Here is a 60,948-nt window from a genome sequence, read left to right as displayed (position 1 = left end):
TCCATACTTGTATTAAATAAAGAATACTTACAAAGAAAGAGAAGAAAAACAGCAGACAAAAAAAGTCAGAAAAAGAAAATCAAAACAAAATAAATGAATAAAAGTTGTAGCTCAGAGCCATTGGTGTTATTGAGAAAACTTAAAAACGTATTATGGTTTTCTGCAGTCTCTCTTCTCCTGGCCAGGTGTCTTGAAGCTGGAGCTGGCAGTTCCTGATCAATGCTTCACAGCTCAACTAGTCTGGGACACTCGGATGGTCTATCTCTCTATCCTGTTCTGTTCTTCTTCCTGTCCACTAATCCCAACCAGTTGAGGTAGATGGCTGTCACCTCTGAAACTGGTTCTGCTGGAGATTTCTTCCTGTTAAAAGTAAAACTGTGAGGATTTTTTTCTTTCCACTGTCGCTTATGCTTGTTAATGTGGATTTGTTGGGTTTTTTCCTTTTTATTACGAATTTTATATTTTGAAAGCGCTTTGAGATGACTTTTGTTGTAATTGGCGCTATTTAAATAAAGTTGAATTGAATTGAATTTTGACCCCATCAAATAAGGCTATCTTGGTTGTTTGTTTTTCTCTGTCCTGTTTTTCTGACCTTTTAACCAACCTATAACCCTATAGGTCAAAAGAAGTTACCCTCTGCTAAAAAAAAGAATCTAGTGGCACTTTTACTGGGTTAAGAATATATTTTTCTCTCCATGTTTTGCCAAAGCTAAGGAATGACACAAAAAACAAACATTTTGAAACTTCTTTGACATGTCTTTGGCAAGGCATTAGAACAGTACATTTCTTTTATTTACCTCTTACATTTAGGAAATTAACGTTGTTTGTTTTCGCTCTAAGTCCTTAAATGAAATTTTTCCACCGTTGAACCCTTACTCAAGTGGTTTAATTTGGCAGAGCAGGAGATGGGCCTGACAGACATGACTTCATGTACCCAAGCCTCCTTAGTTAAAAGCAAGTGACACAGTGAGCTGCACTGACATCACACCAGGTCTGCAAATTATGAATGAAAAGCTCAGCAGGAACCCTGGGGTCGGTGGAAGAGGAGGAAATATTGTACTAATGCAGTAGGTGAGACTTTTCCTGTTGGTTAATAAACCTCATAAGGGTGGAACACAAGCTTAATCATCCGACTGTGTGTAATTCCTCATTCCATCATAAATCACCACCGTTAATGCACTTGTGCTCCTCCAAATTATAACACTTCTGCTTGGAATATTCTGTCAGCTAATGAACAAAGTTGATGTATTTGCACACTTCATTCCTACCATGTTTTCTTGTGTTTCTATTCCAGAAGAGGAGAATAAGGATTTGGTTTGATTAAATTTTTGTTCTAGTCTGTTCCTGGTATCCCTTGTGATTGTACTTTACTCTTCAAGACATTCAAACTCAACCAGATTCAGATCTGCTATAGTTTAACAACAACTTCCTGTGATATCTGGCCTGCTTAGGGCAGTCTGACCAGATCTGACCAGGAGATGGTTCTGTAATCACATATCAGTGAGTTTTAAGGATTTCTTTTTAAAACAGCTCACTTAGATTTCACCTATAAGGAAAAGTATGTCCCTTTGGCTGAAATAGTTGTGGGTCAACAGTTATACATGAACCAAAATCAATAGCTTTAGGTTATATCTTCTTTTTTAGGAACAAACTCTCCACTTTCTGAGTCAGCCAATAATAGGAGAGAAGATAAGACCTTATCAGTGACATCAGAGTGTTTACACTAAAAGTCACTGTTTTGAGTGTCACTAGGTTCATGCAACGGACATCCAAGGTTCATTTTTAACCTCAGTACTCAGTTGAATTCCTATCAGATGTGAAAATGGTCACATTTCTTACCTACAGCTTACTACTTGGATATCTCCTTCTACCTGGATTAGTATTTGGAGACTTGGCTTTCAGATGCCCAAGTTGTACAGCGGAGCAAATGGTTGCGTGTCCCAAAGTAGACGCCATGTGTTCAGAGTTAGTGCGAGAGCCGGGCTGTGGCTGTTGTCCGCTGTGTGCCAGGATGGAAGGAGAACTCTGCGGTGTCTACACCCCGAGGTGCTCCACTGGCCTGAGGTGCTACCCAACGATAGATGCTGATTTTCCTTTGCAGCAGCTCATCCAGGGCTTTGGGAGATGTGGACATAGAGATGACCCTGAGATCACAGAGAGTGTGGTTAACGAACCCACAAATGGTATTGTTTTTTGTTTTTGTTTTTTAACTATCATAAAATCATTTGGGAGCTTTAATAATTGGTTATAGTATGTAAAAGAAAACTACTTAAATATAAGGAGAGATAATACCTTCCATTCAATTGATGTGTTGCAAATTGCATCATAAACTTGTAGTCAGAAGTCAGAAAGAGCACAATGAACTGCTTGAATCTTATATACTGTATATATATATATATATATATATATATATATATATATATATATATATATATATATATATATATATAGTCACACTATATATATATAAGTGTGACAATATCTTGATACGCCAATATATCACGGCATGTTTATTTCTTTTTTTTTCTTTTGCATGATCAATTATCGATATGCTTGCACTAAGTATCGCTTTTTTATTTAATTTTTTTTAAATTTTTTTTAAAGTTTTTTTTTTTAATTTGATTTAAACCCCCTTCTGCTTTTTAACTAAAATGTGCAGGTAGGTCTTCACATACATATTGTCATTGTTTGTTGCAGGAACCATATATTGTTTACTGGAGTATTGCACTGTAATGGTGTCACTGGTCAGAAATACCCAATTTTTGGGGCTTTCTGTATGCGGGAGCAAATCCATAATCAATCGTGCGGAAAAATATTGCGATATATTGCTGTATCGAGATATTGTCACACTCGTAATATACACTGTATATTACGAATATATATATATATATATTTTTTTTTTTTTTTTGAGGGCATAGGTGCTCAGACCAGAAAAAAGGGCACCCATCACAAGGATAATTGTATTTATATAATGTATTATCTGATTATGTCTGTTGTGTTTGTATTTTTCACAACACTGTCACTGTGTATTGTAATATATTGTTGTGAAGTTGTGTATGTTTAGCCTTTTATATTATATGTCTGCTTCTACCCCCTGCACAATGGGACTACGGATGGAAATTAGCATTTAGCTAAATCCAGTGTATTTACAACTTTGGCTGTACAATAATACACACTGTCCCACTCAAACAAACAAATATAATAATATTTTTTAAATCATACAATTATCAATATTATTATTGTAAAAACATCACAGCTGGATATGTTCAACTTATATACAGTTGTTTTAGTTAACACTGTTATATACAGTTATTTTAGGTAACTCAACGTTAAGTAACAAATTCAAAAAATCAAATTGGATAAATAAATGAATACAGGCAAAAACAGACAAAACAAAGCCATAATGTGTTTTAATATCCAAATAATGTATTAAACAATCAAAGCATATCCTAACTTAAAACTTATCAAAACTCTGAAATAAAAATGAAGCATTCATTATACTGTATGAAATACAACTATTTACAAAGGAAGCCAGGCTCTTTACTGACATGAAGGGACAGGATTGTCAGTTTGGCTACTCCAGGAGCATCCTCCTCAGTGGAAGTATTAGCAGCATCACACTAATATTATACCAAATTAAGACCTAGCTTTCATCCAAAAAAAATTTCCATTTAATTTAAACAGAACTAGTTAACTTGTCTAATTTGCAAAACTGTAAAACTGTCTTTAAATGATCTGCCAGCCTCTCTCCCTTCATTAAATATGACAAAGGTCAGTAAACAGTCAAATAAGGCTTTGAGTTGGGTTTGGGTTTGGTTTTTTACTGTGTTTGTGTGTTTTTTAGGAGACTTTAGACCAGTAACAATGTAATGTTTTTAGCGGTGCTAGTTGTGGTTATTTGCTGATGTTGCGGAAGAATTCTCACAAGAACTCAAATCAATGCCCTGTCAGATATCAAAAACACATTTGGGGAAAATTGATGACTGAGAGGACTGGCGCCATGTCCAGAGTGTACCCCCGCCTAACGCCCAGTGAGAGCTGTAGATAAGTACCAGCAGAACACTGCGACCCTGAAAAAAAGAACAAGAAGGTCAGAAAATGAATGGATGGATGATGACTGAGAGAGTAATTTCTATTTTTAAATGATTGACCTAAAAAAATGGGCTCCAGCAGAAAGGGTACTTTTCTCATGCAGGGCAAAAGGGGAGGAGCTTAAGCACTACTAGGGGTCGATCTGTGCACGTGCCTGTCAGGGGCTACATCCTTTTAGCAAGTTAGAAAAAGAGTACATTCTGTACACATTGGATTAAACCGAGCATCAACATATGTGGTCTTTTTTAACTTGGTATTCCTAGTGGAACTACTTGCTGCACATCCAGTCAAGACATTTATCTTAGACACCAAGATGCACTTGCCCTGTCAACAATAAAATATCCCAAATACTGCAAGGAAAGCAAAATCTTAGGTTTATCCTCCATTACACTTATTAGAGAGCAAAGGGTCATGAGTATTGATTCCTGAAAATTAATGTTGACTTATGCAATGCATTCGGCAGGCCAGGGCAGGCCAGTTTCAGTGTGAACAAACAAGCAGTATCCCTGCAATGAACCCGTAACACGGCTGTAACCCAGTTATATAACCTTAGAGCACTCGTGAAGGAAAGTTCTTGTTTTGATCTACTGTCAGAAATACTGAAGGAAAGATATCCAATACTGATTGAACCAAGTGGAGCTTGTAAGGACATTCAATGTTTGGAACATACCAATGCAGGTTCATGGGGGCGCATTCTACAAACATTAGGTTTGTTGTTGGAAACTGGAAATGAAATCATCAGCAACAAAATGACCTAAAGAGCCCCTTTAGTACTACCAGTATTCAAACCAAATGTATTCACTGCCAGCCCAAAGTTATTATTTAATTTATTGGAAAGATGTGTACAAACTGTTTTTGTTATTCTGGGTAAAATGGTCCTCTTTTCTTGAGGGTAGTACATCATTCATTCAGAAAAAGGAACGAAAATAATCAAACCTGTATAGCAGCTCGAAGCCAGTAAAAACTGTGGATGGCATTGATTGGTCATTGATTCTGCAGTAGGAAAGACTTATCAGATGCCTTTATGTTTTGTTTTGCCCATGCCCCCTCTGTCCCTCCCTTTTCCTGCGTAAATACTTGCCACGAAGAAGTTGCCAAGAAGTTGCTTCTTTATGTTGGACAGCTCGGTATTAGGGGCCAGGAAACGAATTGTTATCCTGCGTGTTTTCTTTCATAACATTTGTTTTGATGTCTATTATAGGTAGAAGGGGCGTAGAATACCACGCCATTTAAAACCTCTTCTCACTCTGAGCTATCTTGTGTCTTCAGAAGCTTAACCGTCCACAGGTGGACCCTTTTTTGGATTCCGTCGCTGGACGCTGCTGCTGGATGCTTTTACTCTTGACCACACCAGGTCAACCAGTGCTTCCTTGCTCTCCACACTTGGTACAGAACTGCCTCGATGCCTTACCACGGTCGTCAGGCACCGACCGCTAACACACCTGTTTTCGGTTTGGCTCACCACTTCACTCGATGCCACACCACGGCTGTCGAGCCCGGGACTCAACAGACCAGTTGATGACTTTGTACACTCACAGGCCTTGGGAGAATCAGCCCGTGTTTTACAGGAGGGCATCCTCTCATTGTTAAACAAAGGGGAAATCTCTTTCATATCGCCCGCACTGTGTCAGAGCGTTTGTTCTGGTCCCCAAATGGGGGGCGAGGGGGGATCCTGGATTCACCCAATCTTGGATTTACGTGCTCTGAATACATAGCTCAGGAAATACAGGTTCAGGATGCTCATGCATGCCTCCCTTCGGCGCATGGTACGTCAGAAAGATTGGTTCGCGTCTGTCGACCTGAAAGCTGTATATTTGCATACTCCGATATATCCTCCCCACAGAAAGTACCTATGGTTTGCCTTCCGGGGGATATGTTACGAGTACTGCCTTCGGCCTCTCACTGAGGCCTAGGGTGTTTGTACAGTGCACGGAAGCGGCGGTAGCCTCGCTGAGACAGCAGGGCATATCTGGACGACTGGTTGCTTTTGGCACAGTCGGAGATGGAGGCCAGAGCGCGCACACGTATCCTATTGCGTCACATAGGCAATCTCGGTTTCATGATAAACGTGAAAAAGAGCATGTTGGAACTGCTGCAGGAAATATTCTTTTGGGGTCCATCCCTGCATTCGGTGCCTTTCGACTACATGAGTGAAAACATTTGAGATGTGTTTCGTGCTTTTCCAACCGAGAAAATCTGTCCAATTCAGATAGTGTTGACCGCCTTGGTCACCTCCACATGCAGAAAATCCAGCTGTGGGTGGCCGCATGTGGGCTGGACTCGCCCTGCTTTTCCTGACGCGAGGGGTACCTATGAGCACCGTTGCGTCCAGGAAGGTGGTCATCATGGACGTCAGCCTGACGGGCTAGGGCACGGTGTAAGGGGTCACTGGGATGTGAGCCTCCAGTACTCTCAAATCAATTATTTGGAGCATTCAGCTGTGTTTCTCTCGCTGCGACATTTCCTTCCATTCCTCATGGGCAACCATGTCCTGGTGAGGATGGACAATATGACCACGGTAGCATACATCAACCGCCAAAGCGGATTGCGCTCCCGTCGGTTGCACCTGCTGGCGTGCAGATTGATCCTGTGGAGCTGTGGTCGCCTCCTCTCGCTGGGGGCAAAGCACATCCTGGGAACCCTGAACGCAGGCGCAGACCTGCTATCCAAGGGGGCGCCAATTTACAGAGAGTGGATGCTGCACCCGGAGGTGGTGGAACAGTTGTGGGCCTGTTTCGCACGGGCCAAGGTGAATCTGTTCACCGCAGAAGAAAACACGCTGTGCACCCTGTTTTATTCCCTTCACAACACGGGTGCTACCCTTGAGTTAGATGCACTAGCGCACGATTGGTCACACATACTGCTCTATGCCTTCTCCCCCTTGGCCTTGCTGCCCCCCACCCTCTCCAGGATGAGGGAGCATGGCCACACTCTGATCATGGTGGCTCCGCATTGGCCTGCCTTGCACTGGCTAGTGGAGATTTACCGGCTTTCTGTTCGCCTGCCCCAGGCAACTCTCATTGCGCAGAGACCTGCTGTCACAGGCGGAAGACTAGGTCTTTCACCCTCACCCAGAGCACTTGGCGCTATTGGCTTGGCCCCTGAGTGGTGCAATCTGTCAGCCATGGGACTCTCACAGAGTACACGTGATTGTCTGCAATACGGAGCTACCATATCCCATAGTGAGACATCAAAATGAATGTTATGACAGAGAACTATAGTTTATTTACATAACCCGGTTCTCTGAGTATTATGAGTGAGATGTCTGACCAGAAGGAACTTTTGTACTTTTAAGCCTATTGCAGTTATAAAGTCTGTCACTGTTTTTTATCAAAAACTGTAAAAACGTGTTACACCTATCTCATCTTGCAATTGTTGCTTAATTGACACCAAACTTGAAACAGCTAATCTCCAGACTTTACTCTCCCACACAGATTTTTGATTTAACAAAAATGTAAACTACAGTGCCTAAAAATGTTTGACTGTAAATGGTGAATGAAAATTCTTGCTATATTAATTTTCAACATTCATCAAAATGTTTTGCATCATCATTGTTGATGATTTTTAATTTTGCTTTCATGCTAACAATTAGAGTTGATGCAAAAAGTTCAGTTTTTCCACTTATAGAGCTAATAAGTCATTGCTAAAAATAAATGATCAACATTTCCATGCTGTCTCAATGTTATTTGTGAGGTAGACATGCTAATACTGTTGATTTATTGATATTTTAATAAACTTTTAACCAGTAACGTGCAGTCAGGGTAGGCAAGGTAGGCGGTGCCTACCCAAGGGTGAATTTATATTTTGATTATTTGTTTTAATTATAATATAATTATAAATGATTTATTTTTCAATTTCCAATAGCCTACAATATCTATAAGTTTGAAAGTGTCAGCATTTTGTGCTTTTCATAGCCCAAATTGGTAAACATCGCTATTTCCTAACCGCTGTAAGGAAGGAGGAGGCCACACCCCTTCTCAAATGCTGCTCTGCCTCTCTTCCCATAGCGTGCTTTTTTGCATTTGCGCATGTGCAGTCAGTTCCCCAAGATGACAACCATTTACGTCCAAAGAATGCTCTCTGCGCTGCCTTTGGATGTAACCGTGCTATGCTACATGCTATACGTAAGTTCACAGTGCATTAGTGAATTGATATCAAGTGACCGCTGCTGCTACGTTCTCTAGCGAGTGGGTGGGATAACACTACAGTCAGGATGACAGCGCTAGAGACGATAAAGAAACTTTTTTTTTAGGGAAAATGACAGCTTTTAAAAGATGGGAGACCAACACCTGAGTTACCAGAGCTTCAGCAAAGATAAGGTCAGAAAATCGTTCATATTTTCTACAGTGAAAGGAAGGATTGAATTTGTGGATGCGCCTCACTGAAGCTGTTCCGAGTTGTTGTTGTTTTCATTTTCTCCGTGATTCTGTGTTTCAAACACAAACATATCTTGTTGAGAGAGTATGGAGGCAATATTAAATAATTGTTTATCTTTCTTTAATGGTGTTTTACAATGTTGATTTTGTTAGATGACTAAATGCTTGTTCATGTTGATCTTGTTGTGTTTTTTCTTTCTTATTATGAATTTCACTTTTTTTGATAAGAGCATTGATATGACTTTGTTGTAAAATTATGCTATACAAATAAAGTTGAATTGAATTAACACTTGCCAGCAGAAACATATGAAATTGTCATTGGTGTTGACATTAGTGGTCTCGATTTGGAACGCCCTGCCTACCCAACCCTCGAGCTCATGGCACGTCACTGCTTGTAACAGAAGTAGGAATTTTTTTTTGAAGAATGTCATGATGACATTATTTGATTTTAATTTTAGACTAATATGAACTCTCAGACTTGAGTTCTATTTGCAGTAGTGACAGTTTTTGCACTTTAAATAGGAAAATTGGTCTTATTTATGTTTTTGTTTATTTTAAATTCACTTGAGTTGAAAATTATTATTTTTTAAAATGCAGTATAATTAGTCTTTTTTCCTTTTAAAAAAATATGATCTTGTATTGCTATCGTCTTGTCTCGTGAATTTGTATATTGCACCACCTGTATTAATTACCTTCCAACCACGACTGACTAGTTGGGTAATGTTCAAAGACGTCTACTGCAATTTGAACCTTTTGCATATTTTTGTATAGCAACGAGAAATGTAAGACTGTGGTTGTGAAGGAACTGTGTAAGTGTAATTTGGATAAGTTTATGCACAATCCTATGCCTTTCATTTATTCTTATTCATTGCAGTAACAATTATTTCCTGACATATAAAGTTGCTTCAATGTCCATGCTTGATATCCACAAAGGTCAGAAGTCCACCACCATAAACTTTATTATCAGTGAACAAATTGCTACCTTGCATTTTGATATTTTTAATTGCCTTCTTTTTTCTCAAGCTGTCAATAGTCTGAGTTGACTCAGCTGCCCTTGAGGCAACCCTCTGCTCAGGTTTACGCCTTCACCTCCACTCACACACTCAGGTCTATAATTATTAGATGTAGATCGACTCTGCACTCAGTTTGTGTGACAAGATAAAGCTATAGGGAATTACTCTGGTGGGAGCTGCATGCCCAAACCTGCTGTTCTGAGAAAACGCCCCGATGTGTAACAGCCCTACTTAATTCTCCGAATTTGATATTAAGATTAAGCAAATGATAAACATTGGCCCACAGGTTTTATTTATATACAGGTGGATATGTGTCTACACGTTTTATGATGACAATGTATCCTATTTCTTTTATATTTACCACAAATTGCTGGCAAATGGCAGACCAGGGACCACATTAAGACCTCAGTCTAATTTTTTGCGGTCACCAAAGTAAATGCGCAAAATATATCCAAAAAATCCTAAGATGATAGAAAAATACATAGAATGACAGAAAAATCCACAAAATGACTTCAAAAACACATAAAATGACTACAAAAAAAACACAAAAAAACTATAAGGGCTCTCTTCTCCCATGAGTGTAAGTCCAAAAAGCAGCGCAGCGGCGCTGTTTTTGGCTGCGCGCTATTCTCCCCCTGCACTTAAGTCAGTCGCTGCGCACCTTCAATCCCAGTTACGCACTGTGGGTGGAGCAGCCCTGAAATGTGGGTGTTACCATTCAAATCTGTCCTTTTCCTCTTGCGCACTTCTAACCCTGACATCACCGCCTCCTTTCCTTCAGCCCGCCTTCATTCACACTTACGCGCATTTTGGCTCCTTACGCGCGGTGGGCGAGTCAGCAGCCTGGACCAGAGAATACGAGCAGGAGAGAAGTGCGTAATTGCAGGCGCGCAAAAAAGCGCTTAAGTCCAGATGGGAGAATAGACCCCTAAAGAAAGGAAAGGAAATACAAAACAACACTAAAACTCAAACCATACACATGAGCCAAACTTTTTTCCAATCGGGCAAATATTGGCGGAAATATGGAACTTTAAATTGTGCTTGTGACATGCTGAGTGCAAAAACACTAATGTAAAGTTTAAAAAATAATGGCATTAACCTAGCATTAGTATCAACCTAATCAATAGCATTAACATAGCATTAGCTAAGCATTAACCTAGCAATAGCTGAACATTAGCAAAAAGGTCAAAATGGGTTGAATAGGTTGAAATAAGTTAAAAAAAAAAAAAAAAGTTGAAATGGGTTGAAGGTAGTAGCTGAACATTTTAAAGGTTGAATGGTCAAAATCAGTTGAAGAAAGGCTGGGAATGAAGGGCTTGAAGGTTTAAAAAGCTGAAAGGTCTAAAATGACCTTTCCCTAATGGGAAAGAAAAAATGTAGTAAGTCAAAAAGTTGAAAAGTTACAAATTATAAAAGCAATAGCATAAATCTCGGGAACCTTCTGATTTTTTTTATAGTTTATTTGTCAAAATCGGACAAACGGTGTAGGCGTTAACGCAGACGGAAGAAAAAATGGATAACAATAGTGAGGATACCTCCTACATCTTCACTAATAAAGGATTAAGTGTGTACTATTGTATATCAGTTCAATATTGTACAGGTAGTTTATCTTTCAAATATAGTATAATACTGTATTTTATGGTACAGTTGGTAACCTTACATGTTACTGTGTTTGTCTATGAAGGTTAGTTTGTGCAGTGCACAATCTTGATAAGCACGAGATCAAATTAATAGGACACATTTTAGAAAACTTTATCACTCTAACTTCTCTGCCTTTTAAGCCTGACACATGCAGTGGAAGTGCCAAAGTTTTTCAAGTAACAACTATAAAGGCAGCTTCTTTGGCTAAGAGAACACACACAGCTGCAGAGCAGCATCACAAGCTTGAGAGGAACTCCAACTGTAAATGGTTTAAAAGGGGATCGTCATCATCATTCTGTTGCTGCCTGTGCATTTGCCAGCCATTTGATGTGGTTTAGCCTCAAGAGAAACCATTAACACAGACAATAGTTTCAAGTACTGAAAGGTCACTTTCTTGGCCATCAAAGAACCAATTCTTAAGACGGAGTGTATGACACACGACTCTAGTGTATAGGGTAACAAATACAAGGCAGATGTATCAATGCTGAGCAACTCTGCAGAGACATTATTTGGTGTGCGATGAGAGAACTGTGAAAGCAATGCTTAAAAGTAACACCCCAAGCCCAAGCTTCCAACTGCTAAAAACCAGTAGTTTCTATGGCAGTGCGACAGAATCAACAACCAGCTTTTAACCAAAGACCTGCTTTTAATCCCTCTTTTGCTCTTTGGAAAATGTTGTCATGACTTCCTATAAGCAACTATCGAAAACAAGCACTTAAACAGAGCAACACAAAACCTTTATAACAAATCCATTCAAAATCTTGCATTTACTAAAGTACTAATGCAGTTTTCTAGCATGAAGTGTTACAGCCATGCTTTTCCCCCACCTGTGTCAAGAAACTGAAATTAATTGTTTATAAGGTTACAATGTTTTGCATTCAACTGAGAGAAACACGAAAAAAAATCTTTGTAGAATAATAAATGCACTTGGTAAAAGCTTCCAATATGAGAGATTTTTCCACTCATTTTGAGTATCTTAATATTTCTATATTTCCATGCTTGTGTTTGCAGCTGAAGGTTGGAATTCATAACTAATCATCTTCACCCACACACCGCCTCTAATGTATCTAAACTCATGAAACTTTGTGTCCAATTTGTGGTCATGCTGCCCAAGTGTAGTATGTTTCCAATCTGATAAGTACCCCTTTACTTTATCAGATTGGAAGACTTTAACGGCAGGCTACTGTTATGTAATCAAAATATTATAAATATTAGATTAAGCTTTCACTTTGGGCTTGACAGATACCCAAAGTAGCCGACATGTCTATCAAACTTTCATTAAAGTCTCATAAAATTTGGGTGCATTACTAGAAAATTATCACATGCACTTCATTCGTTAGTATGACTTATCAGTTGTATTTTTGGTGCTCATTTTTATTTATTTTTTTAATCTACAGTTAAACACTATGAAATGTTTTGATAGAAAAGCTTTCTTGATTTTCAATACTCACTTCACAAAGTAGTGTTGTGGTTGGGAATGGGTATTTTTCACATTTGAACTGATACGGTATGGATTAGAGATGGCAGGAAACCACTTTTTTGTTTCCGATACTGAGGAAACGACTTTGGAGTATTTGCCAATGCATATACCAAAGCCGATACACGTTTTACTCTTAAAAAAAACAGACTTGTTGAAAAGATAGTGTCCACCCAGGGCCTTCTTGCTGTGTGACGGACGTGCTAACCTCTATGCCAACGTGCGCCTTCTATTGGTTTCAATTCACCTTTAAATGATGGTATATTATTCAAAAAAAATGAATTAATACAAACTAATAATGTACTACGTTAACTGTTTGTCTTCATTCCTTGTGCAGTTATTTATTCAATAACTTTCTTGGGGAAGAGCTGAGCCCATTCCACATCCACACTGACTGTATCCCTCGCTCTGAAGGAGTGGAAGAGTTTTGAAGGGCTTCAGCCTTGTGCCTAACCCGGTGCTTCCTCACATTAGAAGGATTCTCACAGCTGGTGTTACATTTCATGTCACAAGTATTGCAGGGGGCATAATCTACAACACATTTTGAAAAGCACTTTTCAACTCCTTCATTGTCCCAAGGATGGATAGTAGTGTTTGATTTATCCACACCAACACTTATCTGCTATTTTTCAACTTCATTAATGTGCTAATAAGGAGAACAACTTGGAACTGTTACTAATTAAGTAGTATGTAGTATGACTTCAAGCTATTAGCATTATTAATTTACTGATTCTGCCTCTTTAGAATCATTTTTTAATGGGCCTTATGTGTCAGACACCTGCAAAAACTCAGACATCAGTCCAGCTTATTTCTAATCAGAAATCCCTCTGAACTCTTTCAAGTACTTTCACTTGACAAATAAACGTCTTATTTTCAGATATTTATGATAATTCTGGACTAATCAGTGGCTTTTAAAAACATACAAGGATCATATTTGGCAGGAATTTAGTTGAACAAATTTATCAAGATTTGAGAGTTTTGCATGTTGTGCTTTGAAAGAGTTGCAGAGTCCTTATTGTTCTTTGTCAAATAAAATACAACTCAATTAATTGATTTGGTCACGGTTTTTCAAATTGATTGTTTTGATTTTGGTCTTGACTCTGTCTTGACTTCCGAAAGTCTTGGTCTCAGTGCATTCTGGACTTGGGCAAGTCCTGCTCTCAGATAGTGTGGACTTGAGTGCGACACAATCACAAAATGTCATTTTTGTCTGAATTTCTCATCAAGAGCAAAGCTTTACCTGATGCCTACTATGCTGACTGAGCTAACAACAGCTCCAGCTCCTGCGGCAGCTGAAGGAGTTCAGTCTGCCGACAAAGATGATGGTGAACTTCTACAGCTCCATCTTCCAGTCCATCCTCTGCTCCTCCATCACCATCTGGTACGCTGCAGCTACGGCCAAGGACAAGGCCAGACTGCAGCGTATCATCCACTCTGCAGAGAAGGTCATCGGCTGCAATCTGCCCTCCCTCCAGGACCTGTACGCCTCCAGGATTTTGAGGCGTGCAGGAAAGATTGTGGCCGACCCCTCCCACCCCGGTCATAAACTGTTTCAATCTCTCCCTTCTGGAAGGAGGTTTCGGTCCATCAGGACCAGAACCTCCAGACACAAAAACAGCTTCTTTCCCTCTGCCACCATCCACATGAACACACCCCAAGTCACCCACTGAACCCCCCCCACCCGATCACCACCTCCATGATGACATTATCTGCTGCACTATATATATATATATATATATATATATATATATATATATATATATATATATATATTTATATTTATCCTTTTTATCCTTTATTCTCTATCTATCCTTTATTTATCCCTCATCCTTTATCTTTATCATTATTATTATTATTGTTGCTGGGTTGTTCTTTGTTTTTTTTTGTTTTTTTTTTTGTTTAGTGCACCAACTACCAAGACAAATTCCTTGTACTGTCCTTAAAACTGTACATGGCCATTAAAACATTTCTGATTCTGATTCTGAACAATATGGGCTTGAAATTGGAGGATTGCCAGTTCGAAACTCACCCGGACCATCACTGTGGGATGTTGAGCAAGTCCCTTAATCCTTAACTGCTCCCTAGGCGCCTCAAAAATGGCTGCCCACTGGTCCTCAGGGATGGGTTAAATGCAGAGGACAAATTTCATATCTGTAATGAAATACAAAACAAGACCAATAAGGGTGAAAGCCCCGATTTAATCTTAATACTCTAGGACTTTAGGTGACTTGGCTTTGTGCAGGAATTAAAACCTTGGTTATCTTGCTGTCAGGCAGAGATTCCTAAACTGGAGTGGTGTGACAGGAGGTCACCTCTCTCACCTTTCAAATATTTTGCTTTAGCACAAAGTAGAAAATTAATCCTGTGGCTGGTACAATGAAACAAAATGCAATTCATGTTGTACACCTTGTAAGAGAATAGGAGGAAAGAATTCCGGAAGTAGGTGTTGACAATCATCCATCCATCCATCTTCAAACCCGCTAATTCCCGTTTATCAGGGTCGCAGGGGTGTTGACAATCATATATATTGTAATTAAAAACTTTTTGTTCGGAATAAAATAGAATAGACAACATGCAGATGGTAAGGAATCACAGTGGTCTTACAGTGTGATGTTTATAGGTAGTATTTACAGTTGTTTTGACTTATTTGGCCTTAAATTGAGAAGATTCTATTCCAGATGTTAATCAGGGACCTTTTTTTTCTGGATTTTGCATGTTCTCCCTGAGCATGGCAATGTTTCCTACATGTTCTCCAGTGTTCTCACACCATTCAGAAGCACATATGTCGGGGTCTTTAGAGTTTTAAGAGTGGCCATATGAGTGCGAGTGTGTGTGCGTGCGTGCGTGTGTATGGGGGGTGGATCGCTTCTAAATTCATGTGCACCAGTCCAACTAAACCGTAAAGGAATGCGTAAACACGTAAACTACTTCGTAGTGTAGCGCACCTGCTCTACATTTTCCATATTAGAATGGGTACACGGGCACAATGCACAAGTCATGCGCGCATGTGTGCTTGCAGATGTGTTAACGCGTTAACACGTTTTGTATGCACACCTATGCCACACCTGGATGTGCACCTAACAAACATAAATATATCAGTCACATGTAGACGCAGGTGCGGTGTGAGTGAAGCTCCAGCGATCAGGTGACCTTCACTATCGATCACCGTCTACATGACAAATAAACACTTAGAAAAAAATATTTGGTGCTTACGCGTCTAGGCGTATACATGCGTACAGATATCTAAGTGTGTGTGTGAGTGTATAACAGACCACCATTTAGTCCGGTTACAGTCTGTATCACGACACCCGTCTATAAAGTGGTAGTGACTGTAGTGTTACGCTCTGAGTCAGATCGTTGCTGTGATTGGACAGGATACGACACTCAACACACACACACTTACTGACATGCACATATACATGCCTGCATGGCTAACAAGTTTTTCTAAGTGTTTCCATGTCACACAGACGGTGCTTCATAGTGTAGCGCACCTGATCGCTATAGCTTCACTCACGCCACAACTGCCACTACACCTAACTACGTAAATTAGGTAAGTTTAGTGAAAGTTAGGCATGCAGGTACTCATACGTTAGACTGGTGCGCATGAATTTAGAAGCGATCCACCCCCATAGTGTGTGTGTGTGTGTGTGTGTGTGTGTGTGTGTGTGTGTGTGTGTGTGTGTGTGTGTGTGTGTGTGTGTGTGTGTGTGTGTACTTATTTGTCGATAGCGTTTATGCAGGAAAACCTTTCCCTTGGTGTTTTCTGCTATTGGCATGAATAGGCGACCCATGACTTTGAGTGGGTTAAGCTTGTGTAGAAAATTACTACTTATGGTAATTGTCAAACTTCATCGTAACACACTAACTGATGCAATTGTCTCAATGCAAGTAGTTTCTTGTCTACTGTCCAGTGGTAGGTCGTCAGGGCCTCAAGGCATTCTCTGTTGGCCTAAACATCATCAGAATATAAATGTGATGTTGATATATTTTTCCACAAAAATGTATTCAATCATTCCTCATAGTTATATTCTTTGTTCTATAGCTTTGCTCTTGGTTGCTCTGCTTTAAAGGGATTTATGAGCTTTTATCCAATCATATCAGCCATCATGTGTTGCCAGGTTCAAATATCTGACCTCAGGCCTTCAGAATCATCAGTGCAGGCACCTGTAGCTTAAATGAATGGAAATTCAACTTTAGCATTAACCAATGAGCTTTCGAGACAGTTAAATGATGCAAACGCATGATGTTAAAGATAAAAAACCTTTATTTTGTCAATACAACTATCTGGAAAATCTATTTGCCTGTTTGGTACAACCGGATTTCTCTAATTTGCTGTCCTGTCCTTGACACGTCTTTTTACTGTGTTTCTGGTTCATGTGCGTATAGGATCCAGTAATATTTGAGCACCTGTTCCTCATTCAGTGCCACTCGTTTGTTCAAGGGCACTCTGTACTTACAGAGATTTTTTTTTTTTAACCGTTTAATATTTAATATACTTTATAAAAAGTATTTGTCATCAAACTATGACAATACATGACAAATTAGACTAGTATCAAAAATATATACCCAATAAAAAGTACGTTATTTTGACGACCAGTACTTTTTATTGCATATATTATATTGGGTCCAAGGTGAAAATATATTTTGGATCACTATATTGTATGAACAATATAATTAGATTGTACAAACATGAAATTACATTGTACAAACAATATACTTATATTGTACAAACATGACATAATAATGTACAGATGATGGAGGGAGTGGATTTAAGCCAGGAGTAAAAGGAGTAAGTAGGTGACGTACACATGCACATGCAGTGATAGATGAGTGTCAAAACATGGTTTTTCCACTATTACGGTTTCTGTGTAATCTTTGTGTGTCTGAAGAGTTCCTTTCCCACATGGAAGATGAACGTCATCTTTTTCTAGGGGCCAGGGTAGGACGTGTCCTAAGGCAGCGAGGGAAGGGGTGGGTGTGCATACATTCGGACCTCGTAAAGTGCGAGTGTGCGCTGTATTCTACTCATATATGGGTTGCGGGGGTCTGCTGGTGACTATCTCCTGCTGTCATCAGGTTCCAGGCTGGGCGGGGGTACACCCTAGATAGTCCCATACTTTTAAGCTTTCTCCTCAATGTGTTCATAGTATTAATATCATCCACTGAAATAAGAATCATGATGATTTTTCCATGCCTCAGCCCAAGCATGAAGTAGAATTTGATCAAATCCTGCAGCCATCAAAATCCGTAAGGTTAGATCATGAGACTTTCCAACAATGTAATTATATTGTTTGTACAATATAGTTATGTTGTTCGTAAAATATAATATATTGTTTGCACAATATACTACATTGTTTGTACAATATTCAATATTGTTTGTACAATATAATTATATTGTTCGACGTACAATATAATGTTTGTGCAATATAATTTTATTGTAACATACAACATAGTGATCCAAAATATATTTTCACCTGTGGCAGCTCTACGCTACTGTGCAATTGCCCTTAATTACTATTGAGGTTACTTTTTGGTTTTTACCTTCCAAGGTTACCACAGCACATTTTGGCATAATTAGTTTGCCCGAGGCTCACCTGAAAATCACTTCAACACTATTGCTGCAGGAAAAATCAGGATTTGGAGTAATCACTAATCACCTGGCAATCAGTGATGTGCAGTCAGGGTAGGCAAGGTTGGCAGTGCCTAGGATGAATTGATATTTTGATTATTTGTTTTAATTATAATATAATTATAAATGATTTATTTTTCCATTTCCGATAGCCTACAGTACCTATAAGTTTGAAAGTATCAGCATTTTGTGCTGACACTTTCGCCATTTCCTGGTACGTCAGAGATGCTGCACAGTCTCACTCAGCTGTAAGGCAGGAGGAGGACACACCCCCTCCCAAAAGCACATTGTTGCTCTGCTTCTGTTTCCATAACGTGTTTTTATGTGTTTGCGCATGCGGTCAGTTCCCCAAGATGAAAAGCATTTAAGTAAAAAGGCAGCTCCAAAGCTCTCAAATCTCACGCATTGGGCTTGAGACACATGCATTTTAACCTGTTCACACGCCACACCGTGTATATCTCACGCAGAGAAACGGCTCTTTTTGACGCTCCTGATTGGGAGCCGCTTTTTCTCTTCATGCCGCATTTGATTGGTCAATGCGTGTGTGACGTCTCTGTCTGCGCTGATCAAAGATGAACAGGAGGGAGGGAGAATCACTTCATTTGATTTGATTTGTGAATGTTAGGGAATATTGTGTCCAGTGAGCTGGTAATTAATGATATTTGCTAACGGTTTGACCGGAGTGTGTTAATTAGCCAGTCAGTTGAATCCTTGCTAAATTCAACAGGTATTCTTACTCCTGTTTTTTAGCCCTAGATTAGGACCTGTATTCACAAAAGTTTTTTTTTCTTAACTGTAAGAGAACTTCTAAACTACGCAAACATTTTTAGCTATCCACAGTCACCTATAGATAGAAGTAGTGTTGTGATAGTCGAGACCGGTCTTGGTCTCGAGACCAAATTTTAAAGGTCTCAGTCTCGTCTGGGACTCTGAAACATTTTGACTTGGTCTTGTCTCGGACTCGGGATTTTCTCTCAAGACCGTTCGAGACCAGCACTAATTCCTGCTATTTTTAAACTTTTTTATAATGTGATAATAACACGGAGAAGAACGGGATAAAACAATCTTTTATTCATTCTTTAGTCCACCCCCGATAATGACCGCAACCTTCCTTAATGTGACTGAGTGACGTGTGTGTGTGTGTGTGTGTGTGTGTGTGTGTGTGTGTGTGTGTGTGTGTGTGTGTGTGCGTCTGGCTACGGTGTCAGTTTGGACCGTGGAGCGCAAGGGAGATGTGAACTAATCACCGGTAAAAATCCCAGTAAAACTCCAGAAAACAATCACCAGTAATAAATATTATCTCCCTGGTAAAGACAGTAGCTCTAATAACTGGTAAAATGATAAACTGATGATATTACAGCCTGTGAATGCAGTATGAAGACGCATTTACTCCGCCTCTGGGTCCTAGTGCCTGCTGGCCAGTGAAGCCTGTTCCATTTACCGTGGTCCGTGTGTGTTTAATAGGTCTGTGTGTGTCCGTGTGAAAGTCTGCATGTTTATGCCTCTGTCCATCCACTCTTTTCATTATATCCATGTCTTTGAAGGCTTTTATGACATAGTGTCAGCTGTAAGTAAGTAGTAAGTATTTATTTATAAAGCGCTTTTCGCAGATAAAATCACAAAGTGTTGTACACAGAAACAATAAACATACATTTACATCACATGTGTAGTCTGGGCCGCCGCCATCTTGGTTTATGTCGTCACCAGCGCGTCATCACCACATGTTGCACATGCGCAGAATGACTCAAATAAAGGTAAAGGTCTTATATTAGTCTATTTTCTTTTTAAAGTGGTGTTTTTTTGTGGCTATAGACTCCAATTACATTTATGTATGTAATATGTTCCACACAATATAAACAGGTTCACAATATAATTTTTTTTTTATAGTTTCTGTTTCCACTGTATCCAGAATAATAATAATAATTCTCAACAATAACTATTGATTGATCTGTCACATGACTGTTCCAGGGTTTGAGTTTGTTTTATTTAGTTTCACATCTACCTGTAGCTCTATGTTTTTTAGACTTTTATTTCAGAAAGTTTCACTTTTACAATTACAGCTGGAAACCTTTGTTAATTGAATATCCTAGTTACATTACAGCAACCAAATTAAACTATATCAACTAAGTGAATTAATAAAAATAACCTGTGTAAAGGCTTTTTCAAACTAAAAAAATATCTTGTGAACTCTGTGACCTGTTAAACCTGAACAACTCAAAGAATCAGAATCAAGAATCATTATTTCTTGGCAGAAATGCTTTTAAACACTTGCTGTACATTCAGCTGACATAAAAATCTTGTTTTCAAATATGTAGAATAATTGTGAATTTATCAGTAGTAGTTTTAATATTTTAGTTAATTTTTTGCAGGCACCTTTTTTGTCCGTCAAATGCATTTAAAATAAACTAAAATTAAACAGAGAATGTTATTTAACTGTCGAACCTTGTCATAATTTTATTTATTTATATATTTTTTTAAATTGAAAAAAAAAAAAGTTTATGGTCTTGGTCTCGGCTTGTCTCGGTCTTGGTCTTGACTCGGTCTCGGCTCCCGAAAGTCTTGGTCTTATCTTGGTCTCGGTGCATTCTGGTCTCGGGCAAGTCTTGGTCTCGGATAGTGTGGTCTTGAACACAACACTAGATAGAAGTGCTGGAGTGGAAAATTTTATCAGAGAGCTTATATCAGTGATTTTAGATGCAGTCCGTTAAAATCTGATATTCGTTTTCTGGCTGATATCGGGCCGATATCCGATATCAATATTGGATCGGGACACCTCTATGAAATATATGTTTTTTGGAGTCATATTGCGTATTTGTGCTACCATTTTGGGTTTTATGGAGCAGTTTTTGTGTATTTCGGTTGTCGTTTTGCTTGTTTGTTAGTACTGTGGGTTTGCTGAGTCATTTTTGTGTTTATATTGTCTTTTTGTGTACTTTTGTTGTAATTTTCTGTAATTTTGAATATTTTTCTGATTAATTTTGTGTATTACTGATGTGTTTTTGGGGGGGAGGGGAGTGTGTACTAATATTTGTGTGTTTTTGGAGTATTTTCTGCGTTTCTCTTGTCTTTTACTGGATTTACCTGCAGTGTTGTAATAGGGCTGAGCGATATGGGAAAAATATCATATCACGATTTTTCTATGTAAAATTAGACTATTTTAAAGTTATTTACCAATAAAACAAACCAAATCACCTTCTTAAAATCATTGCCCTAAATGGAAAAAAGGAATAAAAGATAATTTTGGACAAGGTAATTATCTTTTTTTTATTGTATGTAAACTGGTTCCTTGTACAGTTAACATCAAACAAAAAGGCTGACAAGTTATTTTAGTCACAAACAGTCTTTTTACTTTGTTTAACCAAAGTGGTGTAGCATTAGCATTAGCAACACTTGCTACATAACAAGGCATCATATCAGTCTAGTAATTTATATTTGTTATTGAGGTAACACACATATTAATAAAATCCTATTTGTACGCCTCATTTCACACAGTTTAGACAATCATATCCTTTACAAGAAAAAACGTTACTGCTTTGGTTACATTATGCCTGGGTGATATGGACCAATATTTATATCTCTATATTTTTCCTCAAAATAGCAATAGGTGATATAAAGTCCATTTTTTATTATTTGGCTTTATACTTTTTCCTACATTAAGGCTGAAATGTGATTAAATTATGTAGTGTTGCTTTTTTTCAGGGCAGCTCTGAGTTGTTGAAAGTGGTTTTTAAAGTAAATCACATTCAGGACACTGTCTCTTTAAGAATATGGAAACAGCTCCGTGAGCTACAGCGCAGCGACAGAGTTAGATATAGAAGAGAAACACATGCAGTGTTTTCTCAAGCATATTTCAGTGCTTCAACACGCAGAACTGATGCAGTTTAACAGACAGACAGACATCTGCACTGAACCTCTGACAGACAGCCGCTAACACGGAGGAAGCAGCACAGCTAACTCTGTGTTCGTGCACTGGGGGGAGAGGGAGCGTAGCGTACTTTTGCCCCGTTTAATCGCTTAATTAATCTTAATTAACGTCTGTTATGCTGACATGCTGACTAGCAAATGGTGTGATTTGGCAGAGAAAAAACCATTGGATGTTCTGTGTATGGACCACAGCAGTGACGTGCCATGACCACTAGGGTTGGGTAGGCACGTTGCAAATCGAGACCACCAATGACAATTTCATATGATTCTGCTGGCAAGTGTTAATTCAATTCAAATCAATTTTGTTTGTCTAAAGCAATTCCCAACATCTCAATGTGCTTATCAAAATATAAAAGTCATAATAAGAAAGTTAAAAACCAACAAGATCCACATGAACAAGCATTTAGCCATCTAACAAAATCAACATCATAAACACCATTAAAGAAACATAAATAATTATTTTATATAGCTTCCATACTCTCCCAACAAGATATATCTCATGACACGGCAGCACATCCATTGTTTGTGGTGGAAAGACAGAGAAAATGACAAAAACAACTCAGAACAGTCTCAGTGAGGAGCATCCACAAAGCCAATCCTTCCTTTTGTACTATTCACTGTAGAAAGTACCAACAATGTTCTGACCTTACCTTTGCTGAAGCTCTGGTAACTCAGGTGTTGGTCTCCCATCTTTTAAAACCTGTCGTTTTTCCTCAAAAAAAAGTTTCTCTATCATCTCTAACGCTGTCATCATGACTGCAGTGTTATCCCGCCCACTAGCTAGAGAACGTAGCAGCAGCGGTCACGCATTTAGCATAGCGCGGTTACGTCCAAAGGCAGCGTAGAGAGCTGCCTTTGCATGTATGGTTGTCATCTTGGGGACCTGACTGCGCATGCGCAAACACGTAAAAACAGGCAATGGGAATGGAGGCAGAAGAGCAACGTGCCTTTGGGAGGGGGCGTGGCCTCCCTCTGCCTTACAGCGGAGTGAAAAAAAAAAAAAAAAGACTGTGCAGCTGTTCCAGGAAATAGCGCTGTTTAGTAATTTGGGCTATGAAACACACAAAATGCGGACACTTTCAAACTTATAGGTACTGTAGGATATTGGAAATGGAAAAATAAATAATTTATGAGTATATTATAATAATAAAAAAATAATCATAATATCAATTCACTCTTGGGTAGGCACTGCCTACCTTGCCTACCCTGACGGCACGTCACTGGACCACAGCTGTATGATGCAGACACGGCCCCGCAAGGGTTAAAATGTGAACTACAAACGGTTCTACGATCTCCTGTGATTTGTTGAAATCTAATATCGTCATATCGCACACCCTTATGTTGTAATTATTTTTATTTTTTCTGATGTATTCTTGCTCTTGTTTTGTATATTTTTGTGTATTACTGTGTTTTTTTTTTTTTCATTTTTGGAATAGTTTTATGTGTTTTTGGAGAATTTTCTGATGGTAAATAAATAGTTTAATTTGTACCAATTTATGTGTCTTTTATCGGATTTTATCCAAACTGCCGCTGCAGTCAAAGTCTCACTCTGCAGCTCTCTACGCTGCCTTTGGGCGTAGCCATGCTATGCTGAATGCTATACGTAAGTTGACAGTGCATTAGTGAATTGGTACAGCGCTGCCGCTGCTGCGTTCTCTAGCTAGTGGGCGGGATAACACTACAGGTAGGATGACAGCGCTAGAGACGATAACAAAACTTTATTTTGAGGGAAAACAACAGCTTTTAAAAGATGGGAGACCAACACTTGAGCTACTAGACCTTCAGCAAAGGTAAGGTCAGAACATGTTTCGTACTTTCCACAGTGAATGGAAGGATTGGCTTTATGGATGAGCCTCACTGAGGCTGTTCCGAGTTGTTATTGTTTTCATTTTCTCCGTGTTTCTGTGTTTCCAGCACAAACAGCGGATGCATTGCTGTGCCATGAGATATATCTTGTTGGGAGAGTATGGAGGCTATATAAATAATTGTTTATGTTTCTTTAATGGTGTTTTGCGTTGTTGATTTTGTTTGATTGATTTGCCATTGTCATGTGTCATTGATGGATAGACTGGAGGGTTGGTTTGGTTCTCCTCTAAGACAAAGCGTTTTGGTTCTGTAAATTGCTCAGTTGTTTCACTGGCAGCTGTAGTGCACTGGTACACACGTAGACAAAGTCACAAATGCTCACAGAAACGCTCACACATCCATTGCTTGTGTGAACGTGGAGGAATGGGGGGTGGAGGGTGGGCAGGGGCTTTCCCTCTTAGGTGTGATTTACAACGTCTGAGGTCAGGACTAATTACAGACACACACTGTTTCACACACACACTCACATAAAACCACATAGCCTCTGGCACGTCAGCTGCCTGCCTGAAATACTCTTGAGTCAGCGTTAAAATCACCATCGGCTGTGTATCATCTTCAGTCTGGACTTACTTACTATAAATCACTGGTGTTGTTTATTTGTGCTTACTGACGGTTATTGGTCTGATTATTATCAATGATCTCCATGTGCTTGTACTTTATCTAAAAGTTGGTGACTCAGTGTGGATTTGAAACAAAATAAGCATCATTCTTTGCATCTGTTGTGAGGTATTTTATTCAATTGATGTTTCGATGATGGCGCAACAGAAATCCGGAATTATTCTCACAAGCTGGGTTTCCATTACCCATGGAAATGCACAAAATCTATATAGCGCAATAAAAACTGGTAATGGAAACACCTGAATTTTGGAAAAAAACACACAAACATAGCTAAAACATTTTTACTCTTTCATGAGGAGGTATTTCAGACTATTCGATATTGAAATGTGTCGCAAAAGTGCTATGGAAACACTTTTTCTGCAAATGCACGTCACTGAATGTGAGGTACCAGCAACACGTTCCTACCCTCACCTATGGTCATGAGATTTGGGTAATGACCGAGAAGACAACATCGCGGATACAGGCGGCCGAAATGAGTTTCCTTCGCAGGGTGGCTGGGCGCACCCTTCCAGATAGGGTGAGAAGCTCAGTCACCCAGGAGGAGCTCGGAGTAGAGTCGCTGCTCCTTCACGTCGAAAGGAGCCAGCTGAGGTGGCTCGAGCATCTGTTTCGGATGTCTCCTGGTCGCCTCCCTCGGGAGGTGTTTCAGACATGTCTTATTGGGAAGAGGCCTCGTGGAAGGCCCAGGACATGCTGGAGGGACTATGTCTCTGAGATGGCCTGGTGTCGCCTCGGGGTCCCCCCAGAATGGCTGGAGGAGGTGTGCGTGGATTGGGAGGTCTGGGCATCTCTGCTGAGACTGCTGCCTCCGCGACCCTGTCCCGGATAAAGCGGAACAAAATGGATGTCTGAATGTGAGGTAGGTACCTGGTCACATGACCACTTATCTCTGAGAAAACATGTAAACAGATGAGGAGACCGAGACATTTCTTAGCATTATACTTTGAAATTATTACTGCCACATTAGATGTGAAACAGCAACGAAGAGTTTTAAGGAGGTTTGGAGCATCCATCTTTCTGCAGCAAAGTATCGCGGGATTAGATTTCACGGGAGTTACGACTCGGCTCCTGCTCAAAGTAACATTCAATGGAAACACGTTCAAAGTACAATTACACTTTGTAGACATGAGAAATATTTATTTTATTTTGCAAAGTTTTGTAATGGAAACCCATCTATAGTGATTCAGCTCAACTCGGCCAGGCTGTCGCCATGGTAATTAGTGCCTTTGCAATGCCTAAGTGTCCAACACATTAGCTCTATCAGGTATGAAGGAGATGGTACGCCTGTGGGTCTCAGAGGAACTTTAGGCTTAGGATTCCTGTTGAAGGGACTGTTATTAGAAAAACGTTTGCTGTCTGCTGTGGTCTGCACAGAATGGCAGCTTGTGATTAACTGGAGATGAATGTGAATTTGAGTAATTTAGAGATCAGAAACTCTCTGTGGCAGTTTCAAGTGTGTATGTACAACATCTGTCCATTAGCAACTTACCTAAATATGTGCAAATAGTGCTTTCATCAAACAACTCTCTTAATAGAACAATTTCTCCCAACCCATGGAATGTTCTAGTCAAAATTAAAACCAGAGGTGTTGAAAGAACTGTGGAAGATTTTTTGGAAATGAACATAGAGGAACAGTTTTACTTCCATACTGCGGTTCAAAGCTTTTGCCTACATGAGTTTAAAATATTTTCTGTAGTATTGTTTACTGAGTCTTCTCTCTCTCTGACAGCGTCTCCTCTATCTGCGTGCTCTGACATGTGTGTGAGTGAATAATTACCATACTTTGTTGAGTTTCTGCCAAGTTTCAATTGTGCTTGGAGTTAAGAGTGTTTAGTCTTTTTTTCTCAGAAACAAATTTTGTTAACATGCTGCTTGTGTAGAGTTATTTATGATGACATGATTTGTGGCTCATATCTAATTATCTCTGATCCAAATAGGTGGCAAAGAAAATGATCTATTATATATTCAGGCTGGTTTGCACACATAAATCTATTTAAAGCTTTAACCTGAAATAAAAAATAAATAAACAAGAAAAAAAAAGCATCCGTTTGGTGGAACTCATAATGAGGGCAGATACTTTATTGAATGTTCTCATATTTTGTAAGAATATTCCCATTCATAGTGCACATTGGAGTAGGATGGAGCAGCTCGCTGTCCTTCGGGCTGTGCTGGCGTCGGGGGTGTCCCGTGTCGGCACATGGGTGATTGGGGGTGGCCTCCGTGGGAGGGGGGGGGCCCTGCTGGCGGAATTGGTGTGGGGTTGCAGTGCCTGGCTGTGGGGGCTTGGGTTTGCCTGCCTATCGGTCCGTGGCTGGCGGGGTGGCCCTGCTTGGGCGGTTGGTGGCGTCCTCTCTCGTCGGGGGGGCCGGGGCCGCCCCCCTGTGGAGGGTGCTATGTTGTGGTGTCGTGCGGGCCTGTGCTGGCCCTGGTGTATGCCCTGGCCTCTCTCCTGCTCGGCTGCCGCCTGCTTTGGCGGGGCGGGCGGCAGGGGTCGACTCCTGGACTGCTGGGGGATGTGGCTTGTGCCTGGCTTCGCCTGGGGGGGGGGGGGGCACGGGGGGTCTCCAGTTGTGCTGCTCGGTGCGTCCCTGGGGCCCACAGTGCCGCGTGCCCGTCTGCGCCATCTACCCTCTCCGGTGGCCTGCCATGCGGACGGGCCGGGCTCACACCAGACAGGCCTCCTACATGGACACTTCACGTCACTCACTCCCAGCAGGTCTGGCTCACCCACTTGTTGCACCACACTCACATACCCAACCCTTGGGGGGCCGGTTAGTGGGGCTGGGGCTGGGGGTGGAGGGGGCCGCCGCCTGTGCTACTAAGTAGTGGGGGAGGGGTGGCACCCCCACCTCTGGCTGCCCCCCCACCTCTGGATGGGGAGCACCGCTCCCCTCCATCCACCTTTTTTTAATAGCACTTCATACATTCACTAAACGCACACATTCATTCAGGGGATAGGGAAGTGCCTCTCCATTGGGAAATGGAAAGGCATCATAACAGGGTGGTGGGTAACCTCACAGATTTGGGCCTGTCTGGTGGGGGCCCGGCCCCTCAGTTGATGGATGGGCCACCGTGTAGAGATCGGGAGGGTGCGGTCGGGCGTGGCGGGGCGGTGGGTCTCTGGGGGGCGTGGAGGGGCGAGCTGGGCTCTGCGGGCTCTCTATTCTTCCCCACCCTTTATATTTCTTACCTTGAGTCTCTCCTCCCTGCTCCCTTTCCCCTCTCCCCCACCCCCTCCACCTAGGTGTAACACTGCTCTCCCTTTTATATCCTCCCTATAATAAAAGATTTCTTACCCTTCCTTAGGGAGGGCTGGTGATGGTCACAATTGAGCAATAAAATAAATCAATTTATTTTATTGCAATAACAAAACATGCATTGCTGTCTCATAATGATTGCACTTCTTGTAGTGTTGACCTTTGACAGCATGTGCAGACAAGGAGAAAAAAAAAAAAAAAAAAGGTGCCAGAGATTGGGGACCCCCACTGTACCTCAAGAACAGTCAAGTGGAGACAGGGCCATCTATAAGGGGAAATAAAGGGAACAGCTTTTTAGGGCCCATAAAATCTGCAAAATGATGGTCCATTGTTCTATGAATCTGTGATAACCACATTTATTTATTTATCTGAATAATATACACTGTTTTCCAGGCAGTTTAATAATTTTTGTGCCATAGTATATTGTCATCTTGAAGATGTAAATCCTTGTTTTAATCAGAAATGAAATGGGTTAAAAGTGATGGAAAAGGTGGTGAAATGGGATTTTAAAAACCGCAGACATTGGTTAAAAGATGTAAATTAAAGTGTCCAAAAACCGACAGAAAAAGTGGTGAATACGGTTTGAAGTAGAGCTGCAAATAACGATTATTTTTGTCGTCGACTAATCTGTCAATAATTTTTTTCGATTAATCGACTAGTCACGATCATTGTTTTTGTTTTGAAGTACATATTTTTAAATCGCTATTTTAACCCACGGGCTTAAATCCTCCTGTTGTACTCTGACAGCAAGTTTTACAGAAAGGAAATAAAACAATGACAGGACAAAATAATGCATTTATAATAGTTGTGTTTTCAACATGAGAAATTGGGATCACAATAAAAAATAAATAAATGAAATAATGCAAAGAGGGAAACACTTTGTACTGTATCATCCTCAACCATGGATATTGGGCTCATATCAATGACTATCATATTCAGGATGTTCTGTTTTTTTTCTTTAGCCATTGGGGAGTACATGAACCTCTCCTCATGAAAAACTCATCCTAACGCCTTTGCTTAGGAGCACTATTAAAAAAATGATGCACTGTGTATTAGGTCACAATTTAAAGATTGCATACATTTATCACAATAAAATACTTATTACAAATTATCAGATTACCTACAAACTAAGAAAAATCTAATCATTTATCAGTATTACATAAATTTACACAATTGATTATTTATCAAATCTACATGTGATTAAAATGAAAGATTCTTTAGATATCAACGTGACTTATGATCTCACCTTTCCACTGGACATGAAGAACGTGGAACACCAGCTGCGGGGTTCTTGTGTTTACCATGGAAAGCCAGTTGTACCTCACATAGTTTACATATAACTTATATTCACTGCTTTATCTTCGCTGAAATGTTCCCACACTTTAGAAACTTTAGGGCGAAGCTTTCGGGCTTCTTCAACACTTTGGTCCGCCATTCTTTCTCGCTTGTATTTTCCAATTTCCAGCACTGAAATGGTCAGGCAGGAGTGGTACCGCCCCCCCACAGACATGTAAGGACCTGCACCAGGAAGTGGCCACACCTGTTTTTATAATTTCTTAATGTTTACAAGATTAAACGACGCGTCAAATCTGCTGCAACGAATTTTTGTAGTTGACGTTATCGATTATGTCGACTAATCGTTGTAGTCTCAATTCAAAGTGTTAATATTAAAACAATTAGTGGAAACAATTAGTTTAAAGTGGCAAATAATGGGCATAACAAATCATGAATGTGGTTTAAAAAAGAGATTAAAAGTGACAATAATAGGTCAACATATGCGATATTAGGTGGAAAAAGTGGTGGAAAGGGTTTATAAGTGCCAAAAATGTCTTCAAAGTGAAAACAATTAGCAGGAAAGGCATTGAAATTTAATGGAGAAGCAGCAAATATCGAAATTATTCAGATTCAGAATACTTTATGCATTCCCGAGGGGAAATTCGGTTCAGTTACTCTAATCTGTTCAAGAAACATGAAAAGACAATCACATATAACATGGGGGTACAGGTTGTAATGATGATTGTAAAAATATGCAAAAATTGACTCAAATAAAAAAAAAAAAGTTTTTTGCAGGCATATGGCGACCCTCTCGCGACCCCAAATATGGTTCCAATCCCAAGGTTGAAAACACAGAAATAGAGGACAAATTTAAATCATGTTGTCAAGAATAGGACCATGGGAAAAATCTGACTAGAACATAAAGTCCATGTGTCCTACATTGTTCCAGAGGTTCAAGGAACTGAAAATCCACTCAACAAGAGACCCGTTGTGGACACTTGGATTTGGCAAGAGACGGCCAGAAAACAACACCAGAACGACTGCAAGACGAAGCTGAAGACCAACCAGGAGGAGCCTCGGATCCAGAGGATCCCTCAGGTCAGAACCATCATCTATGAATCGTACTTGTCTGATATTGTCGTCCCGTATTGCATCACCCGAAATCTATACAATGTAAACTCTCATGAACCATTTCAAAAGGAGGTCTGGTTACATCTAATCCTATTTCTAATTTGGACCGTGTTGTTGAGATGACCATTAAGAAGAAAATATATGTGACTGATTCTCAGTATGATTCAATAACAGCTTTGTCCGACTTTCTCTCTCTCTGGAACATCCATCATGTATTCATGGGGGTAATGTTGCTGTATCATGTCTGGTACATTGGTGCCCTCCACTGGGCACTCCCACTCAGACAAATCCCTGTATACAGACTGTTACCATCTATCACCCTATGGGCCTACCTGTCCAGTCCAGGTTTTCACCCTTTATAAGACTACAATGACCTACAGAGGGTGCAAGGCATACAGGGCGAGCACAAGTAAAGGTACTTAATACTAGAATGAAACAAAATATGTTAAAGAGAAGCTACAAGCATAAAGGTTGGAGCATGGTTTGTGTGCACAGAATAGACTTTGGAAATTAAAGTCGCAAACCCTCTCCCTGACCTACATGATGGTTAGCACAGGCTAATACCAGGGAATAATGCTTTGTCAGATCCTAAGCATCTTGAGGAATCAATCTACACAAATCTGATCCTTGAGGCATGGATTCCAGTAGATCTCCAAAAGGTTGCTGTGATATCTGACCCTAAGCGTTTGGTCAAACTTTCAAATTATGGTAAGAATGAAGTAAAAACACTTCTATGCATCCAACTAATGGACACCACATTCCACAATGCAATGCGCAAAACTTTTCTGACAATGTCAATAAACATGGTGTTTATAGTGAGATCAGAACAAAACTTTCAAGCGGCAATTCCAACCTTTTAAAATTTTTTCAGTCTCGCAAATCATCTTTGATGTATTGATCTATGAGGCCTACATTATATCTTTATCCGATAAAAAAATAGTCACTTCCAGCAGCTTTAAACATCCCATTTTCTGATTTACAAACACTAAACTATGCGAGAGAGGAGAGATCATTAAGAGTTTATTTGCAATTATTCAAAGAATGTTGTATCTTGAGACACAATACTGATATACTGTTTTCAAATTGATTTTCTAATATTTAAAGTTACGTGGTCTTGGTAAGCAGTAATGTTTAGAAAGTTTGTGCCCTACCTTCACATTCAGATTAAATCTACATTCATGATATTCTACTTTATATATTCAAAAGTTATGTAATGACACCTCTCTTCCAAAAAGTCTCCTTTAATTGTTTTTTTTCTCAATAATATACGATTACGACCAAGGCTTTAAATGTTTTCTTTTTTACTAACTTCTTATATGTATAATAAAAAGTGAATCTGTTATGATCTTGTCTTGGGATAATCATGTTGTCATTTTAATGGAATCTATGGATGGAACCCTGCCCAATAGGATCTTTAATAAACAACCTTGACGTGGAACAGTTACAAAATAAGCTCTGCTAAACTGTAAATAATTCCTGGAAATTCTTCAGTGGAATTCCATACTGCCAGAAAAATTCCGTTTCATGCAAATGAGCTTGTGCCCCAGGGGTCGCGCATATAGAGGCTTATATACATCCTAATAAAGCAAACAATGACAGGCTTTGGCTCATTTTCCACCTCACTTAACGGTGGCTTGCTGCAGAATAAAACACAAATCAAGCAAACAAGTAAACAGAAAGTGGGACGTGTGATACAATTGTTAGAATCATTGGAAACAACAAAAGAGGGAATGTGGTAAAAGGAGCAGTGCAGCTGTTCAGGGGGAGGGATTTAAAGACGGCTGTAGCATGAATGCATTTGGCCGTGGGTGGTCATAGAATAATAGAGAAAATACCTGCTTTGTTATTATAGCAGACATTCTATATTGTGTACAGTACATAGTCTACATTTTAGGTTGATTTCATGCAGGACCTAGTTGCCCGAATAATAATAATCTTCCTCAACAAGAACTGTTGATTAATTTGTCACATGACTGCTCCAGGGTTTGAGTTTGTTATATTTTGTTTCATACAAATCTACCTGGGCTGCAGATTTTTGTTTTTTAGACTGCTTCCAACTTGTAGTGTTATTTCTGCAGGTTTCAGTTTTACAGTTACAGTTGGGAACCCTTGTAATTGAATACCCTAGTTTCAATACAGACCTATTTTTTCAGACCTGTTTGCTTCTTTTCAGGGTTGCAGGGGTCTGCTGGTGTCTATCTCCAGCTTTCTTCGGGCGCTAGGCGGGGCTACACCCTGGACAGAGTGGAGTGCATCGTATTTCACATATAAATATTGTACTTATCCATGGTTGAGTCACAATAACTCCACAAAAGCGGAAGATTAACCGGGCAGGACCGAGTCGATTTCCTTCTGCAACACTCGAAGGACACATCAAACTGTTTATATGGCTTTGTGGTTCTCTTTATAGAGACTACAACTCGTTATATCGCGATTACGCATTAATTAGGGAGATCTCCTGTTCAACTGAGCCGCAACAGTTACTTCTCACAGACAATCACATTGGCCACGTTTACATGAGAGCTTTAATTCCCCTTTAATTCAGAATAAAAGTTAAATCCTCTTTAAACTGACCTTGTAAACACTGAAAAATGTTAATTCTAAATTAAAGTTGAATCCGAATTATTCGGTTGGTTTATTCAAATTTTAATCCCAAATTAAATATTTCCTCGGAAACATTTAATTCCGCTTTAAGTTAATTTTGTTTGTTTTGGACGAACATTGGCAAACGAAACAGGCTTCGTCGGTGGACGTGAAGCCTTGCTTCATATCCACAGAGCTACATTAATGATGTGTGGATGATTATAAAATTCTCTTTCCACTCAACGTCCTGTAGCTGGAGGTAGAACAGCTGTTGCACTAACCGCTGGCTTTGATTTGCCAAAGTATGGTCTTCTAGCTCCCTTCTCCTACTCAGTGGACAAAAGTGTAACCATATGTTATTGTCAAGCTGCTGCTTCAAAACTACAATCAAAATAAAAGTGAAAACAGTTCTTAATATGTGATCTTATATGTTGTAGCTGAAAAGAAAAGGTTTGTTGTGTTTTTTCCCAATAGACGTGTCACGTCACGTTTGGCCTCTGTCCAATTAGAACCATCCCTGACCCCCAGACCTAAAGCAGAAGTTGAATAAAGTCGAATAAACCTGTTTTCCATGTTAACCTCAATTTGGAATTATTATTTCCACGTAAACATATGAAGCAGTACAAATGAATTCACAATAATTTAATTCAGAATATATAATTCCGAATTAAAAAATATAATTTAACCATGGCCAGCGTATCTTGCATAAGACACATACATGCTGTTACATAACACAGCCCATAAACCATTGGCCTTTATGCATCCATATCCTGCATGTGAGTAGGCTGCGCTGGATATGGATATTGAATGTGTCTTGTATTTCATAAAAGAGATTCAGGAGAGAGGGTCACTTTTCATTCATACGTTCAGATGTCTGATAAGGTCCGTGGCAGACCAGACCCGTACCTCCTCCTCCTGCCACGCTCTCTTATCCCCAGCCAACTACTCATTAGATTGGACCTCTTTGATCCTTGAGGCACACTGATACACTGTGTGAGTAATACAATGCACAGTTGGCTACAGTGTAACTTTGTATTCCACCGAGGAATACTGAATAAATGCGTGAACGTGTTCGCACAGGTTCACGTGTGTGGCCGTGGCCACTAGACGACTTAAGCAGTCTAGCCACTCGTGCTCCACTCAGCAGACTCACATTAATAATATTGGCTGAAGTCACTAAATTGCCTAACGACACCTCGTAAAAACTATAGCTATAACTGTGTATATGTGTGACAGTTTTACAAGACATGAAGAAATGTTTGGTTTTGCCATATTTCTTCTTAGGCAGAACACATTCCTTTGCCTTCAGAATCTGAAAAACTAAGATCTCCTTAGCTCTTGAACCAGCAGCTTTCCTCTCATAAATAAACAGTGACAATATTCACTTAAAATATCTTTGTGTATGTTTGTACATTGTGTTTTTATGTAATTCAGTCAGTTGCAGGTTTTGTATGAATGTGCCGTTCTCTTCATTGTAGAGCGCCTGCGAGCAAGAACTGGAAAAGGTCTTAGAAGATATCTCCAAAATGACTTCAGAGGATAACAGAGGGCCGCTGGAGAATCTGTACGAGCTCAAATTTCCAAACTGTGACAGACAAGGACTGTACAACCTAAAGCAGGTGAGAAACAGGCAATCTGTGGACTAGCACTGTCTTACACACTAACATGAGGTAAAAGAACGCTGCTCTTTGAACACATAAGAACCATAAATCATTGACAGAATGACATTTTACTCAAAGTATTTGTTATGTCTGAACATGCAATTATAAGAGTCCTATACTCTAAAAACTAATGCACCTACAAAGGTAGCATACAAATAAGGGAGAATATATATTGCATTAAAAGAAAGGTTTGAAACCATCCGTCACTGAATATCCAGTATTGTGCTTTGTATGATGGAATGTTTTTAAAGTCTCCATTCACCATTTTTGACATCAAATGTTTTGTGATTACAAATAGCCTTGTAAATATCTGGTTGGAAAAATGTGTGGTTTGCGAGTAACAGTTAATTCAACATATTAACTTCCAGCAACCCTAGCGACCCTGAAAAACCGAAACAAGCAGGTCTAAAAATGGATGGATGGAACTTCCAGCAGCATCTGGTTTTTGGCTTTTAGAAATCTGTGCAGCATGCTGATGATGTCAGAGGGGGAGGGGCTCTTGAACATTGTAGATTAATGATAACTTCGAAAACTTTAAAATATTCTGGCCCCTAATGGTGAAATAACTGATACATCCTTGTGTGCATTTATTTTTGTTTAATCATTACGGTCTGGAATTATTTAAATTAGATTAATTTAAATTAAGTTGATCAAAACTTAATCACTAAACCTGATCTGATTCAGTAAACCATTGATCCCTGAGGGGAAATTGGGTGACATTAATGCTGTTCTCATACATCTTTGTATGACATGAATAATTAAAAATGAGCAGTCAGAATAATCCATCAGTACATCTTATATTTACCTTTTAATTATATCTTACTCATTATTTTAAATATCGTTTTTTTTATTTTTTTTTTATTTTTTTGACATACATTTTTGTTTAATTATGTTTTTTTTTTGTTTGTTAACATTTCCCCACGAGAGTTAAAAACTAATATTTTATGAAAAAAAAATGGAATTTAAAAAAAAAATTGTTGTAGAAAACACAATTTTGGAAAAAAAAAAAAAAACGCATATGCTTTTAAATGTATGAAATATTTTTTTAAAATGTAGATCGAATCACAATCACAATATGTCAGAAAAAATGCAATTAGGTTTTTGTCAAAATCGTAGAGCCCTAGTTGAAACCCTGCTATTTAGAAATAATTAGAAATGTATGTTTTGAGTGAATTCCAATTTATTTTGGTTTTTATTTTATTTCTCTGTTTAGTTTTTGATCATCAGTGTTGTGTTGTATTTTGATCCGTTTTTGTATATATTGTCTTGTCTTGTGGTTTTTCCTTTTTGTCTTTTTTTTCAATTAACAATTAAAAACATCACAAAAACCATCACATATTTACATGTGTACTATTGAAACATTTAACAAACATTGTATGGTCGTTTTACATAAAAATATCAAATCGTTCAACCATATCTCTATCAATGAGGTTATCAGTGTAGGAGGACCATATACAGTGTATTTATTCTGCCGGCCTATATAGACCCAAAACTTTTTTTTTGGCACTCCAACCAGCACAGAACCTTTCTCATTTTAAGAGTTCCCGGTATACCCATAATACTGATGCACAGACTACAATACAAGACAGGAGATTGCTGTGCTTTTGTTTACGTTAATTTTGACTTCTAAAAACAAAAACCACCTTCAACACTTTTGGATTCTAATCACTGAAAAACTGTCCTCCATTTTGGACTGCAGGATTCCTTTATCTCCAAATCTTTGTTTGATTGGAGACCTGACAATGCTTCAACTTCCAGCAAACCAATCACAATCAATCCTTGCGGCACTAGCCATAGCAAAAAAAACAATATTACTAAATTGGAAAGACAAAAAATCCTTAAACATAAACCAATGGCAAAATCTCCTCACAGAATTTATTTCCATGGAAAAGATGTCTGCTCTCAGAAAACAAAAAAAAACAATGTGCTTTGAGGAGCGTTGGACTCCTTTTTTAATTGCATTAAATCTAAATTTTTAAAAGCCTGATGATCTAGCCTGCAAGCGACTGCCAGCACCACTCTTTACTAATGCACTAGCCCAACTGTAGGCCTGGGCCGCCTTGGGCCTCTGGGGTGGTCTTGGTCGGGATGGCTGGGGTGGGTTGCCGGGGTGTCTTGTTGCCTCGGCACGGGTGTGCATTCCTTCTGGGTGTTCACGAGGTCCCGGGGCTGTTTGATTTGGCGCTGTTGCCCCTTGCATACGCATCTGGTTGGTCTCTGGGGCTGGGGCCCTGCGTGCTCCCCTGCCGCTCCTTCCTCCTGCTCCCTGTCCCCCTGTCTCGTCCTCCCCCCCTCCTCCTCCTTTGCTCTTGCGCCCGCCATCCTGTTGTGTTGGGTGTGGGGGGCTCCCGTTGGTCTGGGGCACTGGTGGGGGGGCTGTGGCTCCCGCCTGGGGGGCGGGCGGTGCCGTGCCGGGTGGGTTGGCTGGGGGGTGGTCTCGTTGGGGGGCCTGGGGTGGTGGGGTCCTTGGCTCCGGTCCGGGGGGATCCGGGGTGGGGGTAGCTTTGGGGGTGGCTGCTGCCCGGGGTCGGCGATTGCCTCCTGGGTCGCTGGGTGGCGGGGTGTGGCTGTGGGTTGCTCCGTCGGCCCTTGCGGGTCCTCGGCTTGGCTCCCTAGGGCGCGCCCTTGCCAGAGATGTCGCTTGCGCGACGAGCCAGGCGGGGCCCCCTCCGGGGCTTTTGTTTGGCCGCAATGGTTGGGGTGTGGCCGTTACGGCTAGGGGTGTGGGGTGGGGGGTGCTATGGGGCCTCCCCGGGGGTCGTGTTGGGTGGGTGTGCGGGGGCGCGGCGCGTGGCTCTTGGCCTGGTGGATCCGCGTCGGGATTGGCTGGTCTGCTGGCTGGGTGCACCGGGCACCGTGGGCGCCATTCCGGGGCGGGGGCGTCCCGGGGGTGGATCCGTGGTCTGGGTGTCCGGGGGCGTGCTCTCCTGTCATCTGCCCGGGGACCGGCCGCGGCGCGTGGCGGCGCTGCGCAGCCTTGGGCGGGGCGGGGCTGGTGGCCTGGGGCCCGCTGTCGTCCGGGGTGTGCTGGCGTCGGGGGGGTGTCTCGTGCCGGTGCGTGGGTCGTCGGGGATCGCCTCCGTGGGGGGGGGGGGGGGGCTCTACTGGCGCCGTTGGTGTGGGATGGCGGTACCGGGCTGGGGGTGCTTCGGTACTCGGGCTTGCCGGTCCGTGGCTGGCGGGGTGGCCCTGCTTGGCGGTAGATGGTGTCCTCTTTCGTCGGGGGGGCCGGGGCCGCCTCCCGGTGGAGAGTGTTATATCGTGGCGCCGGGTGGGCCTGTGCTGGCCCTGGTGCGGGCACGGGCCTCCCCCCTGCTCGGCCGCCCTCCTTGGCGGCGGGGGGGCGTCGCTCTGGGCCGGCGTGCGGCGGGGGTCGCCCCCTGGAGCACCGGGGGATGGGGTTGGTGCCTGGCTGCGCCCGGGGGTGGGGGGTGCCGCCGTGCTCCGCGGGGCCGTCGCGGTCTGGGGGGGTGCCGTGGGGGGGGTCTCCGGCTTTGCTGCTCCGGGGCCCGCAGTGCCGCTTGCCCGTCTGCACCATCTACCCTCTCGCGTGGCCCGCCATGCGGACGGGCCCGGCTCGCACCAGACAGGCCTCCTACATGTACACTTCACCTCACTCCCAGCTGGTCTGGCTCACTCACATAATGCACCACACACCCATACCCAACCCTTGGGGGGCTGGATGGTGGGACTGGGGGTGGAGGGGGCCGCCACCTGTGTCACTATGTAGTGGCGTGGGGGCGGCACTCCCACCTCTAGTTACCATACTAATCCCTCCAATTTTAATCGCACTTCAACATGCCACCCCCCGGAGGGTGTACTCACCTACACCCTCCGGCCTATTACACCACATACACATATATCCACAGAGGCAGGATGGGGAGCACCGCTCCCCTCCTTCCCCCTTCTTTTAATTACACCCCATACATTCACTAAACACACATTCACACAGGGGATAGGGACAGGGTGGTGGGTTGGTTCACATATTTGGGCTTCTCCGGTGGGGGCCTGGCTCCTCTGTTGGTGGCTGGGCCACTGCTTAGAGTAAAAATACATCAGGATGGTGCGGTCGGGCGTGGCGGTGGGTCTCGGGGGGGCTTTGCTGGGGTCTCTCCTTGCGGGGTCTTTCCGGGCGGTGTCGGCCTGGTGGGGCGCGGGGGTGCTTCCTCCCCTTGGGTGTGGCTGGGTGCTTGTTTCGTCTCCTGGTGGCCTTGGGGGCGGGCCCCGCGGTGTGCGGGCCCGGGGCGGCCTGCCTCGCCGGTTTGGGGGGTGGGTGTGCTGGGGGTGTGCTGGTGTCCTCGCCGGGGTTGGGGCGGGGTTGCTTGGCGCCTCGGGGTGATGCTGTTTACTGGGGGGCGGCGCTAGCTGTTCCGGTGGTGGAGGTTGCTGTCGGCCGCCTGGTGGGTCTATCCTGCCGTTTGCGGACTGGTGGGTGGGTCCGGGGCATCTTTGGCTGGGGGCTGCTGTCCCGCACTTGATGTGTGCCATTGGGGTGCCTCCGTCCCCGCGGTGGGGATCGCCGGTTGCTCGCGGGCCGGCGGGGGGCGCTGCTCCGTGGCTGGCGCTGTCCGGGGGGCGGCGGGCCCTGGGCTGCTGGCCGTGGGCTGTCCGGGGCTGTGCGGTCCTGCTGGGCCGTGGCCGGGTCCCGGGCGGGGGTGGGGGATGCGTCCCGGGGGGCTTGGCCCGGGGGCTTGCCCTTGGGGGGTCCTGGTCCCGGGGGGTGCTCCTGGGGCCCGGGGTGCTTGGCCTGCTGGCCGGGCCGGTCCTGGCGGGGGTCTTTCGGGGCGGGTGGCGCGTGCCGCGCCCTTGCGTACCTACTGGTACGGCCCCTGCTTGGGCAGTGCCCCGTGAGGTAGGGTGTCGGGGGCCGGAATAGGGGGCCACATCCCGGCGGGGCGGTCTGGCTTGGCCCTTGGAGGGGGCCCTGGCTTTAAAAAAAAAAAAAAAACTGAAGCTCGTGGCGCGGGCGGCATCAGTGAAGGGTGATCTGGGGCGCCGTGGGGGGCTAGGTTGGGGTGCCTGGGGGCCGGCGGGGAGACTCCAAGCGGCCCCCTGGTGCCTTATGCGGCTTGGGGTGTGGTCGTCCTCCCTGGGCGGGCTGCTCCTGGTGCTGCATCCGTTCCGGGTCCTTCTGGCCTGGGGTCGGGCCCCTGCTGGCTCTGGGCTCGCCGGCGGGTGCCCACTGGCTGCCTGTTCGGCGCGGTTCTGGTCGTCTGCTGGGCGTGGGCTTCGGCTCCTCCGCTGGGGCCTCGGGCAGGGAGTTCTCTGGGGCCTCCCCTCGGGGGGTTGGGCGCGGGGGTGGGGTGGGGGGGTGGGGGGGTCGATGGGGTGGGGGGTCTGGGGGTTGGGGGTGGTATCGGTGGCGTGGTGCGCTGGGTCCTTGGCTCCTTGGGGCTTTCTCGGGTGTGTATGGGGGGGCGATGGCTGCCTCTCGGCTTGGGATCTTGGGGGCGTTCGGGGGACTGCTTGGCCGTGGGGTGGTCGCCGGGGGCCCTTAGGCTGCCTGCTCTTGCTGCTGGCCTGACTGCTTCTTCGGGCCCGGGGGCGGCTCTTGGGTTTTGCAGTGGCGGTACTTGGAAATACATTTGTCATGGATGCACTGGCCTTGGGCTGTGGGATAACACTCATACTGGGCTCAACCTTAGACACGTTGTTCCCAAATACCTGTTTTATGGAATTTCCACTCACCTCTTCCTCTGTTCACAGCCACCACCATTATTCCTAAACCACACACTGGTCACCAAACTGGCTTGACAACACAACAATAAACACAATATACACAACCACAATTTCACATCGCATCACTTAAAACTATTCCCCACCCATTCCATATCCTATCTTGTATCCCTCTTCCCTGTTAACTTCCCCCCCCCCCTCCAACCCCTCACCTTGGTGTAACACTGCCCTCTCTTTTTTACATCCTCCCTTTAATAAAGTATTTCTTACCCTTCCCTAGGGAGGGCTGGTGACGGTCACAATTATGCAATGAAATAAATAAATTTATTTAATTGCAATAATAAAATATGCATTGCTGTCAAAAGATTGCACTTCTTGTAGTGTTAACCTTCGACAGCATGTGCAGACAAGGTGAAAAAAAAAAATAAATAAATAAATAAATAAATAAATAAATAAAAATAAAAACAAAAACCATGTTGTGTGCAAATTGTGCAAGAATGAGTTTGCCGATCACCGGAGCTTTTGTAGCCTCTGCAACCACCTCAATGTTAAACATGCAGCAGCTAGTCTGGACAGCTAGCGCGGACACCCAGACAGTGCTAGCTGTTCCACACATGATCTACACGCGTGACTAATAAACAAAGTCACTGGATAAATATTATTATCTGAAAATGCAACAACTTCGGTGTTCAATAATTGTATTTCTCAGAAAAGTGTTTTTGTGTTTCTTACTGTTTTTGATGTGCTAACTTACGTGGACTTGATGTTTCATTTTATTTGTCTTTTCTATAATTTGGAGACTGACAAAAGTACACATCTATTTTTCTCTGATGGTCAAAACCAAAAGTCGCAGGCAACCCTTGGGACTAGTCTCACATAGAGCGGAATGTAAATGGCTAATTATTTTATAAAGCCACTTTGTTTATATCAATCTTTTAATCTGCCACAATAATGTAATTTAACTGAAAATGCCTCAAGTTGAGGGCGTTTCTCAGCAATTTTTAGGTGAGATTGAAAAAGAGATTGATTAATTACCAACTACCTACCATAACTAATTATTCGCTTAATTTTTTTAATCACTTGACAGCACTACCTACATTATCAGATAACAACTCAACAGAACAAACCGACTTTGGGAAGCGACGGAACCCAGCGTAACTGCGGGGTTACTGGCCACATAGCCTATCATCAGGCAGAAAATTCAAAGCTGTCTTTCGTATGCCCTATTTTTCACACTCCCAGCTTGATGGGGACTTGGCGCTAGGCTTGTCTCTCATCATTTGCCACTACTGAAGGACTGTCTGCTCTAAGGTTGTGGTTGAACAGGGTAATAAGGACAGGAAGGCCGCATCTCAGGTCAGTAAACTAATAAAGAGGGAACGGAGGTGGCTGGGTGGATGCTTTACATTAACCACTCGATGAGAGGAGTAATAATTAGTCATCAGTAACAACGAAAAAAGGACAAGATGGCTAGACAAATCCCTGAATGGGTCTGAAAATACACTAAATAAAGGCACAGATGTCTTGGTCATTTACCAAGTGTTGGCTTAAAGCATGCAAGATGTTAAGATAGACAATTGTGTGTAATTTTATTTAAATTGGGGAAGCACTTTTCAACACGCACATTTATATTTGGCATTGACAAAAAAAGACAATTTTTAATGCCACTGCAGGCCCCCCTCACACCTCTCGAGTCTGAATCCAGAGGTCTTCAAAGGCCGAGGTTTTGACATGTCAAGGATTAAGATATTAGCATGATGTTGACACAAGAGGGTGCTTGCAGTCAATAGCCACTGAAATAACATAAAGTTTTAGCCTGTAGAGGGCAGGGAAACTTAACAATAATTACTATGCTAACATAAAAAAACAAACAAACAATCACAATGATTCTAATGGTGGTTATTGCAAGTGGTGACTAAGGACCAATGACATTAAACACATAGGGGCGGATTCACTAAAGGTTTAGGGGTATTAAAATGTGTGCTAACATCACTTCAAGTGCTAACAAGGGGTACAAACCCCAGAGAATCAGGACTGTGCATGTTCAGCACGTCACAATGCGCCCACAATTTATTTAGTGCGTTTCCCTCTGACGAATATGTAATGTAGGCGTATATCATAAGGGGTGCAAAAAAATGGGAGAGGGAAATGCAAATAAATTAACGCAGTAGACACAATGCAATTCATCAAATCTGTTTCTGCGTCGAAAATAGTACGACTCACAGGCAGGTCCAAACACACACATTGACACAAAACACAGCGGAGATGAAAAAAGGCTTGAGTTCACCTTTCTAGTATGAAAAAAATTATTTAAATAAAACAATACTCAAATATAACAGCCACTGAAAGAAAATGCAGAGTAAAGTGTGTGTGTGAGGGAGAGAAAGAGCTCGAGTCTTGAGGCCTGCCCGTGTGGAGTCTGGTGTAGCTGCGGTGCAGAGAGGATGCTTCAATGGATGTCACTCCAGACGTGAGCTGTGTCTTCCTCTCCATGTTTTGACTCAAACTCTTGTGTCGCGTTGATGACTGGAGCTTTAGGCCAGAATCATCGCTGCGTAATTTTTGCAGCGATGGATCAAGGTTCACATCTCAGCGTGTTGTGACAAAGTACTACTCAGGGGGTCAGACCTGCTGGATAATGTTCAGTATCATCTTTAAATGGTGCTGACTGATTTCTCTGTTGCTGCATTAACTCAGATCAATGGCATCAACAGCTCAATAGGACTGATAAGAGCAAAGTTAAAGGAACTGACAAAGCAGCCACATTAAATTTGGGGAAAAAATAACATTTGTATAGCGCCTGTCTTACGTCGTCATCGTCATCGACGAGGCCAATTCTTGAAAGGCAGGACCTGCCACAGAGGCTGCAAGGAAAAGTCTGTGTTAAGGTAGCTGCTGGTGCAGCGTCGTGTTCTTTTGTCCCAAAGACTGTTACTACGGGTGTTCTCAAAGGAGGAGGCGGCTTGATGGATTGCGCGTCACCAGGTTTCACGGTTGGTGGCAAGAGCTGACCACTGGCGGTGGTCTAAGGGGGCAGGCACCAAGTGACTTCTTGAGAGAGCGCCATCTCACGTAACTAAATTAATAACACTCTGTTATCATGATGATGTGCAGGGCCCTGGGTACGTAGTGCTGAATTTTATTGGTAAATAAAAGAAACAGTGAAATAACTACAGTACCTTTAAACCTTTGATGATGGTGCCTTTAACTTAGTGGGAATATTACATGGTTTTATTCTACCAAGTAATAATTGACGATAACCCTTAAAGAAAAAACAGTATGTAATGTAATCAAACAACAGTTTTTAGTATTTAAAACAAAGATTAACGCATTCAGTGCCAGCCATTTTCAGAATTTTTACCCCACTCAGTGCTAGCCGTTTTAGAGCATTTTGACTGATTTTTAAAGACCCACAGAATATTTTGTCCTATGACAATCTGAAATCTGACACCAGATTCTATTCTGAAAGATTAAAGTCTCTACTTTCATCAGAAAAAATAATTTTGTTTGTAGCTTCTTTAGTTCTTCCGTAATCAGCGGTTGAATAAAGCAAGTTTTACACAAATCCAGTTTCAGAGCAAAAAGCTGAGAAAACAGGCTTTTTCTAAAAGAAAATCTTCAGTGACTTTGAAGTGACCCCCACCCACCCCCCGGCGATCACACAGACGTAACTTCCTCTTCTTCCCGACACGCAGAAATGACCCATTTAGCCCAGTTTGTTGATGGTTTTATGTCACGATCGCAACATTATGAATATTCCACTCAGGTCCACACATGTTCTGTGTTAGTGTGTGGTGCTATGAGCTGCTGGATACTTCACAATATCACTCCGTAGTGCCATAATCTCCCTCGTCCCTGCTTCTTCCTCCTTAGCTCGCATCAGTGGCTAATCTCACATCTAAAGGTGTGCTGCTCCCACCTTTAGGGCACCAGTTGGTCACTACATCACACAACAGCTTAGATATTGATGAGGGAGCTCTGCCAGGTTGTATTCTAGTAATCTCCTTGATAAAACAAAATTGACGAGTTTTCTCGTCAATGGCAATGAAAGAGTTAAACACAATAAAATACACAATATCCCATTTTAAATGGTCAGTCTTTGAGCTCAACGGTACCCTTTCGTTGCATCTGTTGATGCTTGGAATCGTTGTGACCATACAAATTTAAAAGTGGCCTCTTTACGTGCTCACAAAAAAAGGGAAAGTGCTTTTAGTACTCACAGCACCTAGACGTAGAAGGCTTTGGGTGCGTCCTTAGCAGATGAAAGTAATGAGTGGATCAGACCACGTCACCCCACAGGAGAAGAATCCACCTTCTGCTGTAGATAGTTATTCTGAGGTTCAAATTGCTGTGGAGCTGTTTGCACCAGCTGGTTCTACTGGTGTAGACTGCAGCCTGCCGTCAAGTTATGGTGCGTTCACACCAGACACGTCCCCCAGGTCATACGCGACCAGATTACACGCAAAGTGAATGGGATAGACGCGCGTAGAAAGTCTCTCTCTCTTGGTCTACTGCACATTAAAAATAATATATTAACTAATGTAACCCACCAAAGTTCTATTACTTAACATACAGCGTGACTAATAGAGAGCAATGCTAACATGCTAAGCACAATTAGCCTTAGCTTGCACCTTATGCTTCAACATTCCATCTCAGCACAGAAATGTACAAAGTACTCACTCATTCATGAAAGCAGTGCAGAGCATCCAACACTCCTGTCTAGTGATACATAAACAGCCGAGTACCAACGGGATGACGGGCCTGTAAACCTGCACACACCTAAGTTCCGCCTTTCGACATCTGATTGGACAGTAACTTAAACTTGACCAATACCTAAAATAAAATACATGATTAACAACCAAACAACTTAGGTTCTAGTGTATAGGGCCGTCTCAACCACATCCGCACGCACATGTTTGCCCTGCAATGTTAGTGAATTCCACAAGGCAGGTGAGGAAACAGCTTCACCAAACCCTTTATTTCAAATCTTGGTGAATCCGCTCCTTAATGTAGAAGATATTTCCAAACATGTCAACCACAGTGTCCATCTGTATTCCAACCAAAAATAACCCATATTTTCACACAAAAATGTTTAACTTAATACTTTGCTAAAAAGCCTACTTAATTTTACTTATAATTACAAGTTGTTTCACTCTGACGACAACTGATTTGACTTTCATAGAACACCAGGCAAAACTTATTTGGAAAAAAATAACAACAAATTAAATCCTCTTCAAACTAGGAACATAATTTAGCACTTTTTTTCAGCTTCTATAGTAATAATACGCCTGTACTTATTGTAAATAGCAAGAATCTGTACTCAAGACAGGTAAATCATAAAGTTAGTATGTATGCAGTTCACTTTATTTTGGTTTAGGATTATTTTACTTCTCTTGCACCAAAAAGAAACACACAGGTGACTTACACACTCTTTGCATAAGCACATAGCTTTCTCTTCGCTCCTGTCATCACTCCTGAGACACTCCGCGTCTCCTCTTTTTTGATTACAAAACTACACTCCTTCTCATGAGAGCTCTGCACCACACACACACACACACACACACACACACACACACACACACACACACACACACACACACACACACACACACACACACACACACACACACACACACACACACACACACACACTCAAAAAATGGTAGGAATTGTCATCATAAGTGAGGCAGCAAGCTGCAGAGCTGAGGTTACAAGGCAATAAAAGTTTTTGGCATTCTTCATGGGAAGATCTTTGTTAAGCTACGGAATAAGCTGTTCTTCCGACCGGGGATTCAATTCTACTCATCCATAGAAATCAGACGGAGAAGGACAAACAAGGTCACTTCTCAGTGTTTTCTTACAAGGATAGTAGAGCAGAAAAGAAGATTTGAATAGGTGCCACAGTATCCAAAAGCAAGGCTCTCAGCCACTCGGCCAATTTTCATTTCTGGTCACAAACAACAGCATTGTTTTGGGCTAGAGTCCTTGGTTCCCAGGGAAGACCACTGTACATCCTGATCACCCAGCTCTCTTTTGGAGTTGTCCCTCCTTGTCGCGCGGTAATTACTGTAACTGTCAGTTTTTTGTTCTTTCTCATCGAAAGAAGAAAATAGAAAGTCTTTTCTTCCCCCCGGCTCTTCATTCTTCTCGCCATCCCCTTTCTCCACCACCCCTCGTGCACGGCGTAAACTGTGTCCACTTCAATTACGACCTCATTTCTGAGTAGAAGAAGGGGCGGGGGCTCCGCGGGGGTGCTGGTGTACTGGCATGCCTGTTTCTGTGTTTGTAACATGTGGGCTATGCATGGGCTGTGGGTTGTGCACAGGGGGCATGACGCGAGGACGAGCTCTAATTGGGTGAGCATCGTCCCACACGGACCAAAGCCCACAGTCTCAACCAATCATCGTCTGGCATTGGAAACTCGAGACACACACACAAACACACACATCACAGGCCACTGTATGCCATGCTTCATTAACCCACCCCTGCTTCCCACTGTGCATCCTTCCCTGCCCCTCCTTTTTTTTTGCCAGTGTTTTGCAACTTGTCTCGTTTGTGTTTTTCTTCTCTCTTTCCAGTGCAATATGTCCACTCATGGCCAGCGAGGCGAGTGTTGGTGTGTTAACCCCTTAACGGGGGTCCAGATCCCGACAACACCTAAAGTCAGAGGGGATCCCAACTGTAACCAGTTTGAAGAAGTGCTTAGAGCGATCCCTACTGCAGCATCGTCTCAATAGAAAATCCACCCCAGCTGCATCGGTTTGTCAAGACTGTCGGATGTTGATTATCATACATACCATGAAGTTCTTTTTCTTTTCTTTTTTTTTTTTTTTTTTTAGTTGACAACAACAAAAAATCAAGTCATAATATTATTGTTTTTCAAGTAAAAAAAAAAATCAAAGCCACCATGTATCGGTTTATCTCTTTTCATCATGCTTGTTGTAAAATGATGGTTGAACCATTATAACACACATTAAAGGGGTACATTTTCACAAACGTATGAGTTTTAGTTAATGAAAAAATCTGTTTCTAGAAAAAATGGAGCCAAATTCACTCAAACTTCACTAATACTGTTTTGAAAAGCCACTTCCAATTAGAGTTTACCATAGAACTAGACATTGATGATTTAGTTATGTTTTTGTCCGCATCACCTATACAGTATGTCACACCATTAATGTAGTCAATGTTTGCTCTTTTAGTCAAAGACATAGTGTAGGCCTCAAAGATAAATAAATCCAAGATAATTTACTCACAAATGAATGTAAAGGGTTGATATTGAAAGTGTGTTGTGATCTCCACTGTAAACATTTGCGCATTGCATTGTGGGATGTAGAGTCCCTTAGATGGATGCATAGAAGACTTTTTACTTTGTTACTGTGATTTCTTGTGTTTCATCACCAGACGAGGACAGTGATTCACTTGACACCATTTTAAACGTTCAATATTCTATTCTATTTTACCCATTTTTGTTGCAGTTTGTTCCTGGCATTTCCTGTGATATCGATTCAATTCAACTTTATTTATATAGCACTCGTTACAACAAAAGTCATCTCAAAGTGCTATCAAAATATAAAATTTGTAATAAAAAGAAAAAAACCCAACAAATCCACATGAACAAGCATAAGCAACAGTGGGAAGAAAAAACTTCCTTCAAAATGTTTTTCTTTTAAAAGGAAGTAATCTCCATCAGAACCAGGTTCAGAGGTGGCAGCCATCTGCTTCGACTGGTCAGGGTTAGTGGACAGAAGGAAGAACAGAACAGGATAGACCATCAGAGTGTCCCAGACTAGTTGAGCCGTGAACCACAGGGATCTTTCCATGTCGTCCCAAAATAAACATCCACTATTGTTTTGCCTCAACTTTCAAATCAAGAATACCCCAGCAATGTGTTTGGAAGTCACTTTGGCATAGTTTTTGGGGGTAAACACAAGAAATCACAGTAAGTATCAAGTAAAAACCTTTGTTTGCATCTGTCTACGGGAATTCACATCCCACAATGCAACGCGGGAAAGTTTTTTACTTGTCAACAAACTGATAGTTGACAGTGGAGATCAGAACAGACTTTTGTGCAGGAATTTCAACCTTCTAGATTTATTTGTGAGTAAATTATCTTCAATTAATTGATCTAGGAGGCCTACTCTGTCTTTTTTCAGAGGCACACCAAATATATTAAAACCTATATTTTCATTGATTAGGAAGCCTAACAAAGCAACCAATAGATTGAGGATAGATATTTGTTTTGAGTGTATTTTACAGCTGATTTAGGACTCAAGAGGAAGGTTAACTTTTATTAGCTTAATTATTTCAGGCTCAGTAATTGTGATTAATTGTAATTGAACTTTAGTAATTGAGAACACAATAGTAATTGACTTTCTGAGGATAAAAGATAAGTGTAATTTAATTTGAAATTTTTAATTGACCCCCAACCTTGTTGAAAACAATAACAAAAAAAAAAAAAAAAAAAAAACATAGAGGGATATCTGTGGGTACAGAAAAGATTTGTTTGGAGTTCAGGCCAAAAGTGTATCATATGACATTAGTCGAGCCTCGTAACTTTATACATGTTGTGGTGCACTTGATGATCATTGGTCAAAGACTGCAGAGAGCTCTGGAAATGGTCACTCAGCGAGCCATCGTTTTGTTGGATGGCATCTTCGTCCTTTTCGGACATTTCTTTTACTTCCTCTTTGTTTTCATCCTGACAGCTTGGCTTGGTGTCGCACACAGATCTCAAGGGTCCCCAAATTGTGCAGTACATTGAAATCTGAGGCCGTTTTTTTTCCTGGAAATAAATCAAAACAAGTCTCTTTTGTTTTGGGTTTAATAGATCAGGCACAATGGGCAAAGGAGGGTAGTGGGTGTAAAAGTGGGGGTGAGTATCTGAGCGTGCATGGTTATGTGTGTGTAATTTGTGTGTGTGTGTGTGTGTGTGTGTGTGTGTGTGTGTGTTGGCTCGGGAAGTAGAAGATCCGCCCTACTTTCAGACTACTATCTTTTGTTAGCATTCAACAACTTCCCTGTGATATGTTGACAGTGGGTTTATTTCCAAGACTCTTGGAAGCTGAACTTGTTGATTGTTAACAATATAATTGTTGTTTTCTCTCAGTTGAAATGACATGGTTCTCCTATTTTAGCAGGAAGAAGAGACAAGCATCTTTAGATATTTCAGAAAAAAAGCAAATTATCAGGTTTTAGCTCCTACGAGACAGAAGTGTTTTCGAAAATGAAAAAATAAGAAATTACAACAATGCTCAGATTGCTGATGCAAAGTGACCTTGTGTCTTTTTCTATTTCGACTTTATAAAAAGTATTGCATTGACAACAACATGAATGAGTCCCAAAATGTTCATTTTGAAGCTTGAAGGCCGTGAAATCTTGATCCTTAAGTTAGCTTACTTAACATGCAGCAGTGGTTCTCACAGTCACATCCGATTCCCTCCAAAGAAGCCCTCCATTTAGGATTCCAGGTCTTAGTCCATGTGTGATGAAAAGGCTTGAATAAAAACTCGCAGACACTTGTCTGCCATCCTCTACCGCTGGCATTGGAGGATTCCACGACTAAATCATGTGATTTACTTCCAACCGCTGCTGCAACATTCTTTCAAATCTTCTTTCATCTCTACCTACAGTGATGACAAGAGCCACCATTACCTCTTTAAGAATTGGCATCAAGCAAGCAGTGGTTTGCACAACCCAATTATGCAGTGTAAACATCTGCATACCATTTGTAGGTTTACGTCTCTAAAATGTCCCATCACCGTTTAGAGAAGCCACAGTTAATGATATGAGCCACGGGCGAGTTAATACAACTCAGAACATCTTTAAAGATTGAGATTCTACATCATTGATCATTTGTTTAATTGCATTTGTGAAATGCAGAGAGGGAGCTAATCCGAGCTCGCTGCAGGCAGTTGACCTCCCTACAGAGGAGAGAAGTTTTGTCTAGGGGTTTCCAATGGGCTGAGATGCGTGAGCTCAACTTAGACGTAGACGTCCAACATTGTTGGCCTAATTATGTAATAAAAGGGACATAAATGCTTTGAAGTACTAAGTGTAGTTGTCAGTTTCTTTGAAGGCAAATAGTAATTGTCATGTTCACTGCCTCACAAATCAAATCTTCTACACATGTTTTCTCCTCCCTGAAGTCAGAGTCTGTTGTGCACACACACACACACACACACACACATGCTCATACACTTAGAAGGAAACATGCCATAGCAACCTTTACGGCAGCCTTGATCTGCACCGTGCAGGAGGAGCCGGGCCCTGCACCCTTTCATGCCCTGCATCAGCAACCCACATGTGGACTTGGTCAAAGACTTGATGTCCCAAGGGAAAGATTTTCTTTGTCCCTTGAAAAAGAAAAGACCCCTTTAGCCATTTTCTGACATCTACAATGGAATAAAAACAACAGACACCCATGTGCAGGGAAACATGGACACATCTTAAGATTCTTTAATATTTTATTCATCTTAGACCCATATTTTCTTCATTACTTTTAGTGTCTGTAAACGCTGCTGAGGATGGAAAGCTACTCTGCAATCAGCGTATGTTTGTTTGAAGGTGGTGTTGAGAAAATATGAAAAGCATATGTCGCTGCTTTTTGTGAACACAAATTTTCAACAAGTACTCACGTTAGTGTAATTGAGTTGCAGGGTACTTTTTTGAGTATATTTCTAAATCAGTAATTTTACTTGCGCTTAAGTTCATTTTAAAAGAAATAAAGTAATTTGTTGCATTTCTACACCCAACCGTTACTGGGTAAATTTTTTTGTTTAAAAATAGTCAAAGAAATGAATGACCAGACAACAATCAGATGCATCACATCATAGACGAGCAACCAAATTAAACGTAATGCACAGCACCAAAACAGCATTGAACACTGGTTATTTTCTCAGTTTTAGAGTTCATAAATGTAGCTTTACTTAGAGATTGAGAATTTTTGAATTTTGATTTGAATTCATTTGTATTTTAAAAATAATTGTACATTTTGACACACCTATTTTTATTCAGATACCTTTGTGGAAAAACAGTTACATTCCAATTGTGCTAAATGTGGTCTCTTCCTTTTTAAGTTGATACATGTTTACTGTATGTAATATCCTAGATAATCAGGCATAGAAGTGAAAGGTGATGAGGCTCAATTTGTGGTTTCTTGGGGTTTCTAATTAATGCTCCTAAATGACTCCTATTATAAACAATACCTTCCTGTAGCAAACATGCTAACTATTAAAGAGACAGGCAGAGTCTGGGCCTTTATTAATGCATCTTTTGAGGAACCCACTGACTTTATTATTTCATCTCATGTCACGGCTTGTACAATGTTGGAGGAACTGAACGCAGAGATGTGAGTCATAAGTCAGGGTACTTTGGAGTTGGGGTCAATTCCAATGATGTTTTCAATTATTCATGTTCAAATTCAACTCAATTATGATTATAGTGACTGACATTTACATTCTCAATTACAACATTTCAATTAGAATTCATCACAATTACTGAGCTTGAAAAAAATTACCCCATAAAATGTATCCTTCCTCTGTTAGCATCTCAAATGACAATGGGTCAGTTTGACTCATGTCTTAAATCAGCTTTAGAATATATATAAAAAAAAGATATATCATGTATATATGATATACTGTATATCATCTGTAATTTATTTCTCATCTCTTGGTAACCCTGTTAGGCTTCCTTATCTATGAAATTATAAGTTTTAATGTTTTTGGTGTGGGCGTCTGAGCCTTTTTTCTGTCAGTACTCCCCTAAATTATTATTATTATTATTATTATTATTATTATTTTTTATTTTTTTATTTTTTTTTTTTTTTTAACTGGTAAATTTATCCTCAGGAAAAGTGTCAGATAAACTTGAAATGAAACACATTTTAATTATTATTAACAAAGTATGTGTAAGCCATAGAACTACAGTATAACATGGTTCTCAAATTATAATTGACCATTTTTATATAATAATAATAATAATAATAATAATAATAATAATAATAATAATAATAATAATAATAATAATAATAATAATAATAATAATAATACATTTCATTCGTAATGCACTTCACATTTGACACCAAAATCTCAAAGTGCTACATTGGAGGACAAACAGTAATACACAACATACTGTATATTAAAAAGACAGGACTAAAAACAAGCAATAGCTGTTAAAACAAGTTCAATGCCAATTAAAAGTCAATTTTCTGAAGTCAATTACAATTAATTTATGATTACAACAGCAGCAGTTTTTTCAATTATAATTATAAGTACGCCATAATTGTAATTAATTATAAATCACGTGATTACAACTATAATTGACCCTCAACCCTGCTGCTAGTAACACCAGCCATTTTATTGAAATCTACAGGGAAGTGAATGTAGCCAGACTGATAAGCAGGGGAGGGAAACACCAGCCAATACTCACTAAGTTTGTGACAATGGCACGAAATAGACTCTGATTAATTTTGCGTACCTGGTAATGTTTACGTGCTATGTGACACGAGTTTAGTTCGTGCTCCATGTCACGTAATGTTATGACGCTTCCTGGTGGTGACTGCAGAGCAATGCATTTTAATATGAGTTGTCACATTAATGATAATAAACATTACCCTAACCATGAACCAAACCCCTAAATAAAGTGTTGTCAAAAAAAACTTCCAATCGACAGGGTCACGTGTCCCAGTGAGATCGTGTTGAAGCATCACAGCACGAGAATGATGACAGTGAAGCAGCAAACATTCTGTGTCCAAAAACTAACAAGTGAGGGTGGTCAATCAGGAAAAGCAGCACACCTGAGTGTCAAACAGGAGTGAAGACATGAGCAGGAATACCTGGTTGCAGAGTGGAAAATGTTGGAGGCAAATTGTACTTTTTGGTCGATAACTGAAGCGTTACAGAAATACTTGGGATAACCGTTTCCTTTTAACCCAAGCCACAATAAAATTATCTCTAACAAACACTGTACATTGCATCACCTGCAAATGAAGTCCAACCCTGCCAAGAAAAACCTTAATTAGTACAAAAAATATATATTACAACAGAACCGTTTTAATATCTTGGGTAAAGTGATAAAATCCCCAAATATAAGAAATGACGATTTCTGACTTATTTATTAATTTTATTACATGGTTTTTAAATTAAATAGAGTAATCTCAAAATATGATTTATTCATGAATCAAAAAAGTTCCTCTCTGGATTAATAACATTTTTTTTATTCATAAATAAAAATAGAAAGGTCCACATCATTGAACCAGTAAAGGAACCAATAGGGGTTCTGCTTCTTTTACATGATAAAATCAAATCAGTTATAGTCACATATGAATGGAGGGAAAAAACAACCACTCTTTTTACCTAAATGAAAAATGTATTTATATAGCTTGACAATCTCTGCATTTTTTTTTTTTTTCCCAGAACAGTCAAAATCTATCTAATATGTTTAAAAAGGTATTTCCAATAACATGTGAGGTTCACATCATTTCAAATAGTCTACCTTTATTCACACATATTTGTTCTCATGGCTGTGCTGCTTCATGTATCTGATTCCTAATAACAATTTGATAAAATCTAATTATTGCTCTATCTCTCAAACCTAATGTCTCGGTAGCACAACCAGTAGTAAAGAAAAAAAAGGTTTACTTTTTAAAGCATAGACATAATAAATCTATAGGATTAAATTAATTGATCTGAATCAAGAGCTAAATATGAACAAAATGTAAAAAAAAAAGAAACCTATAAATAATTATATTTAGACACATTTGTTAACAATATCAATGTTCCTTGTATTTGATTTTTAGACCTGTTTTTTTTTTTTTTTTTTTTTTTGATGACTTCTATAAATTCATAAGAATTTGATACTTTTCAGTCCATAATTACCAAGTGATTCTTTTTCCTTTTGGTTTGAACCTCTTTAACAGGAGAATCCCACTGTGTTTAAACAGCCGTGGTGAATAATGTGGATCTGGTAAAACTGCCTCACCTTTGATTTACTGAGAACCTTTGTTTCCAGTTTTCTCCCTCTCTTGTATGCACATAACGTTGAGCCATATGTGTGTGTGTGTGTATGCGGGTGTGTCTCAAGGGGGGTCTCTTGCTTTGCTTTTAAGTGGTGGTAAAGGCAGCTTTTCCATATTATGATGAAGCCACCCTCAGGCTCCAAATCCTCTTCTTCCTATTCATTCCAATGGTGAGCTGGACCCACGAGACATTATGTTTCCTCTTGAAGTTCAAAACTTAGGTTAAATGACTTCCTCGCAATCTTTTCTGACTATGGTGTTGAAAACCAGGTGACTTGCCTTCGGGGCGCAGCTTTATAAAGTCACATCCTGCATGCTGCATTAGATCCTGTGGGCTAGCCGTGGTGTCTCAGACTTATGTCTTAAGAGGTTTATCAGCTCGTGTCTTGGAGATTAGTCAGTGCTTACTATCAGGGTGATTCCGCCTCAAACCAAACATTTCGAGCCAAATTGGGAGACTCTTTCCCCCCTTGAGAAGAAAAACCTCAGCAGAGAGCGTAAATGAATACATAACTTTATTTAAATAAATGCTTTGTCATAACAAAAAAAAAGGACAAAGGTTAAGAGTACATAAATTACAAGTTGAATAAATATTACACAGTGATATTCACTTTATAATTTGAGATTTTTGTCTTTTTTTTGCTCCTATTTGTCTTATGTAGCTCCAAATACTGACCATTTGATTTCTCGCCATCCTCCTGCCACCGATGGGTCTTTTTCACAAGCAAGTGAACAAATTATTCTAACCGATTGTATTTGTCTGGTTACATGAAAAGTGTTATGTATTCAGAAAAAAAGCTGTACTACCTTATGCTACTGAAGTATGTATATGAGTTTAAACCAAGTAGGAGACAAGAAACCTGAGGAAGTTACCACTTGCGAACCCAAGGAAGCACCCAGTGAGTGATAGTCAACAGATGTAAAATCACACCCATATTCCAGCTGTTTAAAAATGATGTATTTCTATTTTAAGATTAAAAAAATCTAAAGTTATTAGCGCAATCCTGGCTGCAGTATCACCTCCTCTGGTTATCCAACTCCTGGTAAATGTAATTCTATCTGTATATCTAAATGTCATGCAAATGGTGACCCCACATCGGGGAAGTGGCTAGGTCCTGTTACGACCACTGCCCATGGCGTTCACTCCACCTCTTTCCTTTGCAGTTTTCTACTCTCCATACACAACTCTCTACCTCAGCGGGCATCTCTGTGCAACAGGCCATGAGAATACCTCAAGCTGTCCATCACGTTCCATCTAATGTTGCTGTACAGGAAGTCCCAGGCATGGGCTTCAACAGCCCCTGTCAACAAATATTTAGCTCTAAAAGCAACACCTTTGGAAGGCAAGCTCAACATAATGCAACATTTTGCTTTCCTTATTGTTTTGCTAACTTCATGATACCAAAACTTAGGACGCCGTTCTGTGTTGATATCAAAAGTGAGTAATTTAAATAAGTGCAAGCCGCTTATTTTTCAAAAGTGGTGAAGGGGATTATGGTTTTGGACCTAGGGTAAAAGAGTGCTGCTTATATATTCACAACCATAAACCAATTTAAACATACTTCCTCTGTTTATGTTTTTTTTGTTGCAGGCAAACAAAATGTTTTTCATCTACCCTTTCCACAATATTTAGCGTCCCGTTTCTGGCAATCACAAACATTGGCGGTCACAAGAAGAAGCAACAATCTTAGCTTATTGTCAAGAGAAAGAGCTTTACCAGACCATGGTTATATTATACAAACATAGTTCGGTCCTGTCTTGAGTCCCCTGGAGAAACAACTAATAGTTTTCCATTTTAAAGGGTTTAAAGGAGCTCCAACATTCAGCGTTCCTCTCCCAGTCCCAGCTAAACCTGAACATTTATCGTTGTATCAAGTGGCAATGTCAGAATATGACCCCCCATGATGCCATTGTCACTTTAACGTAAGTATATCAATGCATTTGCATTCAGGAAGGCACTGTCACTCACACACAGAGAGAAGAACCCTTATGAAACCCTATTATAACCTATAAATTATGCTCCACTCGATGAAGGCTGATGACCTCTGCATAGAGGCATGTGAGCAGATTCCAGAGAGTTAGCTTCCTTAACTGTCCTGAGGTCAAATGACTCTTGGTTCGTTTTTCCCACAGGCTACAAGGACTTGTTTAAATTTACAGGCAAAAAAAGTATTTTTCCAAGCACATTTACATTATTGTCATACTTTGTTTCTACAGGAAGACAACATCCAAATACTATATTTAAAAGTAATGTAATACACCATGGTTACACTGTAGTAGCGGTACTGAGGGGAAACCACTTGATAAAAGAACATGGCTCAAAAGTGGGCAGTCTTTACTTCACTGAAGGCAAAGAAAACAGCACAAACAAAACCATACAAAACTACACTTCACACAATGAAACAGAGTGACATCTGACTCCAACTGGCAAATTTGATGATGAGCTTGAGTGGAAAAGTAAACTTGAATCCATTTCAGAAGCTGAAAGTCTTTATTTTACCAGTAGAGCCAGTGCTCTCTAAGCTCTGTGTCGCCCTGCATGGCAGTGTCTGTTCAAATAGGCACAGTTGGCATATCAGGCTAGCTACATTGTCGAAGAGCCACTTACATAGGTTCATCCGTGACCATCCACTAAGTTCTTTGTTTCTGAATGCTCCATGTCCAAGACATATTTTATATTATAGGCAAAGGACAGCCCCCAAGACCACCTCAAGTGCCGTCAATACTTGTGTCAAAATCAAAACAAAAGAGAAAAAAAAAAGGACATTCTTTTTTCATATTAGGCTCACTCCATCGTTTGCCAACAATGGCTAACACACATTCACATCGTCAACATACACACACACACATCCATGCATATGAAGCCATACATAACGAAGCAGGTTCCCCTATTTATAAGTGCTCTGACAGAACCACATACCCAGATAGAGTCAACTGTTACAGTGTATCCCTATCCATGGTTTCTTTTGAATAAAACAGACAAATGAATCAAATTATTCTGCCAATCATCAGTTCCACCACAACAACATATTCCACACCCGAAATCTAGGTTGCTTCTGATCAAAGAGCCTGACACATTTTCTTGTATTTTACATCACACGGAGAGAGCTGCATTAAAACAAGTAATTTTTGAAATGTATCCATTATTGTGCATATATTTTCAGAAATCTGCAGCTTAGTTATCTGGCCAATGCATGGGGTCCAATAATCAATAGTACATTTGCTAGGAATCTAGTAAATCTTCTCCAATTATTCTCCCCATTGGGAGAAGAATGCTTGGTCAGCAACAGGAAAGTCAAGAAAGTCATTTACAAGTGTCTCTTGAAGTTGATGTTTTTGTTTGGTTTTTTTCTCCTTCTTTGAAATAAAAACTCAAAGTGTACGTAGGATGGAGCATACAGGTGTGATTCAGAAAAGAGGCGTGGGCCCTGGGTCACGTGGTGGTTAGGAGATGGGGAGGTGGGGTGGGTCAAAGGGAGTCCTCCTCTTTTCACTCGTTGTTATTGTTGTTGCTGCTCTCGAGGTCCTTACACTGAATATCTCCTCCACTGTAGTCTGTGCCAGGGAGCTGAACGCCGTACTTGTCCACGCACCAGCAGATTCCTCGTTTGCGGCCACGAGATGGCTTACACTGTGGAAGAGAAACCAGAAACTTGGTTTTAATGTACCATTGGTATCAGGGAGTTCTTTCCCCTTCTTAAAGATATGCTTTTCTTGAGCTGATTCAACAGGAAGCTTTGATCTTAATACCCCAAAGAATGCATAGAATGCTGTTAACTGCTGTCCCTTAGAGGAGAAAAGGCCAAACGTGGCACATATTGTACAGCTGTGTAGGAATTTGTATCAGCAATTTTAACCCTGATTTGTCTTTCTGGTAAGACTTAATTTGAATTAAAATGATCAAGATTTATATTGTATATCGCCAAGAAAAAATATCAAGATATGAGTTTAGGACCATATCACACAGCCCTACCTGCAGCACGTATGATGGCATCTGCAGTGGGCGGTGGGTAACTAGTGTAAATACCGCCTTCTGCCTGTGTTGGTAAATCTATCAAGTTGATTACCTTTGCTCAATGAGGTACTTAAAAGTTAAACACAATTTCATGTAAAATGATGTTTTTATGAAAACATAAAACAAAGAATTAAATAAAGATTTACTACATTTTGATGAAATAGTGGCCTGCTAAAGGCTTGAGAGCATTTAATGCAAGGTGCAAGGGTCTAAAGCAAACTTTTTTGGCTTAGGAACCCCCTTTTTCTTATTTTGCTTGTTTTTGGTGTCATTTTGTGTATTGTGTTGTTTGTTTTTTCTCTCTATTATTCAGTATGTTTTTCTCTTATTCTGTGTTTTTGTTGTCAATTTGTGTGTTGTTGGTATAATTAATATCATTATCTCTCAGTGTGTTTGCTTTTGCTGTCGTTTGGTTGTTTCTTATGTTGTTTTGTATGTTTCTCTGTTATTTTTGCATAATTTTCTCTCATTTAGTGTGTTTTTGTTGTCAATTTTGTGTGTTTTTGGTGTCTTGTGAGTTGCTGGTATTATTTAGTATGATTATAATTTTTAACTAAAAATAAACATTATAAAACCCCATATTTTAAATGCTTTCATTTGTTAATTTTTCTCTCTTTCTCTCTCAAGTGCCCCCTGTAGTGCCATTGCGTACCCCTAGGGGTACACATACCCCTATTAAAGAAATACAGGTCTAAAGAGTCTCACTCACCTGCTTGCGCTTAAAGAATCCTTTCCTGTCACAGTTGGGGAGGTACAAAGACAGAGCCATGACCCGGGAAGTGTCTTTCATCCCCTGAATAATCCCATCCAGTTTCCTCCTGCATGGACCCTTGGGAGAAATCAGTTTCAAGTGAGCACAGTGATCAGCATCTGTCATAGAGTATGAATTTTCAGTTTTCCCTAAAATCAGTAAAGCTTAAAATAAAAAGATGAGTACTCACAAATTCTGGCTCATGCTTGTCAATAGGCAGAGGGGAGTAATCCAGAGGGGAACCCATTGAGCGTTGCTTTCCAAGCTTCCTCTTTTGCTCTTTGCGCACTGCGTGGACCTTTTTACTGTTCACAATGTCCTTGGGAAGAAGTGGCACTTTAGCTGGCTGCAGCTCCTCTGTAATCTCTGTGGTTATGGTGTCCTCCTGTTCTCGAGACTCGCGATCTGCACCAGAACAAAGAACGGGCATTCAGTTAAAAACCTTTCTCTACTCACCAAGTCTCATCAAGGTAATGGTTATAACTTACAGAACACTAGACAGTAACAGTACAATGCAAGCAAGGTAAAATTTTGTACAACTTCAAATGCAACAACTGGAGTCTTCCAGCTTTAGTTTTGTTCCATATGATATAACCACTCATAACCATAACCACAAAGGGCAAGGAAAAGGTTTCCATCTCTTGAATAGCTTCTTGAAAAGTAGCCTTTTGGAAACGATGATGCTAATTAATGGGTTGACATTAGTTTTCAATAAATATGACACTGAAGAGTAAATTTGAAAAAATAAATAAATAAATAAAGGGTTGCTTTTCAAAATTCCAAATGTAATGCATTTTAATGAACAGTCTTTCCTGAATACATACAGCAACAGGTGAGGGACTGTTGCTTTTTAATTGTTAGATTTGTACGTTCATATTTTCTTTTGCACTTCAACACAGAGGTGAATCAGAGGAAGTATTTATGGGTGGAGTCAAGGCTGAGCCGATGTGCATCAATATGAAGTGTAAAAAGAACAAACCTCAACCCTTGCATGCTTCATTGCCCTCTGTATTTTAAAAAATTCACACACAAAAAGTCAAACAGCTCATATTTGTGACCATGACAGCTCAATGGAACCACATGTTAGATGATCTCTAGGTCTGGTAGACCTAGAGAATCTGCAAATGTACTCTGTGTACTCCACTGACACCTAGCACTGAGGCAGCAACTCTATAGCTATGTACCTCACATTAAACTGATTGAAACTCTGGAGACTCATAGAAATGCTTGTAGGTTTGTGTCACATTTTATGTACTTCTTCTGTGTTACATCAGCTCCCCCAGGGGGCACTACAGTCTCAAAGATCTGGAAGTCCATCTTGATTAGATAATCACAGCCTCAGGTTCTTTATCCCCCCTCTGCTCCCCAACATATTCCTATCTTTGGGGCTCAGCCTCTTAGTCTGGACCCCTAGCCAGAGGTTCTTTCTGGCCAGAAAAAAAAGCCCAAACCCCCCTCACCTTCGGCTTAACTGTACCATAAGTACAGCGTTATTATGGGGACTTTGCCAGGCCCCGACTGGCTGAAGTGCTGGTGCCAGTGGATGACCCTGGTTATATTTATCTGAGCAGGAAACCCATCGTGATGCTCAGAGTGAGACACTCTGAACCATAGAGGAATGCTGGCTGCGGACTCTCAGCCAAAAGCTGCTGCAAGACTACTGAAGTTCCTAGGAAATATATAGAAAACTCATTTAAGAAGTTGGCATAACTGCCCAACTAGCCTGTTAGCACAGGGCCGCTGCAAAGAAGGGCGCCAAGATGGAACCAGGACACCAGCCCCGAGAAAAGGATGTTCAAAGAGCCTGACACAGCATGAGCGTCTGGGAGTCTTCAGAACGGGAGGGGGAGACAGGGGCAGGATGGGGAGATAGGGAGGGAGGCAGGGGGTGTAGGGTGATTACCAGAATTGGGGCTTTGGCTTTTGAGCTGCACTGCCGTCTCTTTGAA

General features: G+C 41.0%; 2 protein-coding genes across 2 annotated transcripts in view; one reads left to right on the top strand and one right to left on the bottom strand.

The window, feature by feature from the left end:
• The first annotated feature begins 1,822 nt into the window (after window positions 1-1,822).
• Window positions 1,823-46,956, top strand: LOC114455270 (insulin-like growth factor-binding protein 2-B). Its single transcript, XM_028436398.1, has 4 exons — window positions 1,823-2,183; window positions 30,118-30,266; window positions 34,361-34,501; window positions 46,798-46,956. Exons 1-4 carry the CDS (start codon window positions 1,823-1,825, stop codon window positions 46,954-46,956), a joined length of 810 nt encoding a protein of 269 aa, XP_028292199.1.
• A 7,775-nt stretch (window positions 46,957-54,731) lies between these two features.
• igfbp5b (insulin-like growth factor binding protein 5b) overlaps window positions 54,732-60,948 on the bottom strand; it is a 17,450-nt gene continuing 11,233 nt past the window's right edge. Inside the window, exons 2-4 of the mRNA XM_028435874.1 lie at window positions 59,190-59,404; window positions 58,958-59,077; window positions 54,732-57,864 (exon numbers count right to left, since the gene is read on the bottom strand). Coding sequence (XP_028291675.1) covers window positions 57,724-57,864; window positions 58,958-59,077; window positions 59,190-59,404 — 476 coding nt within the window. The 3' untranslated portion in view covers window positions 54,732-57,723. The remainder of the gene's footprint in view (window positions 57,865-58,957; window positions 59,078-59,189; window positions 59,405-60,948) is intronic.

This window comes from Gouania willdenowi, chromosome 21 (assembly GCF_900634775.1).
Source record: "Gouania willdenowi chromosome 21, fGouWil2.1, whole genome shotgun sequence".
NCBI lineage: Eukaryota > Metazoa > Chordata > Actinopteri > Blenniiformes > Gobiesocidae > Gouania > Gouania willdenowi.
Note: the sequence above shows the minus strand (reverse complement) of the source record. Positions and strands in the feature narration are given on the sequence as shown.

Bases quoted from the DNA above. Each gene is read 5' to 3' on its own strand.
- LOC114455270 (XM_028436398.1), top strand. From the start codon at position 1,823: ATGGTCACATTTCTTACCTACAGCTTACTACTTGGATATCTCCTTCTA. The intron at 30,267-34,360 runs GTCAGAACCATC...TCTTCATTGTAG, and splicing joins GGATCCAGAGGATCCCTCAG to AGCGCCTGCGAGCAAGAACT. The intron at 34,502-46,797 runs GTGAGAAACAGG...CTCTCTTTCCAG, and splicing joins GACTGTACAACCTAAAGCAG to TGCAATATGTCCACTCATGG.